Here is a 72,089-nt window from a genome sequence, read left to right on the forward strand (position 1 = left end):
AAAGAAGACAAATTCTACCATATTGAGTTGAAGTATTAACTGTTTCCTCATAAACTTTCTGGGAGTGATTTGTAGAGTACATTAAGTTTGGCCAATATTAAGGTTTAATATTAAGGTTTGGTGATAAACAACTGTAACCTAATGGAAACCCATTCTTCTCTTCTATACAAAATGTTAAATGATTGCCAGATGAGCAAATCAAATTTTCACGATTCTTGGTGTATTGGCCAGCTCTAATAACCACTCCCAAATTCTTGGCAGCAAAGGAGGTTTTATTACTTTGCACCAGTGTGTTCAACTCTGTGCTGCTCTGAATTTCTAAAGAACATTCATGCTTAATGTTTGCTTTTATCCAGATGGATGATTAGAACAGTGCCTGAGTTTTAACAAATAAGATGTATTCCATCATGTGGGAACCACAGCTAGAGATTAGTTTCATGTGTGTGGAGAGGATACCCAACTTATGCAAACCTTAAGTAGATACAAAGAAGAAACATGTATGAGATGTATACCCTATGAGCAGAGAGGATCCCTTAAAGACTCATTCTTAAACACCCAATGTATTTAAACCATCCCAGAAAATCACAAATCTAGCTATAACTGTAGACAACCGATCGAGAAGGTGCCTGTGATAAATAAAATAGGAAGATAGTCATTGATTAAGGACACAACTATCAATATATGGCAAAGGCAATGGTATTTATAAAGCACAGTTTTCACCTAGGTTGACACTAGAACAAAATACATTTATCAAAAGTAGGATCATTAGTTAAATGCCTTTCTGATTTCAGGATGATGAGGCTAGTTTGTTGCTATTATGCCAGTGTTATTTATTAGTGTTACATTTGTACCGGGATGTGTGCAGAGATCAGAGCTAAGAGCTTTTCTGAGACTGCCTGCATCTCGAACGAGAAGTGTTCCACACGCTCTCAATCAGTATGTTGTCAGAAAGTACACCCAGACCACTGGTGAGCGGCCTTGCTGCTTAGGTCATTATGGTACTTAAATATCTGCAGTGGCCTTTATATGTCTTTCACAAGTTGTCTAGAGTGCAGAGTTCAGACTTTAGAAGTCTGTGTGCTATGCAGAATGTAAAACTTTGGCTTCTTCTTCAGAGTCAAGTTCACAGTGAATGATGTATCTATATTACACCTAGTCATTTAGGGGAAATAAAAGATCTGTGGCCTACCATTAAGAATTCCAGAGTATGACAGGAATAGCGTGGGTTTCAATAATACGTTCCAGCTGGCTTGAATTTGTCCATAACAATTTGCCAGGTTGCGCTGTTACCAGCAATACTCAGAATTCTGAACCCTCTGCAGGCTCCTTCTTGTTCAGAGGTTAGACGTTACACTGTTCAGCATCAAGGCATTTTCAGAACCGAAGTGCAAGAGGTGAGCCCTTCACTTTCTGCAAAAATGGAGTAGGTTTGAATTGAGTTTGAGTTTGCTGGTAGATGCATTTCAGTAGTTGTACTAATTCCAGTACTCTTAAATGTTTTTGTGAAGTGGTTCCTAATATATGCAGATTACACCTGACAATACCTGAAGTTGATAGAGGGACTTGTTTGTTTATTATTAAGATAGAGGGATCTGGAATGTGAATCCAAGAGGCTGAGCACATAAACATTATAAAATATGGGATGTGGTGGAATATGTTGTGCCTAAAAATCCAGCAGCTAAAAACCTGTTCATATACTCTGTGAACTCAACACCTCTTCTTGTGTGTGACCTCATTAGATATGTGTCTCCTGTTGTCAGTACAACAAGCTTGCTACTTGGGACTGCATAGCTACAGTGGTCTAACATTTATGGCTCAGATAAATTCAGGGACCATTTGTGCACTACACCATTTATCCAAACTATGAGTGTTTTCTCCTCTTAAAACTTCTACTCAAAATTGCTATGGTGCTCTTGCCCTCTCTAATCCTCAGAATGAGTCCCCTCAAACCAAATGGTCCAATACACAAACAAATTGTAATCTACACCCACAGAGTTATGTCTATGCTTGAGTGTAAATTTACTCCTTTTTGTATGCACGCTTATTCTGAATACTGTGCCTGGAAAGTTGCAACGGGTGTCATGATCCACGCATACTACTGGGAAAGTAAGGTGACTCTTACCAAGAGGTGTATGTCCATTTTGAATAGTCCCATGTAGCGTAGAAACCTTATGCTACAAATGGAAATGGAAGAAATGGAGCTTTTAAATACTTTTGCGAATTAGAATCTCAATCTTCAATGGGATGTTGCATGACGGGCCTGAGTTAGAGTTGATTGGCATTGCAAAACCCTTCATTTTCTGAATGAAGTTCTTGTTCTGATGGACGGAAGGTGGAATTTTCTCTGTCATAGGAAAATTATAATTTAGCACTTTCAGAATCCACAGGATGATGTAAAACAACGTAGTTAGAATTCAGGCTGTAAGTGTCAAGGCAGTCCATCCTTTCTGCCAGTAAGATAGTAGTAACACATACTGTGAGACTCACAGTCATGTCATGTGATGTACGGTGTACTGTAAATTCTTCCTCATTATTCTTACATCCTAAATCACAGTAGGCAAAAACCAACAAGTGGTGTGCGTTGTCCTCTAACATTTCCCTTCACTTCTCTCTTAACACCACATACCCTAATGGAGCAGGGGTGTCATGCATGTGGATTTCACATGATACTTTGATGTACAGCTTGTGTGCTGGCCGTCCGATGTCACTGTGGGCGTGTGCGAGGACGGCCGGGGGCCATCCACCCACTCAATAAAACTCCCGCACAGCACAAAAATTTGCGCAGCGTGGAAAGGATTTTAAAGCAAGGTGCTGCTGGGAGGAGGCACTCCCGCTACTTCAGTCTCTGGATAATTACACCTGCTATCATCCAAGCAGGGAACAGAAGGACTGAACTAAGAGGTCCGCCCTGGATACGGGGAAATGGCAATAGATGCAGATGGTCCTTGGGCTAAGCTAATGATGTGTGTTGTATGCAAATTAGAATGAAAAAATAGATTGACCGTTTAATTGAAAAACAACTAACACTCGAGGTTGAAAGTTGAATTTGAATGTATGCATTGCAATCAGTTTTTCCTCTCACTGTATTTCTTACAGTGCAACCTGTTCGTTCATTGTTTTCATAGGAGATGTCTGCTTTATGGATTGATCTCAGCCAGTTCAGTTATAATGCATTATAAGGAAGTGCAGTTTAGCTGTTAAATGGCTGTGGATGGAGAGATACACAGGTATTGTGTGATAACTGTTGAGTAATGTCCTCAGCGCTTAATCACCAACTGTGGATTTACAGAATTGATGTGGGTGGGAATCATTTTAATATTTTCTGGAATATTATATTCTCTCCATGGATGTCAATTAGTAGCTCTTAGAGCACGAGCCAGTAAATATAGTCTAGAGCACACTAATAAAGATGAGACCTTTCCTCAGAGGTGATAGGGCTCTATAGGTAGCACCTAAAGCCATCTAGCACCAATGTGCTTAGGCCTCAGGCACTACTGAATTCCAATTGGATAGATGACAAATTCTCTCTTAACTGATTGTAGGTCGGCTACTCAGACACAAATAAAAACACTTTTGATTGATTTGTTTCACATGGGGGCATATGTATGAAACTCCTGTTTTGCGAATCTCAAATTGCGAGATTTTGCGATTTGCAGTTTGACATTCGCATATCCGGATGTATTTAAAAAATCGCTAATGCTTAGCGATTACTTAAAATTCGCTAAAAATTCTCAGAAACATGCTTTGCGATTTCTCAAGAAATCGCAAAAGCGGGGATCAGCTATACAGGTGCAGCCTGATGACATCACAACCAGGAAGTGGGAGTGATTTGCTGCACCTGCTTACCTGAGCCACACTCAGAGGCTGTTTGGAGAGTGTGAGGAGTCAGCCCAGGAGAGAACAAACCCCAATGGAGTCCCAGAAGCAACATGAGGGCAAGGAGGGTGAGAAGAGGAAGAGAAAACACAAATTCTCTGACCAGGAGCAGAATGTCCTCATAGAGGAGATGGTTTGCAGCCATGAGCTCCTCTTTGGCAAAAAGGCACTGAGAGTCCCAGAATCAAGAAAAAGAAAGATCTGGCTGGACATACAGGAGAAAGTGAATGCTGTGGGTGTTATTCATCGCACTGTCGAAGAATTGCGCAATCGATGGTACGACATGCGGCAAAGGTCTAAGGAGAGGGTGGCAGCCAGACTCAAGGAGGCAAACAAGACTGGGGGAGGACCATCCACATCAGCAGAGCCAACACCACACGAGGAGCCTGTGGAGTCCACCCTCCTGCCTGAGAGAGTCAGTGGTGTGGCTGACATTGACAGCTCCGACCCTGCATCCAGCAGCCAAGGTAAGATGCATGCAAAATATATCTGCCCGGTCCCCATCCCATGCACACTTCCCCAAATGCGCAAAATATACACAACACATGTCAGTCCAGTCCAATTCTTATAGCACACCCAGCAATGCATCATGGAAGTTGTAGTAAGATGTATGACAGTGTGTCCATGACACATAGGAAATCAAATGCAACATGTGGGTCGGTGATAAGGGAATAACACAGTGTCAGAAGTTAGGCAAGACAAACTGTAGAAACTTTATTGAGTACAAAATACAGACAATGACACAAACTCATGTATTCCCCTTTACATCAACAGCACAATCCAGGGCACTTGATGACAGTCCAGAGGGAGATGACAATGCAAATCCTGAGGACCTGCATGATGATGGGGACTCAAGTGAGGATACAGAGCACACAACAATCATGCGCAGGAAGCGTACACATGTGCCCCCAATGTCTCCATTGGAGATTGACATACAGCCTACAGGGGAGGAGAGTGATCGAAGAGAGGAAAGGCAGGGTGTCATACACATGCGGAGGCAGGAAACACCACGGATGAGCATGCCAGCACTGGAAAGACGCAGGTCAAGGCCCAGGAGCAGCACTGCCACTGATGAGGACCACACAGTATTTGCAGGTCTTGAACACAGCATGCTGCAGGTACAGCGCCTGCTATATAAATCATTGTGCTCCATCAATAGGCAGCTATGCACTCTCAACCAAAATCAGCGCTATATGGGGGAGGGCATCATGGCCATGGCAGGTGCCATACGTGACCTCTGTGACACCCTGAAGCAAAACCAAGATGCCAGTGAGAGGGCTGCCCGACATGCCAACGCACGGCTGCACAACTACACAAAGGCCGTGAACCGCCTCTGCACCACCACCAGCAATCTGACACGTAGCAGCATTACCATGCAGTTGGAAATGTCACACTGCTGTCAGGACATTGCTAGAGGGCTGGAACAGGTCACCAGCGCAGTGGAGCAAATGCAGACGGCCAACTCAGGTGGCACCGCTCTCATGGTCTCTGGGGAGAGTGAGGAGACCTCAAGTAGGAGTAGCATCACACCTACATTGCCGGGATCAAGAAGGCGCAGTGCCAGACAGGGTGCAGTACCTAGGAACCCCACGGAGGGCACTCAGCCTGGATCACACACAGCACCAATCTGTCACCGAAGGAGGTGAACTGTACAGTGACAAATTTGCAGCAATGGGTGATGCAACCCAGCAATGCATATTGAACACTTTCTTGTAAAGTACCTGCACTGTGTGCATAACATGTGCTGGGTACAGCAACAGTGAATGCTTTTGCAGTGTGAATAAACACAGCACACATTACAATCATTTTTTTGTCTCATGTCATCATTACTTACCTAGAAGTAGTTTTGCGTGATCTCAGTCCGTCTCTGACGTCCGGCAGCTGCCCCGACTCCTGATGCTTGTCTACCAGGGGATGCAGGGCAATCATCATCCGATGTGTCTGTATCGGTCACATCAATTGTGGTGCCTTTCCTCATAGCCATGTTATGGAACATTGCACAGCTTGCCACGATTTTACAGCAGGTCTCAGGGCTGTATTGCAGTGCACCTCCACTTTTATGCAGGCACCGGAACCGGCTCTTTAGGATTCCAAACCTACGCTCAATGACGCAGCATGTAGATCTGTGTGCCCTTGTTGTATCTCCTTTCACTTGCATTGGCTGGATCCAGGTACGGGGTCAGGGTGAAGTCCCGCACTGCATAGGCAATGTCACCTGCTGGGATAGACACTATAGGTAAGTCATTCCCCCCCCCCTCAGGAGATGCAGTGGAAGTATGGATGTGTGCCATATATTTACCTAGCAGGTATCCCTTGCCAAACTTTCCAGCACAGACGTCTGTGTATTCCACTATGTCTAAAGATGAAAGAGTCATGGGTACTGCCAGGGTATTTAGGTACAATGTCATTGATGATATACTGAGCATTGCACACAATCTGTATATTCAGGGAATGGTAGCATTTACGGTTTCTGTACACATATTTAGTTGCTGATGGGGGTGTGATGGCCACATGGGTCCCATGGATGTAGCCAATGACCTGGTGGAAACGTGCAATCTGATAGAAGTCAAGTTTTGTTTACTGTAATGCCTGTTGGGTGGTGGGGAAGTATATGTGATGTGATAGCCTCTGTAGCATTGCATCTAGAAAGGCATGGAAAAAGCGCGACAGGGCACTCTGTGACACCCCGCCAACCTCCGCTATGACCCCTTGAAAACTCCCTGAGGCAAGGAGGTGCAGGGAGCACAGGACCTGCACATGTGTGGGAATTGTTTGTGTCCTGCGTGTAGGGTGGACCAAATAAGGTTTCAGCTCCTCAATCAGGTCCAATATGGTCTGTGGGTGCAGCCTGTACTTGTCATGGATGTCCTCTTCAGTCTGCTGGAACAGAGTGATGCGCAGCCTGAAGATACGTTCCTGTCTCAGTCTCCTCTGTGCAAGAGCCCGAATATGCAGCCTCCTGGCTATCACAAAAAGTGCTGCCATTGTGGAAGGATCTGTTGCATTGTGGGGTGGTTTAAGTACCTTGCACCTGGTTACCACCTGCATGCACTTGGTGTTAATTGCGATTTCTTGATTTGCGAATTACACAATCTCACAATTTGCGACTTTTTCATCCATGTACTTGCGATTTCTTAGTTTGCGATATCCTGTTTGCGAATTTCGCAAACTGAGAATATCGCAATTTAGGAATTCGCAAGTATATTCGCAGATTTTTGGTTTCGCAGATTAAGAAATCGCAATTTTTGCGATTTCTTAATTTGCAGTGGGAATGTTTGTCATACATATGAAAAAGCGATTTTTTATTCGCAAACGCTGTGTTTTGCGATTTGCAGCGTTTGCGAATAAAAATGTGTTTCATACATATGCCCCTAAATCACTAATGCTAGTATGTGCATGATAGCCCATAAACCACATATGTTAATCTTGTGCTAGTACTTGTAACTATTATGCCTGTTTCTGCTAGTCCAAGAGGCTTCAATTCACACTAAGGTGCTTTTTTCCTAGTTATGCCGACTTCACTCATACATTTAGACTATTGAAAAGATGTCATGAGAAACACAAGAATATAGTTTGCTTTAAATTATTTTGCACTATGTACCTCTTTTGAAATGCAACTTTTAAACCATGCAGTGGTGGTCCAATATAAATTAATATTTGGTCATATATATGGGCATTGCATATCATGCATATTTTTGTGATTTGCATGCGTAAGTGGCTAAAAGAGTAGAATGATAGCACTTTGTAAATGTGAGACTTAAGAATGTACACAAATTGAATGTGAGCTTTTTCACATATATATGTCCTTGTATAACTTTCCTGAGAAGATGCAAAAAAATAAATGAAACGCCAAAATGTGACAATATTCTTAGGAGTAAATAAATACAAAAAAGAATTGGATACAGTGTTTTTAAAGGAGCGAAAAAATAATTTGAATTTTTTAAAGCAATAGGTCCCTTTGTGTTGCAAAACATATACACTAGATGAGAAAACTATGGTGCTTCAAAATAAGCTCCAGGACTGTCTTAGCTATCTCAATTGCTTCTTAGTAAACAATCATTTTTTAGTAACAAAATGCTGATTTTCAATGCTGCTGTTAAACGTAAAAAATATTACATTGCATTGTTTATATTCTCACACTGAGTAAGCCTCTTGAAATAACATATGAATGTGTTTTACAAACAAAGCGATGAGTAAAATGATTTCAAATAGTATGAGGCTAAGAAAGCCAAGTATTTTGATTCAAGGGTAGGTCTTAATAAATTGATCTATAAACTATACCCATAGAGAATAAACCTACTGTAGTCCTACTGTTTTGTCTCTATTTCTCCTGGGATTATGGGGTGAACTCTACTCTTAGACTCTTTGCAATAAGGCCACTTTTATTCTTAAATGTTTCTTTGAGTCGAACCTCCAATATCTTTCTATCATGAAATTGTGGATTCACCCATTTAACACTACCACCATTGCTGTGCCCACCACTTATTTTTCTTCTTTCTTCCTACCTCAAGGACTCATAGGTCATGGAGGTGGACAGCTAGACCTTTTCATGCCTTTTGGATTCCCACTAGTTTATTTCATTCTCTGCCTGTTTCTCCCGCCTTTGAATTTCACCTTATTAATCCTGTCACTACATCTTATGTGATTGTCGACTAGCACCAAGGCGTTCTCTTTTCTATGATCTTTGTGTTCGCCGTGGCTCTGTATGCCCAAGGAGAGCATCCAGGGAATAGGCCAATTCACCACAAACCTTCAAAATCACATTACATGACACTTTATCGATTCGGACACAAAAAGCTGAATGTGCACATTGCACAAAATACAAAATGTAATACAATAATAGAGACACGTGAAGTAACAGCACAGTAAAAGTGTGCTTGAAAGAGATAGAAAAGGAGGAAATACATTGCTAAATAGTTATAATCCGTATTATTAGAATTTCATAATAAGATTTCTAATGAAATGTTCTATTATTTATGTAAGGTTGAAAACTAATGAATCTAAAGATGAGGTCTTACATTTCTATTGCCTTTCATTGCAAATGTATTGTAATCAGATGATGCAATTATGCGATAAAAATTAACTAGGAAGTTGAAACTTACAGAGGCCATAGTAGACACCTCAATGATTTAAAAAATGTAGATATGATTTTGGTAAAATGTTTTTTAAGAATAATTCACATGTATGAAAGTTTTTGGCAGTAGACTATAGCTAATAGCAATCAATTCCATGTAGTAATACATTCATTAAACATTAATTCTTATTCTTTTATTATGAAATAGCGACTTGATGCATTACATCTTATTCTAATTAAGTTTAATTGATTTAGAGTTGATCTATGCATGTTTAGCTTTAAACGTGTTCTTTCTCGAGCTGCAATATTTCCTTTAGCAAGCATAGTAATTAATTGACATTTTTGCAAATGTTGCTTTATTTGTTCTGTGCATATTCCAGTACAGATGTAAAGGACATTCTTTCGAAGTTCATGGTGGAGTGGCTCGGTGGGAAAATCAACTCCCACCGGATATCATAGTCTTTTACATTGTATATCTTCTACTACTGACTAACGTGTGAGGCCAAGAAACCCAAGTTATTTACATGAAATGCTTGGGAAAGAATGTAGAAGTAAGTAAACTTATGTTGTGACTACATACGTAAAGTAATTATACGATCGACTGACTACAGGAGTGACACCACATCATTAAGGTGTCATAATGACTATAAAAGAAGAAAACCCAAAGGAGGGACAGCGACATTATTTTTCTTTTTCTCTCAATGCAGGACACCCAAGTCGCAAAACCTTTCTTTGAAATGCCACTCATTGCATTTTGCATTTTTATTACAAAGCCTGCTTTTACATATCTGGAATTGCCCTTATGCTAATGCTGCTGGATTTGTGTAGTCGACTTGATATCCATCTTTGCTGAACTAATAGATTTTTGAATTTCTTGCCAATGCTCATAGACTCCCCCTTAGAGGCCTTTGAAATTGATTCTTTTACCCACTTGCAATGAATCTTAGATAGCACTGAACTATTCTTTTGCCTCTAATGGTGGAATAAGACTGAAATCTTGTATCTGATAGTTGCTTAAAATTGTCCTCCTTGGATTTGAAATTCTGACTAAATGTGTGGTCTAATACTACATCTTTTAAAATTTGTGTCTGAGATGCTTAAGAAATTGCTTATTTGTATAAATTTGTGAGTCTATCATTCTGTCCTGATGCTCTTTATTTTTGTCAGGCAACCACACACTCACTTACCTTGTCTTGCGCGTGTGTGGTTGTGGTTTTCGCAGAGACGCAATGAGCCAACTTCCCAAATCCCTATACAATAACCTGTGATGTGAATCACTAGCAAGTTATGTAATAGAATTAGAGGAGGAGGGCCATATACTGGACGCTGATGGCTCTTGCTGTCGACCTGCGAAGCAACAAAGGTAAACCCTTTCTGAATGTATATATGGACATCTATGGAACAGTCTATTACTAATTCTAAAATGTGTCACTTTAATTCCAAAGCCTTCCTGCGAACTGTAGCTGTAGGGCCTAACGTCCCAGTATGTCTTGATAGTGCTTAGTTGGCAGAATAGGAGATGGATGGTGTGTCTGTCCTTGTGTAAGAATATCAACAAGCTAAAAACAGAAACACTAGCATAAATACAACTGGACCGTTGAAAGCCCAAGAGCGACACTCTACTTGGTTGTGGAGAAACTCTAACTTACTTGAATGATGACTTGTTAATCCTTGCGTTCTGTTCCTATTAGTTTTGAAAATATAAAAACATAGCTACATCGAGTTTAACTTCAATATACAATTTTACAAGAGGTTCTGCACACAAAGTGTACTCATAAGCAATTATGTGTAACTCTCAACATAACAGGTAATAGGATTCTACACACTGAACGTAGTTAAAAGCACTACTTGTTCAAATCACAAGTCTCTATGCAAAGTGCAATTCGCTATGTCTAAAAACAAAGGGGCTCATTTATGAGCCCCTGGGTCACTTTTGCGCCGCCGGTGCGTCACTTTTTGTGACGCACCAGTGGCACCATGTTGCACCATATTTACAAAGTGACGCATCTAGGTAGATGCGTCACTTTGTAAACCCCTGCGCCACATTATACCTGTGTCAGGTATAATGTATGCAAGGGGGGCGTTTTGACGCAAAAAAGGGTCGTAGAAGTGACGCAGTGAAATCTACGAGATTTCACTGCGCCACTTCTAGTGTGCAAATGCGTCAATTTCTTGCGCCTGCCTCACAGCAGGCGTAAGACTGACGCAGGCCCTTTCACATGGGGCTTGCCCCATGTGAAAGGACACATTGCTGGAGTTGCGTCACTTTTGTGACACACTCCAGCGATGCGTCACTTTTGCGCCTACAGATACGTCAGAAATACTGACGTATCTGTGACTCCTTGCGACATGATGCGTCATACTGTAAATATGACGCATCACTGGAGTCGCAGGGAGGGCGCAGTGAAAAGTGGCGCATCACTGTTTTCGCGCATGCGTTGTACATTTTGGAAATAAGACGTCTGCCTCCAGGGGTCTCCAAAACTAGCCCTGGGCTAAATTTCCATTGTGCTCGCGGAAATTGCGATAATTTGACATTTTCGCGTTCCGCGGAGAGCGCGAAAATGTCAAAATTCCCGCATTCCGCAGCTTAGCGATAATTTGGTTCTTGCTCGCGCTGTAAAATAATACATTCTCGCGCGCACGCTATCGCCTTACCTGAATCCCCGCGTTCGCCGACAAGTTTTCCCGATCCGGTCGCGTTCTCCACGAGATGTTGGATTGTTGGTAGCCATTTGCGCTGTCTCGCGACAGTTCGCGCCCGCAGTAACGTCATGCGTCGCGCGATCACGTCTTTCTTCTGGCGATCATGCACCGCGAGAAGAGTGAAAACAAGATGGCCGCGCCCGCAAACAAGCGCATGGGTAAGTTGGCGAGCCGCGAACACGCAGAAAATACCGCGAACGGGCAGGAAAAAAACTTCCGCAACTTCGCGATATTTCCGCGTGTTTGCGGAGATTTTAAACATTTTCGCGATAATTTGCGAAAGTCGCTTTCGCAAATTCCGCCCACCCCTATCCAAAACCAGAGTGAGTGGGGGGAAAGAGTCCGGCTCAACTGGGAAAGAGGGGAGGGTGGCGTGTAGTGCGGATTTCATGCGGCTCAGGAGAAATTGCGCCATGAAGTTGCACCCAGTGAACCTGGCATCCTCATCTAATGAAAGAATATGACCCCCAGAGAAGAGATCACCTATTTTTGCAATTTCTAATGCGGACAACGTGTTCTGAACTAGCCTCTCTCCTGTGATTGGGAACCATCGAGCATTGGGCAAAGGTAGGGAGGAGGAGTAAAACTGTGCAGCGCCTGTGTACTGTCTCAATTTGCCCAACGCCCAGGAAGTGGTGGACACTGTTTGTATGTCGCACCTGTCTCTAGAAACCCACTCTGCAGCACCTCGCTTAATTTGTTGGGGAGCACCAGGTCTGACTCCGGCCGCAAAAAAGGGACACGAGCATCAGGATGGAACCAAGTGGACAAATAGTGGCATTGCGCCACTAGATAATATAAGTGAAAGTCTGGTACATTGAACACCCCCCTGTCATACGGCAGTGTCATAACCGATCAGCGAACACGCGGTCTCCTCCCGCCCCATATCAATTGTGGCATAAGTGTCTGTAAGCAGCGAAAAAATCCATTAGTAAGGGGGATCGGGATGTTGTTAAAGAGATATAAGAATTTGGGCAGGACCACCATTTTCAAGATAGCGACCCTACCGGCGAGGGACAGCGGCAGACCTGTTCCTCCAACTTTTGAAAAGTCTGCCCATAATTTAACCGAATAATTTGCGCGGTGTCCAGATGGATGTGTACACCCAAGTATTTAACCGAGTCTTGACACCATTCAAGAGGAAATTCGCATTTCCATTGGGTCGTGCATGCTGTAAGCGGGAATATGATCGACTTATTTCAGTTGATACCCAGCCCCGAAAATCTACCAAAACGAACAATTTCATGAATCAGGGGGGTCAAATTAATGTGGGGCTCCCGGACGTAAAGAATGGTATCATCGGCGTATAGGGAAGCAAGGAGCGGACCAGTGTTAAACTGCAATCCCCTGAGTAGGTGGCGTTCCTGGAAATGCCTCACTAAAGGGTCCATGGCTAGGATGAATAAGAGCGGGGACAGAGGGCAGCCCTGCCTGGTCCCCTGATATAGTTGAAATGCCTTAGACAAGGTGCTATTCAGGTGGAGTCACGCTGCTGGTTTGCTATATAACAGCGAGACCGTGGAAATAAAACCGCCGGGAACCCCATGCGTTGCATCACCTCCACAAGGAAAGGCCACTCCAAGGAGTCAAACGCTTTCTCCGCATCCAACAACACTGCCGCCGCGGGGACATCGGGACTTCTTCTGTGGAGCACGGAAAACAGCATGCGAAGGTTTAGGAAAGTATAACGTCGGGGGACGAAGCCAGATTGCATGGGAGAAATGATAAACTTCATCAGCTGCGATAGCCTATTTGCGAGCGCTTTAGCTAGGATTTTATAATCCAGATTCAGCAAAGACAATGGTCGGTATGCACCGCATTGCCGATGGTCCTTGCCAGGCTTTGGAAGGAGTACGATTACCGCTTCCCGCAGTGTGGGGGGGAACCTGTTTCTCCAATGCCTCCGCATAGACCTCGATCATCTGTGGGTCCAGGGTGTCTTTGAATTCTTTATAAAAAGCCCCCGTCAAGCCGTCAAGCCCCGGGGTGGAGGAACTGCCCAGGGAGTCTATTGCCAGTGTGACATCCGTGACTGATATGGGCACTGCCATGAAGTCCAGCATGTCTTTCTCCAGAAACACCAGTGCAATCTCATCTAGGTAGGAAGTCTGGGCTGAACCATCTGGGTCTGCCCTAGAGGAGTACAGTGTGGAGTAGTAGTCCAGGAATTCATCTCGAATTGCCACTGTGGAGGTCAGCAAGGTGCCGGAAGCTGAGTGCAACTCAGTAATGTACGATTTGCTGTAAGGTGGTCTTAACATCTGTGCAAATACTCTGCCAGGCCGATCGCCCTCTCCGTATCGCCGCGCAGTCTGATATTTCCCCAAATACAGTACCTCCCTATCAGCTGTGTCTCTATACTCAGCCAGGAGGGCGAGTCTCTCTGCCTGAGCCTTAGGATTCGGATCAGACGCGAGTTGGGAGTCAAGCCTGGCCATGTCGCGCTCGATATGGGTTAACGTCCGACGCAAATCCCGGAGGACACCGGATTGTTTGGAAATGCATACCCCCCTTATGACCGCCTTAAACCCCTCCCACAACACTGCCGCTGTGTCCACCGAGCCAACGTTGTTTTCGAAGTAGTCTTCGATAGCCTCTCGAACATCAGCCTTGAACACGTCGTCGAGGAGGGCCCTACCAGGGAACCGCCATTGCTTTTCGTACCCTTCCGGGCGCGGTAGCAGCAGACGTAGGACCACTGGGGAGTGGTCAGTGTACGTGCTAGGGATCGTGGCAAGGGAGTCAAACCAATCCGTCACGATGGGGGAAAGCAGCCAATAATCTAGCCTGGACCAGGTGCCGTGTGGGCCGGAGTAGTGCGTGTAGGCAGTGAGGGTAGGATTGCACTGCCGCCAAATGTCTATCAATGAGTATTGAGCGCATAGATCAGCTAGGGCACGCCTCGCCTGGGGTTTAGCATCAGGTGCATGTGATGTGCTGTCCAGTGGGATGTTTAAGAACAAGTTGAGGTCCCCCCCAAACACCATTGCCTGGGGCTAGTACTTCGCAATCCGAGCATTCAGGTCATGAAAGAACTCCGGGGCATCAACATTGGGAGCATACACATTAATCAGGGCTATTCTGTGGCTGTACAGAGCACCCACCACTATCACGTACCTGCCCAATGGGCCACTGGTTACGCCCGTAAGTGTAAAGGGGACCCTCTTATGAATCAGTATCGCTGTACCCCTGGCGTAGTTGCTATAATTGGCGGAGTACCTATGTGTGCCCCAGCTGGTGCCAAAGCAGGCTGCATCCGTGGAGGGGAGGTGTGTCTCTTGTAAATAAACTATATTAACATTATGTCGAAGCAGATAGTGAATCACCTGGCGCCTCTTACGTGTATTATTAAGGCCATGAACATTCCAGGTCATTAAGGTGAGGGCTGATGGCCCCTGAACATTACCTTACCGCGACATGTACTTTCAAAATATAAATTGTCCTGTCCGGACTGAAGAATGAAGAACTCTTGGCAAGCAATATTGATCACCCAATGCAAACAACAACAATCGCAATGTGTAAGCTTAACCCCAACCCCCCATCCCCCTCCCAGCCGCCTACCGTCCCTTAGGTGGCCAATCCCTAGCAGGTTAACATGCTCGGTAGTCATAGAGAGCACCGAGCAGACAGGTGCTGTCCAAAAAGTGGGCCCCAAGTGGAGATAAACCAACTTAATGGATACACCAGGGGGGGCGGCAATCCAGAATCGGAACCGGCCTTGTGCCGTATCTGTAAAGCAAACTTCAATATTAACAATATAAATTCCAATTTAGCAAACTGAAATTAACTTCACTATGGATCTTTAACATGCATCGTAAATAGTGTTCGATAGTTTGATTGGTGCGCTCCGTTAAACCATCCATTTGTGGGTGATAACTTGATGACAAACGCACTTCTATATTCAATGATTTACTTACATTTTGCCAAACATGTGAAATGAATTGGGGGCCTCTATCTGAAATGACAACAGATGGGATGCCATGTAAACGTATAATATTTTCCATTAATATCTGTGCTAATTCCATAGCGGAGGGAAGTCGCTTTAATGGAATAAAATGCACCATACGAGTGAACTGATCTACTACAGTCAAAATGGTAGTGAAACCCTGCTTGGTCGGTGGAAGTTCTACTAAGAATCAAGAGAGATTGTGTGCCACGGCTGGGGTGGAATAGGCAGGGGTTGTAAAAAACCACTAGGGGCTTGATGTTGCAGTTTATTTTGGATACACACACTACAGGTTTCAACAAAATCTTTGATATCATTGAACATGGAAGGCCACCAAACTTTTCTCTTGATTACTTGCTACGTTTTCATAATGCCAAGGTGAGCGGACAAAAGATTGTCATGATATAATTGCATGATTGATTTTTGAATAACTGTTGATGGTACTACAATTTGATCATTCATAAAAAGAAGATTTTCTTTCCATTGCCAAGATAGATATATTCTTTTCCACTCATCCTTATCTTTTGTCTTGAATTAATTTTGAATGTCTGTTATGACATCATAGGTTGTGAGACTGACTTGAAAACAAGACATGGGTAGAATAGGCTGTACATTATTAGTCTTTTCAAGATCATTTTCTTTCTCACCGATACGTGATAAAGCATTCGCTTTATGATTCTCTTTCCCTGGTCGAAAGGTGATAACAAAATTATAATCATTAAAAAATAATGTGCATCAGAGTTGTCTGGCTGATAGAGCTCTGATTGATGGCAAAGATTGTACATTTCTACGATCGGTGTAAATAGTGATCGGATGAAGTGCACCCAACAAATAATGGCACCATTCTTCAAAAACAGCCGTAATTGCCAATAATTCTTTATCCGCGGTAGCATAATTTTGCTCTGCTGCCGATAATTTTCTTGAGTAAGAGGCATTTGACCTGTGTTTTTGTTTCTCTGTGACAATATTCCTCCCAGAGCGAATTGAGAAGCATCAGTCTCTACTATAAATGGAAGTGAAGGGTCAGGATGACTTAACATTGGCGCCGATGTAAACACACTTTTAAGAGTCAGAAAAGCTTTCTCCGTGGCCTCAGTCCATTCAAATTTTACCCCTTTACAAAGGAGTTTAGTGGTGGGAGTTATAGTGAGAGAAAAGATCTGAATAATACGCCGATAAAAAATGGCAAAGCCTAAAAAACTTTGAACCTGTTTTACAGAAGTGGGACTGGGCCAGGTGTTTGCTGCCTCAATTATCTTTGGATTCACTTCAATTCCGGAAGGGCTAATGAGATATCCTAAAAAATCTACTTTAGAGACATGAAGCATGCTTTTTTCCAATTTAACATATAATGAGTTTTGTAGCAATTTTTGAAGGATGGTGCGTACTTGTTTAACATGTTCAGATTCAGAATTGGAATATATAAGGATGTCATCTATATAGACAACACAACAAACATCAATAAATTCGTGTAAAACCTAATTTATAAAAAATTGGAAAGCAGCAGAAGCATTACAGAGTCCGAAAGGCATTACTTGATATTCAAAAAGGCCGAATTTCGTGCCAAACGCCGTTTTCTATTCATTGCCCTCTTGAACTCTCACAAGAGATATCCTCCGCGCAAGTCCAATTTGGTATAAATGGTTGCTTGTTTAATTCAGTCCAATAACGTAGGAATCAGTGGTAAAGGGTATCGATTTTTTACAGTCATATTATGTAAGGCTCTATAATCGATGCACGTGCAAAGTTCCCCCCCCCCTTTTTTTGGTATAAAAAAAAAAGGGGATGAATCCGGAGACTTCGAGTGCCGGATAAAACCATTTTAAAGATATTCATGCAAATAGGTTCGCAAATATTCATTTTCTTTTTTTGTGAGTGCGTAAATCCAGCTGCAAGGTAAAGTTGCACGAGGGACCAGATCTATTCTGCAATCAGAATCCCTATGTGGAGGCAGGATATTAGCTCTCTTTTTATCAAACACGTCTACTAAATCAGCTTACTCTTTTGGAACACCTTCGAGAAGTAGAATACTCTGTAGTTCTTTAAGAAAATCATAGCGTTGCACAATGTCTTCATCAGTTGGATATTGGAAACACTGAGTGTGACACTGGCATGAATTACATGTTACTGTTTTCTGTACCCAATCAATACTAGGACTATGATACGTTAGCCATGGAATTCCCAAAATGAGTCGAAATTGTGGTGCATCTATTATGTCAAATTTGATATGTTCACTATGAGAGAGGGAACATTGCATTTTCAAAATTTCAGTTTGTTTCTGTATGGGCCCTGAAGTGAGTTCCTTCCCATCCACTGCACGCACTATTTTGGGATGACTCTTGGCCTCAGTGTGTAACCCTAAAGTGCTCACAAATTGAGTATCAATGAAGTTCCCGGTGGCTCCAGAATCAATTAACGCGTCTACCATCCAAGACCGAGCAGGGTTATCAATAGCTGTGAGTTTTATTGGAATACAATGGTGTCAAAAAACTACTGTCTGGACTGTGGAGGCTAAATTAAAATAGGTACTCGACAAACTGACCTAGTCTTTTATCAAGTGTATTAGTTTTCCGATTGGGTTTGTACCATGGCTACTTCAGGTGTTTTTGTTTTATTTTTATTGGGACGTGTCGGGCACTCTTTAACAAAATGCCCTGTCTTGCCACAATAAAGACATTGATTAAGTTTCCGTCTCTTATCTTTTTCTTCCTTTGAAAGCGGTACTCTAATTGTACCAATTTACATGGGTTCTCCTAGATCTGGTTTATTAACCACTTCTTTGTTAATGGAACTTTTATCTTTGAACAATAAAGCTCGTGTTTTTTCACATTCAATCAATCAATCAATCAGTCATTTGTTAAGCGCACTACATACCCGTGAGGGTCTCAAGGTGCTGGGGGGGGAGAGGTGGGGCCGCTACTGATCAAACAGCCAGGTCTTCAGTATCCTCCTGAAGGTCAGCAGGTCTTGGGTCTGACGTAGGCTCAGTGGGAGGTTGTTCCATGTCTTGGCGGCGAGGTGGGAGAAGGATCTCCTGCCGGTGGTTGTTTTTCGGATGCACAGAACGGTGGCGAGTGAGAGGCTGGCGGAGCGTAGCTGGCGGTTGGGGTGTAGAAGGAGAGCTGCCTGTTGAGGTAGGCTGGGTTGGTCTTGTGGAGTGCCTTGTATGCATGGATGAGGAGCTTGAAGGGTAGCCTCTTGTTGACGGGGAGCCAGTGCAGGTTTCTTAGGTGGGGGGTGATGTGGCCGTGTCGTGGTACATCAAGGACTAGCCATGCCGAGGCGTTTTGGATGCGTTGTAGTCGATTGATGAGCTTGGTTGGGGCTCCCGCATAGAGGGTGTTTCCGTAGTCGAGTCTGCTGCTGATGAGGGCCTGCAAGACTGTCTTTCTTGTATCTGTCGGGATCCATCTGTAGATCTTGCGGAGCATGTGGAGGGTGTTGAAGCAGGAGGAGGAGACGGCGTTGACTTGCTTGGTCATTGAGAGCGTTGAGTCGAGGATGATTCCCAGGTTGCGTGCATGGTCGGTGGGGATCGGGGCTGCCCCCAGTGCTGTTGGCCACCAGGAGTTGGGCCAGGCTGACGGGTTGGAGCCGAGAATGAGGACCTTCGTCTTGTCCGAGTTCAGCTCGGAGATGGCCTTCATTCCTTCGTGGAGGTTGGCTTTTGCGGGAATGGGGTCCTTGGTGAGGAAGAGGATCAGTTGAGTGTCGTCGTCATAGGAGATTATGTTGAGGTCGTGCAGTCGGGCGACGTGTGCGAGCGGGGCCATGTAAATGTTGAACAGTGTCGGTCTGAGGCAGGATCCCTGGGGTACGCCGCAGATGATCTCAGAGACTTTGGAACGGAGCGGGGGGAGATGGAAGCTCTGGGTTCTGCCGGAGAGGAAGGAGGTGAAGTATCATAAAAATAAACTAAAGGACTATACCTACCAATAGTCCCAATACCATTACCAAATAATCAATCAGTTGGCAGTGAAGAAGGTTCAATCGTTTATTAAACAAAAATACTCTATAGAGGAGCCTCTCCGAACCTCACCCATCAGGTGCGCCGAGAAGATTGGTGGCTCGTATTCAAACATGAGGTTATATACTTTTTGCTTCATGACATACAATCACTGTACAAGGAAAAACTCCAGTTGGCCCTCGAGCTCCAGGAAAGGACCATATATGGCACACATCAGACCAGTACAAAGGCTTGACTATCTATTACTGATGAGGTCAGGAGGGGTGACTCCCTTTCGTCTTGGTGCCTGGGAGTGTCGACACGGCGCCTCCAGAAATGCGCTTATCGCCCCCAAAGCCAGATGCGACCTTGAGTCTTAGAACAGTCAAGTAAACCGCCTACCTTCAGCTGCTACCAGTAACTCAAATGTTTGGGGCCTGACAACTGCAGGTGATCAACACGTGATCACGGCCCGTGCTCGTGCATATGATCAGAAGATGGCGTCTGTATGGTTCTCGGCCTACTCTTTTAACAATAGATATACTGGGAGGAAATGAAAGAGTTTCCTCTAAGCAAAAGCATATATATATCAAACAGGGAGTGTACGTATAGATGCATCATGCTAACATAATATAGGTCCAATACTCCTTATATACGGGAAATCTACTTTTATTATCCCTCAGAACGACCCTTTTAGCATGATGTAGCTAACTAAAACAGTTCAATCTTCAAATATTCCCTCATCAATCTGCATTAGGTCTTTGAGCTCCTGCTGAACTAGCTGAGCTTTTACCGCTGTTGGGGATGGACCAGACACAGAGGAAGTGAGTTTTGTCTCGCAATAAGAGCAACATGTAGGTCCACATTGTACACAAACACAACACGTGAATATGATACCGGCTAAACGTGCCAGCACCATCAAAAGTTTCCATCCCCAAGTAGACAGCAAACCCCCGAACCAACCAGAGAGAGACCACGTACCAGTTTCTACATGTATCTCGGAAGCTAAACGATGTATCTTCTGTATAGCCAAATGAACGGAGGGTCCGGAGTCAGGAATATAAACACAGCAAGAGCTGCCGATCACACGGCATGCTCCTCCTCGATCTGCCAAGATAACGTCCAAAACCGTACGATTTTGAAGCGAAACAAGTCTGGTCGCCTGTCGCTCTACTGTTATATTGGTCAGTATTCCTGCAGTTGTGTTAATTGCCCCTTCAACTACTCTAGACAAACGTCGTACTTCTTGGCTAGTAATCATAGGCCCCCAAAAGGGTAACACTCCCTTCATAATGTCGGTGAAATACTGCAGTGGAGTATCGGTCTGATATATATCGGTGGTATCTATCACCCTTTTATTTCTCCTAATAAGCACGCTACGTTTCTCTAGTCGGTGATCCTTGTGATAATTAGAAGGGGCAATATAGACTGGCGGGTACAGGAAGGAAAGGTAGCAACGTCCAGTCCAACCTCGTGGAAGCCATGTATTGGCACTTTCTCCACAGACAAAATATACATTAGGAGGGGTTAACAACGGAGGGCTGCTAAAGATACGCAACTGATAAGTGTAATTACATCGGCTTTCTCCTACTGATGTGTACCCTACCCCTTGGACACAAAACGTAGAGGTACTGTTTAATACAGGCACTACAATAGCCCTATCTTCAGTAACATTACGGTCCTGAAAGTGTCGATAATATTGAGTGAAATTGAATTCAGCAAAGTCCAAAATTTCATTTTTCAACCAAGTGGTATTTTCATGCGTTGTATACATATTCATACAGGCATTCGGATATAAGGTTCCCTCTCCATTATACCTATCAGCGTTGAATCCTTAATGAACCTCAATATATGCTAAAATCATTTCATAATCTCTCTATGAAAACCTTCGAGCGTCCACAGTGTAATGCATATACATCATAGAAAGCAATTTGAACCAAGCCTCGCAACTTCCCAGATGAGACAAAGGTAGGGATATAAATAAGTCGTGCTTGTGCATAACAGATGGTAAAAGGCCACAAACCCAACAATTTGTAGTATTGGTGGCACTGTGTGCTTGATGAAGCATTTCAATGAATGCGTTTTTCACATAGGTCTGACGATGCCTTTCCTTATGAGGGGCTAAAATATGAAACCCATGTTCCGGAGGTGGGGTAGTTGTCCCTAAAACAGTATGCATAGGGTAGCGAAATTCTAAATATATGAATACTCCCAGTAATATAATTAGCAATATTGCTATAGTAGCTATAAATGAAATTTTAACACGATTGGTCCAACTAGAAAAAACAGGCATATATGTAGGAAAATAGCGTGGTACAAAAGGATGTTCCTCTTCAGGAACAAAACGAGCAAAGGGATACATGCTAACTAAAAGTCCAACAATGAACTAGGGCAATGCAGTCCAACCTGCCAGTGGGTGCTTCTTTCCTGTGTCCGTTTAGAGCCTCAAAGGCAGGCTCCTATCGTTCATCACAGATAATACCAAAACAAACTTCCTGCGTTGGAGTTATGTTCTCACACAACCCTTGAAGAAAACACAACCTGGGCCCCCTTTGAACATGAAATTCAGTCTTTCTTTCTGAACAGAGCAAACAAATGTTCAAAACTCTCAGCGCGTTCAGTCCAGTGTCTCGCTCAGTACACCAGAAACGTATCTAACAGACATTCATAGCACAGGTCTGTATCATATCACTCAAGTCTCTCCCTATCTCCTACCATGTTCACCTGGTGTACCGTGTTGTTTTCTGGGCCGCAGGAGGTATCGAGTATGGCCAGGCACATCTTGATCAGAGAATATAACAGAAGATGACGAATCCAGTGAAACAGGGGTACTGCGAGCCTCTGGGTTAGCTGTGGGAACAACAGAATCTGGGGCAATCAATTGTACTGATGACAGAGCCCCTTACGAGCCCAGTGCACCTTCTCCTTGCCCTCCTCCAATTACCTGGGTGTCAGAAAAAGGGATGAATCGAGAAACTCGCTCACTTTCCTGAGTCACAACCCCGTCCTGGATTCGCTGATCATATGGAAGCGGGAGGGGTAGTTTTTTCAGATGTGACACATGAATCCAGTGTCGCGTGCCGTTCACTTTTACCGCTATCCGCGTGGCCAACAATACTTGAAACAGATCAGACCAACGAGGATCCAAGCAGGATTTTCGCTGATAGTTACGGACCAGAACCCACTGTCCTGGTTCCAAGCGATGTCCAGGACCCTCCGGCAGGAGCTGCAAAACTGCTGAGACCTGTTGATGACCTCATACGGAGACAAACCAGAACGAGAATGTGGGGTAACTCGTATTGATATTAATGCCAGCGGCAGAGCATCTGGCCACCTCAATCCAGTACTTTCTTGAACTTTAGCCAATTTGAGCTTTAATATCCCATTATACTTCTCGACCAACCCAGTGGACTGGGGGTGTCGAGCCGCATGGAATTTCTGTTTAATCTGTAGTCCATTACACATATGTGTGATGAGTTCTGCATTAAAATGGCTTCCGTTCTCACTCCAGATCACACAGGCAAACCGTAGCGAGGGAAAAACTCCTTTACCAACGCTTTTGCCGTGGCCAAAGCAGTGTTTTCTTTTGTCGGGTAGGCTTCCACCCATTTACTGAAAGCGCATACCACGACCAGGACATACTTCAAATTGTTAACGTGCTCCAGCTGGATATAATCCATTTGAAGCACCTCAAAAGGCAAAGATGGTGTTCCCACTCAGAACAGGCTCCATGCCCCCTGGATTATGTTGTAAGCAAACCATGCAATATTGTACCAAATGAGCAGCGGTCCTAGAAATATTGGGATTGAACCATACAGGATCTAATAATGCACAAATACCTTTCACCCCAATATTAGCTGAACCATGTGCCATTGTCACCACCGCATTCACTAATGCATTAGGCAATAGCCACCGCTGTTTTTCAGTCAGATCAATCCAACAACCATCTTCATATAATCTCCCAATTTGCTCTTTCCAGTGAGCCAGTTCAATAGGGGTAGCTTCTTGCAGTATTTCTCGGACACTCTCCATGGTATTATCAAACATCTCTGTTTCAGCCACCCACCAAGCAGAGCTAGTCACAAACATTGAGGTCAGTTTGGATTTCGCAGTTTCCTTAGCTCCTTGATCAGCAAAGGCATTACCCTCCCCCACTGCATCAACCACTGCCTTGTGTGCACTACATTTGACTACAGCCACTATTTCTGGTAACGTCAATGCTGTCAGTAATCGCAAAATCAAGGGACCATGCTGTATTCGCTGACCATGAGAAGTAAGAAAACCTCTTTCTGCCCAAAGGTGGCCAAAACTATGAGCCATGCCAAAGGCGTACTGGCTGTTGGTGTAAATATTTACTCTTAGTCCTTCACTTAACTCACAGGCCCGAAACAATGCCACTAATTCAGCCGCCTGTGCTGACTGATAGGGTACTCGAGAAGCCTCAACTATAGCGTGAAGAGTAGTTATCTCATATGCAGCAGTTGTCGTGCCTAATGGTAACTTGAAACAAGAGCCATCGACGTACAACTCCCCTTGAGGGTCAGATAGAGGAGTGTCAGTCAGGTCTACTCGTCCCTTCGTTTCTTCCTCAGTCCGAAATATACAATCATGAACATCATTGTTCTTTTCATTCGAAGGGAGGGGTAGTAACGTAGCAGGGTTCAGAGTGGCACATCGTTTAATCGTAATGTGTGGAGCAAACAAAGTCAAATCGTACCCGGAAAGATGCGCACTCGTAAAGTGCTGGGTCTTTGTTTTGTTCAATAATGTATCCACAGCGTGCGGTACCATCACTGTGAGGTCAGTGTTCAGAACGAGCCCTTTCGACTGTCGAATAGCCACCGCAACCACAGCAGTAGTTCTTAAACAGCTAGGGAGTGCTCTGGCGACGTTATCCAACACCGCCGAGAAATAGGCACAAGGTCTCTGCTTACCACCAAATCCTTGTGTTAACACAGAAAGCGAGCAACCGTCCACCTCGTGTACTTAAAGCACAAAAGGTTTTCGGTAGTCAGGAGTACCAAGAACAGGTGCAGAATAAAGCGCAGATTTCAAAGAGTCAAAAGCATCTTGACAAGCATCAGTCCAGGGTAAAGGTTCATGTACATCTTTAGTGGATAAATACGGAAGAGGTTTAGTAAGAAGGGACAAATTAGGGATCCATTGGCGGCAGTAAGAAGTTATGCCGAGAAATGCACGAACATCACGCTGAGTACGAGGTACAGACATATTAAAAATGGTAGTCACACGCTCAGGGGTTAGTCTCCTCCCCTCCTTCGACAGTAGATGACTGAGATAGGTCACCTCCTGTCGAAAATATTGAAATTTATAAAGGGATACTTTATTGCCATTAGCAGCCAAATGAGACAATAATTGTACAGTGGCCTTCTTACAACCTTCCTCGGTATCAGATGCCACCAACAAATCATCTACGTATTGCAAAAGCACATTACCAGGGGGGCAAGACCAAATCATCCAACATTGTTTTCAAAGCTTGACAATAAATACTAGGACTCTCTGTGTACCCCTGGGGAGTGCGACAGAACCGGAAGCTGCGACCAGACAATGAGAAGCCAAAAAAATGGCGGCTATCAGGATCAATTGGAATGCTAAAGCAGTAGGAGGAATCATAGTGAGAATAGTAGTAATGTCGGAAACCACAGGATATTGGGGCACCACTATTTTATCAATTTCACGCAAATCAATCACAAAACGATAGGTATCAGCATAGTCGGGATCGCTTCCAACGGGGGCTCTCTTTAATATAGGCAAAATGGGGCTGTTACACACATTAGCAGCTGTCTCTTCCACCACACCCCTTTTTACCAAATCTTGTATGATGGAGAGCCTTTTGTACTGAGGTATATGAGGAAGCAGAGCATTTTGCTTTAAAGTAATAGAAACGGGCGGAATCTTTAATAATCCTACATCTGTGTCACCGGTGGCCCACAATGTTGCTGGAATAGCAGCAAACTCAGGAGGGAGGGGTTCATTTTTAGTGAAACACTGCAAAGTATGCTTCCCAAGAGAATTAATAGTCAAGTAAACACCATCAGGTGAACAATGAATCTTAGCATGTAATTTCTTCAACAAATCCAAGCCCAACAAATTTTCACCACAATGGGAAGTCAAAAGAAAAGGGGAGTCTATCGTAACAGGGCCAATTGTAACAGGAATAGGTTTGGAGATGGGGCTAACCACCGGAATTCCCGAGAATCCTACCAAAACATTATTGTGCCAGGACAGAGCATCCCCTGGGACCAGGGAACGAGAAATAGAACTATTCATTGCACCCATATCAACTAAAAACTTTTCAGAAGTCCCCATCAAATGCGCCTCTACATAAGGTCCTTGCTGATCAACGGGTACTGATACCTGGCTCTCACTCTGTCCACGGCTATCCTATGTATAAGCATACCCTTCGGTCGCATCCATTGCACACTCCTCATTATAATACTGCCTACCTCTTGGATTATCAAAATAATTATTTTCTTGTCCAACTTGCGCCGCCTCTTCTCGTCGCATATCACCGCAATCCACACTTCCCCGACCTCTTCCTCTACTTCTCATAGCCCGGTTCTGGGCCAGCAACAACGGACACTGAAATCGCCAATGCCCTTCCTCCTTACAATAAGCACCCTGATTTATTCCCAAAACGACAGCTGGCCCTCTGCCTCATCTAGTTCCCGCCCCCCTCGGGACGAACCCTCTACCGCCTCTCTCTCTGCCTCGTCCTTGAACAACTTGTTGCAACAACACCCGTGTTTTAAGATCCTTCGTTCTCTTTTCCGTCTTATCTTTACTCTCATTTTCTCTATTTCGTAATATTGGGCCATACTCAATATTACCGAGGGCGTGGAAGTGGTCCAGGTACTTTCAGCGGCTTGTAGCCGTGCAGAGACTTCTGGTAACAAATTGGTCACAAAACAATTAACAAATAATCGTATACCACCTTCCAACGATAAATCCTGTCCACTAAAATCAATGAATATGCCTTCAAATCTAGTGAAAAAATCAGAAACACTTTCATCTTTCTTCTGTTTACATGCGGTCAATTTGTCCCAATCCACCTTATGAGGCGGAATTAAGGAATGCATGTAAGTGATAATACGGCCAGGTAATGCCAATAATTCAGATTTCGGCTTATTTCCAGGCTTACTATCCTTGTCCCAATCTTTTATCTGCTCCCAGGTTCTGCCTAATTCTTGAGCATGGTCCTGATCATGCACCTGACACCATACGTCAACGGGAACTAACAATGCAAAGAATAGCTCTATGTCAGCTAAGGTCATGACGGCCGAAGAGTCCGCTTCTGTGAGTTCTTTATAATAAGCCGTGGGATTCTTACGGGAGTCAGGTAATTGTGATTTTAGCGAGAGGACTTCACTCCTATTCCAGGGGGTGTAAACCCATTGCTCCTGCACTCGGGCCTCTATACGAGGTCTAGTCACCACGCCCTGGTCATTCTTTAGTTCCGGTATTTAAGGATGAAAGATAGGATGAACTTCTCGCATAGGATGCTGAGTGTCCCATGAGGGACACTTTTAACCCTTGTGTGCCATGCCCTTTCCCCGCCCTGTGCCGGGCGTTGCATTAGCGGGCGGGGTTCATGACGAGCTGGACTCGTCATGGGCACAGCGCAACCGCGGCCCATGACGAGTCCAGCTCGTCATGGGCACAGAAGGGGTTAATGCATTCGTTCTCGATAATTTAGTAAAACCTCCACATTTCTATACACTTCATCTGGGCTAAGTTCAGACTTATGAGCTCTGTCCCGGATGTCATACATCACTTGGGGGGCCATCCCTCCTGGAAAAGACTGTTCTCAGAGAGTAATAATACGTGCAGCCATGTGTTTCAAGGCATGTTGCTTCATAACAGGCTCACAGTCTCGGAGCATGTTCCATATATCAGTTATAGTGTAAATAGGCTGTCGCATCCACTGAGATGACTGATCCTCAATCATCTGTTTCTCATTCTGTCCTACAGCCGAACGAGTAAACAACTTCCGTGCGTCCAAATCCCCCGGAGCACGAAATGGAGTCAAAACAGCTGGAGATGGGGCCGTGCTCACAGAAAGGGAAGCCCACACAGGGGTGGGAGGAGACAAACCAGCTGTGGACATAATGGAAGACGGCAGTGTAACAGGCCATAAAGTAGCCGTCTCAGACACTGAGGGAGACAAAACAGGGGACGTTCCCGGAGAGGCAAGGGAAGAGGAAACAACAGGGGTGGAGGCTGAAGGGGCCTGTACTAGAGTTGGGGGAACAACGGGATATATACGCTGCGGAGCATAAGGTGGAGGTGGACGAGTTTCCAATAAATCCTCTATCTCATCTTCCGCTTCAGTCCTAGTCACATAGGTCTTATCCACTTGCAATCTAAATTGTCTGTCTGCACAATAAATCCCTTGTTCAGTTTTTGCTTTATCATAAGCTATAGCTTTCTGCGTAATCGTCTGATTTCCTTTCATCCTACATACTTTCTCCTCCCGCATACGTCTACGCTTTGCTTCCTTCTGCCACAGGCTTAGTGAGTCAAACATTGACTGTCGACTACGTTTAGAAAATAATCGATCCTGCAGAAAATGTATCTTTTTTTCATCAAAAGACCCGGTTAAGGGCCATTGTAATTCCATATTATCTTTAGTATATTTATGCCATAGTATATTAAACAAGAGAGGTGTAATACCATGCTTTACATACATATCATAATTTGGGCTGCCCTCAGCCGGGGCAGGTTGGCTTTCAGCCAAACGTGTATCATTAGGGCGGCAACAACATCCAAAACAACTCAATTTGCTAAAACATGGCATGGCTATTGTCGTCACGCGTTCCTCATTCGATCATAAGAATAAACTTCCAAACATGGCCATGTTCAAACATTCGCAAAACAGACAACCTCACGCTCATTCAAACATACACAAGACAATAATATATATATACATACAAAGATATTCAAAATGACGTCTTTTCAAACAAAGAACAGAGCCCGTCGACTTCTGTTTGTGGAGAATCAATCAAATTCAGATTCCAAGACCGACAGATACCAAAATCAAGTAGTCCAAAGACTACCAAGAGACCGTCAGACAGGTATAACCACAGACCGACCTACAGACCATCCCGCAGCCTTCCTGGTTCACTCTTGGGACTATTCTGACTAAGCCCACTTCATTAGCATCGCTTCAGATGTGTTCCCAAGGCTACCCAGGTACAGCCACAGGCTTTTCCGAGAGCAGTCCGGCCGGGCGCGCACCACACGTGCCACACCGGGCATCTGATCGGCGTCTCTATTATTCACAAAAGGTTCGTGGAGCATCTATACGTAGAGCCACCACAATTCTGCCCCGTCAGACCCCCAAGATTCTCCGTGGTGCACTGACCCCCACATACTTATACAGTTAACTGCTTCAAAAGCACTGCTCAACAGTGCTTGCCAAAAACATCAAAGCAATTCCACTCACCTGGTGCACACAGGTACAATTGCGTGTTCTCCTCTGCCAACTCCTGAAGACCAACAAGGTCAGCTCCTGGGTTATGCCCGTAGGACTTCGTTGAAGGGTCACTAGCAGCTGGGGATACTCTGATCGTGAGAGCGGAGTAAGTTCATACCAAAGATGGCTAAATTTCAAAGGATCCTTTTCCGTCCACCCGCTCGACCAGAATTACCCCTTGTCCTTACCATCCGTTTACGGGGAGGACGACCCAGTCACGGAGTCCCACCAGAGTCGCCAACTGAAGTACCATAAAAATAAACTAAAGGACTATACCTACCAATAGTCCCAATACCATTACCAAATAATCAATCAGTTGGCAGTGAAGAAGGTTCAATCGTTTATTAAACAAAAATACTCTATAGAGGAGCCTCTCCGAACCTTACCCATCAGGTGCGCCGAGAAGACTGTTGGCTCGTATTCAAACATGAGGTTATATACTTTTTGGCTCATCACATACAATCACTGCAAAAGGAAAAACACCAGTTGGCCCTAGAGCTCCAGGAAAGGACCATATACGGCACACATCAGACCAGTACAAAGGCTTGACTATCTATTACTGATGAGGTCAGGAGGGGTGACTCCCTTTCTTCTTGGTGCCTGGGAATGTAGACACGGCGCCTCCAGGAATGCGCCTATCGCCATCAAAGCCAGATGTGACCTTGAGTCTTAGAACAGTCAAGTAAACAGCCTACCTTCAGCTGCTACCAGTAACTCAAATGTTTGGGGCCTTAAAAACTGCACGTGATCAACACATGATCAAGGGGACGTTGTCGATGGTGTGCAGAGGGTCTGTTGTGTTGCTGTCTGTTGGGGCTGTCTGGGTGTTGAAGCTGTTGTGGATGTCTGCTATCTTGCGGTGGAAGAAGGTGGCGAGGGAGTCCCACAGGTCTTGCGACGGCGGGATGTCGTTGGTGTTGGAGCTGGGGTTAGAGAGTTCCTTCACATTCTCCTTTACGTTCTAACAAACGGTGGTTTAATTTAACACTGCAGTCATCAGGAGGATCTTAAATCTGTGTCACCATATCTTTTAATTTGTCTTTCAATCCTCTATAAAAGAGTGATACTCTTTCTTCTTTAGGCCAATTGGTTTCTAAAACTAGACGATTAAACAGCGAAATATAGTGAAGTAAGTCCGATAAACCTTGTCTTAAATTAAGGAGCTCATTATCCGCAGACTGTACAAAGACGTATTTAGCGTATAATTTTTTCATAGTATGTTTAAACCGCCTGAAATCATACAGTAAGGGATCGTCATGTTCCACTAAAGGAACTGACCAAAGTGCTGCGTCACCTCCTAAATATGATAAGATAAATTGCCGGTTATTATGCCATACGAGTCACGTCTTATTACTGAAGTCAGAAATACGGTGGATTGAAGAAGTACGACTGACAGTTGAGGCTGTCTATCCCATGGATATTACTTGCGCTTTTCTTGGTAAATCTTAACTGAGAGATATTCCTTTACACTAAATAAAAGTGAGTCATCACGGCTATATAAAGCTTTCGATCGAGACTTCTGATTTTAACAGAGCTTAGCATATGCTCTACAGTTTTAAGGTCCATTTGCAATTTACTAAATAGGAGCCCTGACGAAGTTCCCTCTGGCAAAGCATTGGGAACGAAACGTGTTGGCTGTGTGCCAGTTCTGAGTAACTTAGTGAATAAAAGGATTTTTTATGGAATAAATGAATCACGTCGCTTCATTGACTTTGGAACGAGTGCACCTTCCAAATCTTTTGTTTTGGTTTCCATTAAACACCCTTGGACGGCGGGTGTGGGATGAAGTTTGCACCACCATACGAACTGGTAGTATATTTGGACTGGAAGTGCTTGGCCTTGGTCTGCCGTTTGTTCTTTTTCCTTATGATAAGATAAAGGCTACCTTTGATGTATCATCAGGGAATGCTGTGGGTTTTTTTTTTTTTGGGAATGCTGTGGGTTTCGCAATGATATGAAGGTGACATTGGTTCATAAAAATGGTAAATGTATTACAATTACCATAAAACCAATCTGGTTGTGCTAATGGCATGGATACGGGAGTGACAACAAGAATTTGAGTTGTATCACCGGAAGTAGAAGGTGACGATGTAGTATGGAAACTAGAAGGCTTAAGAATAGGCTTTTGTACTGCTCTTTGTAGAGTTAACAAGTCTCTACGTAACGCCGCATTTTCAGCTTGTATATCTGATAAGATGGCAGCTATATCCTGTAGAGAAATTTGTGATCGCATCCATTGCGTATGGGCAAAACAGTAACCGTGGGCTTAGCCTTCTGTCAGGCTACCACACACTCTATTACCTTGTTTTGCACGTGCATGGTTGTGGTTTCGCAGAGACGCAATAGGTCAACTTCCCAAATCCCTATACAATAACCTGTGATATTAATCACTAGCAAGTTATATCATAGAATTGGGGGGGGGTGCCGGATACTGGACGCTGATGGCTCTTGCTGTCAATCTGCGAAGCAACAAGGGAAGGAATCTCAGTAAACCCTTTCTAAATGTATATATGGACATCTATGGAACAGTCTACTACTAATTCTAAAATGTGTCACTTTAATTCCAAAGCCTACCTGCAAACTGTAGCTGTAGGGCCTAACGTCCCAGTATGTCTTGATAGTGCTTAGTTGGCAGAACAGGAGATGGATGGTGTGTCTGTCCATCTGTGAGAATATCAGCAAGCTGAAAAAAGAAACACTAGCATAAATACAACTGGGCCGTTGAAAACCTAAGAGCAACACTCTACTTGGTTGTGGAGAAACTCTAACTTACTTGGATGATGACTTGTTAATCCTTGCGTTCTGTTCCTATTAGTTTTGAAAATATAAAAACATAGCTACATCAAGTTTAACTTCAATATACAATTTAACAAGAGGTTCTGCAAACAAAGTTCACTCAAAATCAATCCTGTGCAATTCTCAATATAACAGGTAACAGGATTCTATACACTGAACATAGTTAAAAGCACTACTTGTTCAAATCACAAGTCTCTATGCAAAGCGCAATTCGCTATTACCAAAAACAAAGTGTTCAAAGTTCAACAATATTTCTTTATATTGTCGGAAGTCCAAAAATTAGTCAATTGCCAAAATCCGCCACGCTGCAATCAGGTAAGTGGAGATGTTCCAGAAACAGAACCTTTCTCTGAAACGAACGGAAGGCTAAGCGCCTTCTAGAAGAAGGGTGTAGCCTTTTATAGTCAGGCCACACACGAACTGTCTGCCACGCTTGTTCACGTCGTTCACGTCCTATCGTGATGATGCAAGCGGTCAAAATTACTCCGAAGCCGGCACGAACAGCTGTTTAGTGGAGCCCGGGGCCGTGAATGTTGCAATACTTGTTTACGCTATTCCTTTGAAGCACTTGATAACTACAACCATTCTAACAATGTAGCAAGAGTGTATTTAATGGATCACAAAGGCATTATCATAAATATCAGATACGTAAAGCATTATGTTATTCTCAATAAAGCTCAACACACAGTCTAAGGAGTGCTGGTGCACGGGACAGAGGTGGGTTTTAAATTAAAACAATGTCCACGGTGCCCCAAGTGCGTCGTTGTGCACGCATGTGTTTTCATGTGAAACACTTGCTACATTCATGACAATTTGAACAGTATTAAACTACTTTATTAATCTAAATGCATTGTAGGGAGAATCAGTATATCTTTTTATAATATCAATTTCTGGTTCCTATATTTGGTAGCAGAACTTCTAGATTGTATCATACTGGTTAGACCTATTTGTTTATTTATTTATTTATTTTATTTAAAAGCTTCTATATAGCGTGAACTAGACCCTGGAAGTGTATCAGAGCGCTTTACAAAAGTTACATCACATAGATAGCTTGATACACTAAGTACAAAAATGAGAGTAGATAGTAGGGCGAGCATACTTGATGTCAAATATTAGTAGTGGGTCCCGGGGTACTCAAGAGTGTGTTAGCCATTGGTCTTTAAAGTCCTGTGTAAGTTCTGTTTGGAGAGCTAAGTCAAGTGTTAGGGTCGGGTAGGAATGTGTTCATTAAAACCAGTTTGACTTCATTTTTGAATGAAGTGTTAGAAGGGTTCATTCTGATTTCTGGAGGCAGCGCATTCCAGAGAAAGTACGGTTGTACATTTTCTTTTTCTGAAAGTTTTGTGGTTTCAATAGCCAGGTGCTGGTGCTTCTCAACTTCTGCCACCGCCTGATAGTCCCAGTTTATCGGCTAGATACCTTGGTGTGTTGAAGTGCAAGGTTTTGTCTGTCATACAGGCAATTTGCAGCTGTGATCTTGCCTCCAAAGGGAGCCAGTTCAGTGTCTTTAGATAAGGAGTGATGTGGTTGTTCTTTTTGGAGCCGGTGACAAGTCTAGCAGCCACGTTGGAAGAGACTTTCAGTGGAATCCTTCTGAATCTCGGCAGACCACATATGGTGGTATTCCCATAGTCTATTCTGGGTATGACTAGAGCTTGAACTGCTGATTTGAGGTCGTCGGCGGGAAATAAGGGTCTTAGTTTTCTAAAAATGTTCAAATTAAAGTTTGCTGGTGGCTATACAGATCTGTTCCTGCATGTTGAGAATTCTGTCGATTGTTATTCCTAGAGATCTTGCAGAATCTATGATGTGTGGTTTGCAGTTGAACGCTGTTAAGTATTTCATCCAGTCTTCAATGTTGACGTGTCTTTGCAGAGGAGTAATCAGGAGGAATTCAATTTTGAGCGCATTGAGTTTGAGGTGGTTTTTGGTCAACCAGATGTAGGTTAACGGATATCCTCTGGTGATGATATTTTTAGGTATAGTTGAGTATCATCCGCATATATGTGGTAGTGAACATTAGATAGTTTCAGAATTTTGGTGAATGGCTCTAATAATAGATTGAAGAGGGACTCCTAGGGTGACCACTGTGGTGCTGGTCAGCGATTGGTTGAGCTTGATTCTTTGCGTGCAGCTGTCTAAGAAAGAGGCGAACCATTTTAGGACATTCCCAGATAACCCCATTCTGTGTTCAAGTAAGTGCAGGAAACTGTCATGTTTGACCGTATAAAAGGCTGAGGATAGGTCTAGGAGGATTAGGAGTCAGGATTCCCTTTGGTCTAGTATTCTGAGCGAGTCGTCCACAATGTGTGTCATGGCTGTTTCAGTGCTATGGTCCTGACGGAAGCCTGATTGGAACTGGTCAATAAGGTGGAATTGGACTATGTGGCTGCGTAGTTAGGAATGGACGCATTTCTCCAGAAGTTTTGCTAGGGTAGGAATAGTGGATATGGGACGGTAGTTATCTGGGATTGTGTAGTCAGCTGTGTTTTTTTTTAGAATGGGGGTTACGTGACCTCTTTTTGAGTAGCTCAGTGGTGTTCCTTGCAGTAGGGAGACATTCACTATCTTTGTCCTGAGGGGTATTAGAGAAGTTTTGATCTCACTGAAGATGTTGGCTGGTAGAGGTTCGCATAAGATGGTTTAAGTGATGTTAAGATCTAGGGAATGTCATTTTCATCGAGAGTTTTGAAAGTGTTCCAAGACGCTTTGTTTTTTAGGGTAAGTTTGAGTTGGTTAGGGGTTTGTACAGATGGGGTGAGTGGGGGTGGAGGTATTTTTTATGGTGTTCATTTGCTGTTTGAATTTCATTTTCCATCTTTTTAGATTTTTTGAGGAAGTGGGAGGCAAATTTGTTGCATTGTTGGTTGTAAGTTAGGACGTAATGTGGAGGCGTTGGCTTGTTGAACGGATTGTTGCATGATAATCTCGAAAAGTTTCCTTGGACGATTTCTAGCCTTGTTTAGTTGAACTTTGAAGAAATTTGCGTTTGAGGATCTGATGTGTTTATTGTGGGTGCTTGTCTGTGATCTCAGTTGCTTAAGGTGCTCTAGCGATGGTGAGGATCTCCCTGCTAGTCAGGGAGTCTCAGGGTGCGTCTTTGGATATTTAGGTGAAGAACCAGAACCTTTTGGACCTGGCGGCGCAGGGTACGCCTTAATCTCCTGGGTTCTCCTGCTTAGCTACACAGAGACACGGGGACACTCTGTCGGCGTAAAAGATCAGATTTTATTAGCTGCAGCTAGTACAGTTGTCCCAGAAGTACACGAGGTAGGTTCTCAGGAGACTGCCACTTCACTCCGTGGCGCACAATCTTATATACCTTATATGTAAAATATACATTAACTAAATAAACACCCAGAACATATAGAAAAGAGCTAATAAGAAAAGTTGGAAAACAGGACAGCACCAATAGGAAAAGTTTGAAAACAAAGTATCAGATGACTCGAAGAAGCCTTTCCTCCAACTGCGTTTGTCGACCTTCCCACGAGCTAATTCATTAACTGATATGCAACTAACTTGCAGGTGGCGAGATACGTTTGTGTGTGTTGGAGGACAGTTGTGAAACAAGAGAATACTAGCAGAGGACAGCGAAGGCCAGACGATAAGATAAAGTCAGAGGAGAATAGTGTGAATCAACAGATAGTTGAGACGGGGATTAGAAAAACCAGACAGGGATTAGTGTACTCGGCCAATCCTAACACCAGCTTTGCAAATAGAGGCAGAAGGCTTATTTTGACACGAAGCTGCAGAAAAAGCAGAAAAAGACTTCGATCGTCGTGCTGCCTGAGTGAGGGCAACACAAAATGGCGGCGGAGCACAAAATGGCGGGTCGATATGATCACGATCGAAAATCGAAGTTTCTCAGACCCTCCTTTTGCCAGAACTCAGGCAAGATACTCAGACTCACATTAATCTGAGTCAATGTCGATGGCCATAAGGTCATCGAGCTGTTACTGTAGCATCATTCTGATATTCTCTGTTCTTTGTGACTTGGGTTTAGGGATGCACATAGTAGCACAAAGGTCGCAGATGGCGGGGCCACAGTGCATACAAAGGCACCAAGAGAATACGATGGCTAAAACTACTCCACGGAATGTCAATACCTTCCAACCCCATTTGGACAGTAGTCCCCAAAACCACTCCAATAATGATCAATCTCCTTCGTCTTGATGAATCGACTCAGAGATTATGTGTAACTTAGAGATAGCTTGGTATACTGTTGGAGCGTCATTAGGTATGAAAATACAGCAACTTGACCCGATCAATTTGCATACTCCACCACGGTCTGCAAGAACAAAGTCTAAGGCAACTCGGTTTTGTAAAGGCATAAGACGATCGGCCTGTAGTTCTGCCGTGATATTACTTAAGGCTCCTACAGTGATGTCTATGGTGGTTTCTACGACACAAACCAATTGCCTTATATTTCTGCTGTTGGCCATTGGACCCCAAAAAGGAATAAATCCTTTGAGGAAATCTCCTCCCTCTTGTCCTGCTGTGTCCTTGGAATAATCCCTCTGCCATATCGGTTTCGATGATGACTTGCAGAAGCGGTGTATGTAGGGGGAAGGAGGAAAGCTATATAGCAAGTACCGGAAAAACCAGTTGGCAACCATGTGTAAGCCCTATTATAACAAATGAAATACGTGCCTTGAGACGGCACTAGAGGAGGCGAGTTTTGAGAGTAGTAAACGTATGTGTGGGAACAGCTATTTCTTTGTACAGTGTCAGCAGACTGACCATTTATCTGTAAACAGAAATTACCCTGATGTGGTATAGTCCAAATCGGTGAAGATTTTCCTTTTTTAACTTTATCACTAAGGCTAGTGACGTAATGGGTGACGTTCCAGTTAGTGTACACTTTTCTTTCGTCAACGGAGATTTTACTATTTTCCATGATTTTAGCCATAGCTACCATTCCCTTTATCAATGAACTATGACTAAAATCCGGACCACTAATACGTGAACTAACGGATCGTCTGAATTTGCTTTGATAGGCATTGGAGAAGATAACAAAATAAGCCCAAGCAGAACCTTCATAGGAGAACGGAAGGACTAAATACGGCATTCCTTTTTCTACGGTATGTGGCATGAGTCCACACACCGAACAGTCAGTTGTATTGATCACTAATTGATGTTGATGTAACAACTGGACAAATGAATTATTATAATATTCAGTTCTTCTAGTGAGTTCATGTTGAGGAAGTGTATGAAACAGATGTGGAGAGACAGTAGAAGAAGACAAAGAGGTAGAAGGAGAGACAACTTTTTGCTGCAGAGCAATAACAATCCAATTTATACACGCCAAAAGAATACACAATAATATAATAATACATAAAGCAATACTACGACTATACATTTCTTTACAATGATTCTTTTTATCTTTACTTTCTCTTTTGCCTCATGTAGTCTCCATCTTTCTAAGTGGATGCTCACGGCAATCTTCCTCAATCACTTAATCACGATTGTCTGCCGTCCTATGACACTGAAAGTCCTGCAGGCCTATTGCCACTACTCAGGTCGCAAGTAAGACTCCTTCCGTGACCTTGCAACCGGGACAGAATACTACATAGGAGAGAGAAATCTTAAGAGTTCTTTGATCTAGGTCTCAAATTATAATGTTCTTTATCAGATATCGTTTGGTCTCGGAACAATGTTCGTGGATTTGTCGTATCCAAGCGATGATGTGGTGTTATCGCTTCCTGCAGAATGTCGTCCTCCTCTTTCTCAGACAATGTTCCATTCAGGTGTGCATCACTAAAAGGTACGAATCGTGGAACCTTTTCACTTTCAGAGTCACCAACACCCCTACGAACCCACTGATCGAAGGGTAAAGGCAAAGGCACTTTCTTGCAATGCACACCGTGAATCCAATTTTTCTTTCCTTCGACTTTGACTGCTGATCTCGTTGTTAAGAGTACTAATCGAGGCTCCTTCCACCAGGGCTCCAAATTTTTCGTCCTTTGGAAATTCTTTGTACAGACCCAGTCACCTGGTTGGATGGAATGACCTGGGTCTGTGGAAACCTCCGGTAAAGCACTCTGAACCTGTTGATGGAGAACACGCAATTTAGTCGTAAGGTCATGCAAATAGTCAATCAACATTGGATATGGTAGGTCTGAGTATTTCTTAGGGCGAGGGACTCCCCATACATTAGCTGGGCGTCCAAAAACCACTTCGTAAGGGCTAAGTCCCAAACGAGAGTGTACTGCAGTTCTGGTGGAAAGAAGAGCCAATGGTAAAGCATCGGGCCAATTGAGTCCTGTACTAGCCTGAACTTTCGCTAGTTTTAACTTTAGTGTACCGTTGTAGCATTCTACTAAACCCGCTGACTGTGGATGATTTGCCGCATGGAACTTTTGCTTGATACCAAGACCGCACAAACTTTTTGCATGACTTGGCCCACAAATTCGCTCCCATTGTCACTCCAGACAACGCGCGGCAAACCAAACCTGGGGAAAAATTCTTTTAGTAGAACTTTAGCTGTGGATACGGCTGTGTTGTCTTTTAGAGGGTATGGTTCTATCCATCCTGAAAAGGCGCATACTACCACCAGAACATATTTGAGGTTGTTGCATCACTCCATATGAATATAATCGATCTGCAACACCTCAAATGAATATGTCGGAGGAGCAAAGTGACCTGCTGGAGTTGGGGTTCCCTTTCCCGGATTGTACATCAAACAAACAATACAATGTTTCACTACATTGTCTGCACACTTTGGGATTCCTTCATTTTGCCACACTGGAGCCAGAAGCTTGCATATACCTTTTGCACTTAGGTGGGCTGGACCATGTGCCATAGTGACTACTGGCAGCACATAGGCGTCTGGTAACAGCCAACGTTGGTGCTCAGACAATTCCGCCCAACATCTCATCTCATCCAACATTCCTGTACTTTCTTTCCACTTGCTCAATTCTTTCTCTGTAGCCTCTTTCTGAATCGCTCTTATACTTTCCACTGTATCCTCATACATTCCTCTCTCTCTAACCCAATTCGCGGGACCCGCCACATACATTCGACTTGTAGCATCTCTCGCTGTCTTTTTCGCTACTCCATCCGCAAATGTATTTCCTCGGCCAGCATCATCTGTAATCTTTTTGTGTGCACTACACTTCACAATTGCTATTTGGGCAGGCAAAGAGAGTGACTCAAGAAGATCAGTCACTAATTGACCGTGTTGTATTTTAGTACCATGAGAAGTAAAGAAACCCCTCTCGTTCCAAAGACGTCCAAAATTAAACGCTACACCAAAGGCGGATTGACTGTCGGTGTACACGTTCACTCTTTTTCATTTTGACAACACACATGCTCTCGTTAAAGCTATCAATTCTGCTGCTTGAGCTGAATTGTGTCTGATACGTGCGGTTTCCACAACTGTATGTAAAGTAGTAACAGCATAGGCTGAAACTGTATCTCCATTAGGAAGCTTAAAACAAGAACCATCCACCAATAGAATTCCATCCGGATTTTCTAGCGGCGTATCTTTCAGATCAATTCTTCCTTTCGTCTCTTCCTCGGTATGGAGGAAACAATCATGTTGTTCTTGGTCATCTTTGTCTACTGGAAGAGGCAACAAAGTAGCTGGATTTATAGTATTACATCGTTTGATGTGCATGTGACTAGCCAAAAGCGTCAACTCATATCCAGACAAATGAGCACTCGTAAGATGCTGCGTTTTTGTTCGGTTTAGTAAGGTATCCACTGCATGCGGCACCATAACAATAAGTGTGTTATCTAACACTATTCCAGCAGACTGTCGAATAGAAATTGCTGCTGCTGCTGTTGCTTTGAGACAACTAGGCAATGCTTTAGCTACTGGGTCTAAAGTAGCCGAAAAATATGCACATGGCCGCTGTTTGTCTATAAATGGCTGCGTTAAAACTTACAACGCACACCCTTCTCTTTCATAAACGTAGAGCGTGAAGGGTTTACTGTAATCGGGAGTACCCAATACAGGAGCAGAACACAGCGCAGTACGCAAATCAGTGAAACTCCTCTGACATTCGTCAGTCCATGGAAGGGGCTGTGGTGTATCTTTCAAAGTGAGTGCCAATAAAGGCTTGGCCAACAAAGAGAAGTTAGGGATCCACTGCCTACAATAAGAAGTAATACCCAGAAAGGCACGTACCGCCCTTTGTGTGGATGGCACAGACATTTACGCAATCGCCTGAATTCGTTCCGGGGTTAATCGTCGTCCCTCCTTTGATAGGAGATGACCCAAATAGGTAACCTCTCGACGAACATATTGTAGTTTTGAAGGTGAAACCTTATGATTCAGATCAAACAGATGGCGTAACAATGCAAATTTCACATCTTTGCAAATATCTTCTGAATTAGCAGCAATCAATAAGTCATCCATGTATTGGATAAGAGCAGCACCTGACGGCAAATGAAAAGCATCAAGATTACATTTTAAAGCTTGACTGTAAATAGAGGGACTTTCACAATAGCCCTGAGGTGCGCGCTTAAACCGGAAGCTTCGGCCTCCAAGAGAGAAGCCAAAAATATCCCTACTCTCTTCAGCAATGGGAATACTAAAGAAGGCATTCTTTAGATCGATAACAGAAAACCAAGTCGCTGTGGAAGGTATCATCGTCAACAAAGCAGTGTTATCTGGGACTACGGGAAATTGTGGTACAACAATGTTGTTTACCTCCCGAAGATCAATTACGAAACGATATACAGGAGGCTGAGAAGGATCAGTGCATTTAAGAACAGGAAGAACAGGACTGTTGCTTATATTACCTCTCGTTTCCTCAACCACACCCTTCTGAATCAAATCATGAATGATTTCCAAAAGCGCTTTTTCACCTTCAGTGGAAATTCTATACTGCGGAATACGTGGCAATTCAACATTAGGCTTAAGAGTGACAACATAGGGTGGAATCTCAAGACAACCCACGTCGTTCAGACCCGTGGCCCAAAGCGTTGCCGGAAGAGAAAGCAATTCAGGTGGAAACTGATCTTTGGACAAATACATTGGAGAGATCAGTTTTTGTCCTGAAGTAAGATGTACACCAGAAGGAGAACAATATATCGTAGCATGCATCCTTTTCAATAAGTCCAAACCCAACAGATTCTCACCACAACCATTCGTCAAAAGGAGTACAGCTTCCAAATCATAAGGGCCAATTGAAATAGGCAAAGGGCAGGAAACCGGATTACGAACAGGGGCGCCAGAAAACCCTACAGATACATTCGTTAAGCCAGACAAAGGTGCCCCAGGGAGTTTGGAATAAATTATAGAACTTCTCATCGCCCCAGTATCTAGGAGAAATGGCTCTGAAACACCCATTGTAGTGACATTAACATAGGGTCCATTCTGATCTACTGGAATCGACGCAACTCCCTTACTTTGTCCATGGCTGTCCTAGTTAGTATGAAGACTTTCATTCTCGCCTCCAACATAACAATCCTCATTGTAATACTGTGTAGTCCTAACATTTTGCTGATCAAAATAATTCACAGAATTGGGAAGAGGAAGGGAACGTTGTTCTTGAGTTGACATACCTTGACCTCTACCACTGTTTGCGGACTGGAGGCCAGCACGACCTCATGGAGCAGATAATGCTCCATTGCACTGCAATAAAACCGGACAACTACTTTTAAAATGACCTTCTTCTCTACAATAGGCACATTGATTGGGTCCTAACAAAGGTCGCGGAATATATGGCTCAGGTTTTTGATACAACCTCTGAAACTGCGGAGGCTGTTGAAACTGAGGCTGAACATAGCGAGGAGGATAAGCTTGTTGCAAGAGAACCTTTGTTTTTAATTGTTTAGTCTTTTTCTCTTGCTTTTCTCTTTCTTCTTTATCTCTATCTTCATAATATTGTGCAGTAGCCAATATCTGGGCAGAGGAAGAAACAGCCCATGAACTTTCAGAATCTTTCAATTTGTGTGACAGCTCGGTAAGCAAATTAAATACAAATTTGTCCACAAATAATCGCTGACCACCCTCTGTAGCCATATCTTGTCCACTGTGGTCAATGAATGTCTCCTCGAAACGAGTGAAGAAATCAGAGACACTCTCATCTTTCTTTTGTTTGCATGCTGCTAATTTATCCCAATTAACTCTCAATGCAGGCATCATCGTTTTCATTAATGTAATAATCCTACCAGGGAGTTCCGAAATCAAAGCGTCAGGCTTCGCACCACCCACTTGGTCTCTATCTGTGGCAGTTATAACATCCCAATTAGCACCTAATTCCTGTGCGTGATTCTATTTACGATTCCTAGCCCATATTGTCTGTGGGACTACATTTCCCATCAACATATCGATACCAGCTAGGTTCATGATGCAAGCGTCAACTGTCTGTGATAATTCTTTATAATAACCTGCAGGGTTTTTACGAGGATCCGGTAGAGTCTGCTTAAGAGCCAAAACTTCAGATCGTTTCCATGGAATATGTACCCATATACGTTGAAAATGAGCAGGAATAGCTGGATTAGCACCTATTGCTGCGACCTCTTCCTTCCATACTGGAGGAACCTCTCTCATGGGGTAATTTTCCAGTGTCCGTCTAACCGACGGATCGGAATCAAGGAAAGTCTGAGAGGATAATACATTTCTAAAGGAAATAAGTATCCTTACAGCGTTTTCAACTTGGGAGCCCACAATAAGCCCTTTATCAAAGTCAGCCTGAACATCTAACAAACCCTGGGGAATCGAATTCAAATTCATATCCTCCCATTCTTTAATGAGAGTATCACACATTACATTAAAAACATATCTTTGCGTAGGCGCATTCCATTGTGAGAAAGTAGACATAATATCAGGGACACTATACTGAGGACCCTTCTTGATCCATTTACGTGCGAGAGAGTCCAACCTTTCTCGTTCTTCAGAATCTGGGAACTGACTACGAGATTGTCTTCGAGCAAAAGCCGGAGACACATTTAAAGCTTCAAAGAAAGGAGATAGAATACCAGTGACGGTGTCCGTGAGACGCTTACGCACAGACGGAGAATTGGACATAGGAATAGGGGACAAGGTATAAGGCGAACTAGTGGAAGGAGAACCGGTAATTGCAGGAGAAGCAGAAGGCAAAGGAGATCGAAGATCAGGAGATGAGGGCAAAGAAGTTGAAGTTAAAGGCAAAACTGGTAGAGGCGGAGATACTAAAAGGGGCAAAGGCGGAAGAGCCGGAACAGGCGGAGGTACTGCTGGCAGCTGAACAGGCTGTAACAACTGGGGTGCATTAGTACCTTGTGCATAGGGCAGAGGCAACCTCAATAAATTGGACGTTAGGGGATCTTCTTCTAAATCTTTCTTGTTATCGGAAGGGGAAACAGGCAATACCGGATAACATTTATCTATCGCCATACGATGCTGTCTTTCTGAAATTTCCATCGCATTATTAATTTCATCATCTTTGAATTGTTGGGCAGCCTGTATAATTGTCATACCCTGTGTTTTCCTATCTCGTTTTGCTTGCTTAATTTCTCTCTGTTTGGCTTCCTTACGCCAAAGGCGGAAAGAGTCAAACATTGCCGGAAGGGCTTTTCTTTTGAATAAAACTGCTTCCAAATTATCTAGCACATCACAATCAAAACTAACATTTTCTGGCCATTTTAAAACACCATCTTTCTTCGTGTATCGGGTCCATGCCTCGTTAAAGGCAATGGGGCCAACACCATGTTTTGAATAGAGCTCATATGTGGGAGTTCCAAACGAAGTAATCGGACAAGAGTCCTCAAGCCGGGAATCCCTATTACAACCAAAGCAACAAAGTTTTCCAAACTTAGTCAGACCAGGCATCTCGTGATTTCACCTGACTGTTCAGAAACTTCAAGGGGGTAAAACTCAGTTTACGCAGCACAAATGCACTTGCCCTCAGCTTCGGCTATTGCAATAGTCGAATCTAAGAACCAGAGGTACTAAGGACAAAAATTGTGGGCGCGACCCACGAAATACTTAACTAAGGACGTCTTCTTACACCAACAGAGGCCCGTCTATCGTCTCGCCTTACCATACATCACCAAAGGAAGGGCCAAGGCAGGGCGGCAGTCAGGGCAGCAGTCGTCAGTAGCCGTCAGGAAGGAGTAACCACTCTGCAAATGACCTTCGGACCACTTTCGACATACAGGGGTCGCTTGACGTGGCTCGCGATTCCTCCAGAATTTTCTTGCGGGGTTCCTCACGACCTTCGGGCAGAACCGGTACCACTGAAGCCGCCCCACGTTGGGCACCAGTTGAAGAACCAGAACCTTTTGGACCTGGCAGCGCAGGGTACGCCTTAATCTCCTGGGTTCTCCTGCTTAGCTACACAGAGACACGGGGACACTCTGTCGGCTTAAAAGATCAGATTTTATTAGCTGCAGCTAGTACAGTTGTCCCAGAAGTACACGAGGTAGGTTCTCAGGAGACTGCCACTTCACTCCGTGGCGCACAATCTTATATACCACATATGTAAAATATACATTAACTAAATACACACCCAGAACATATAGAAAAGAGCCAATAAGAAAAGTTGGAAAACAGGACAGCACCGATAGGAAAGGTTTGAAAACAAAGTATCAGATGACTCGAAGAAGCCTTTCCTCCAACTGTGTTTGTCGACCTTCCCACGAGCTAATTCATTAACTGATCTGCAACTAACTTGCAGGTGGCGAGATACGTTTGTGTGTGTTGGAGGACAGTTGTGAAACAAGAGAATACTAGCAGAGGGCAGCGAAGGCCAGACGATAAGATAAAGTCAGAGGAGAATAATGTGAATCAACAGATAGCTGAGACGGGGATTAGAAAAATCAGACAGGGATTAGTGTACTCGGCCAATCCTAACACCAGCTTTGCAAATAGAGGCAGAAGGCTTATTTTGACACGAAGCTGCAGAAAAAGCAGAAAAAGACTTTGATCGTTGTGCTGCCTGAGTGAGGGCAACACAAAATGGCGCCGGAGCACAAAATGGCGGGTCGATACGATCGAAAATCGAAGATCCTCATAGGCTCCTGTTGAACCATGGTTTGGAGTCTTTAGAGGACAGTTTTTTTAGCTGGAAGGGTGCAACAGCGTCAAGAATGCTAGCCATTGAGTTGTAGTGGTTTGTGAGGTCATGGAACTCTGTCATGTCCACAGGTGGCAATAGTACGTTGTTACTGAGGCATGTTAGATCATTGAGGTTAATGTCACGGGTGTTCCTTTTACATTGTTTGGGTTTTTAAAGTTGTGGTTTATGTGTCTTAGTTGGTTCGGTTATAAGGAAGGTGATGTAGTGGTGAACTGTCCAATCAGAGGGGGATGATCGATTCAAGTTTGATGGAATTTGGCCTAGCCATGATGAGATCCAGTGTAGCACCAATGTTGTGCATCGGGCTGTCACAGATTTAACCAGGTTGAGGTCAGTAAGGAATGTTTTTAGGCTATTGACTGTGGGGTCATTGTGGTCGTTCCAGTGAAGGTTGAAGTCTCCGAGGAAGATGTGGGAGCAGTGTTGTCCAGCGTTGGAGGAGATGATTTCCATGATCTGTTCAAGGAATGTGTAGTTGTTGCCTGGAGGGTGGTAAATCAGGTATGATTTACATAGGGGACTGTTTTTGCTCACAGTGTTTATGCATAGGTATTCACAGGTGGGGGGACCATGGTTTGTGACTGGTTTACCTTAAGGTAAGTGCGATGTATACAGACTATGCCACCCCCAGATCTTTTTGGTCTGTCCGCTCTTATGATGCCATTGCCTGGAGGGATAAGAATGTCAAGGATAGGTGCAGAGTCGATCTTTAGCCATGTTTCGGAGGATTAGCTCAAGAACATTCATAAGAATGTCTCCTGAATGTTTTACAGCCGATCTGCAATTTAGGAGCATGCACTTGAGATGCGGTTTGGTGTTTGTTGAGGTTTTCTCTGTGATAGGTACTATTTCGAGGTTGGTGTTATTTACCTCTCTATAGTTTGGTCTCTGTGTGGGTTAGTTTCAATTGTTAAGATGGGGTTCAGCATATGTGGGTAGTCATGATGTTTGTCTTGTATGTGAGGAGTAGGGCTTTGATGTCCTTTTCTGAGAGCGGGACTTTCATCCTGGCTGGTCTTGAGGAGGAGTTGTGGCAGGGTGTGGATCGTAGTTTTGTGACCAGGGGTGGGTGAAAAGAGATGGACCCGTTGAGAGTGTTTCTTGGGAGGTGAAAGTGGTGAGTGTTATTGTTAGGGTGTTGCGGTCTATTGTTCTCATATATCTTTGAGGGTCCTCTGTTGTTGCATGTGATCTCGGATGTGATGTGATATATATAGACACACACACACACACACACACACCTACATTCTGTCTGTCTCATCGCTCACACCTCAACTTGACACCTGATTCAACAATGACTTAAAAATTATTTACAGCCTTTCTCTTTTGCTATTCTTCTTTTCATGAATGTATCTGAAGTCTTCAGCCTTTATGCAACAGAAAAAGGTCCAAAACCTTTACTTGTTTCTACTTTCTACTGGAGCACCACAGGTAGGGCAGAATGGAGATGGCAAAAACTCTTGCATTTTTTTAGTAGGCGTGTGTCACCATGACTGTACCTCTGCTTTTCTTTCTGCTAAAGACTTATACTATGAAGCCTGATCTAGAGTTTGGTGGCTGGACTACTCCATCACAAACACAACGGATATCCCATCCACCATATTACAAGTGCATTATATCATATGGCTTGTCTTTCCTGTTTTCAATTTCTATTTGTGGTCAATTCTGGTGGTTTTTTTCCCAGTGATTTCCATTGATTTAAATACCTTAAAAACAGTGGTTATCAGTGGTTACACATTTTCACACCATTAAAAACAACAGAAACAGTGTTTTTCTGGTGTTTATGGAACATTTTGCTTTTATTATTGCTTGCTTTCTGCTCAGATAGTGCATAGTATATAGACAGTTTACGTGCAGTGTATATGAGGTCCAAATACTTTTTTACAAATCAAACTTATGTAGAACAATATAAAATACTTCTTCAGTGAGTCTATGGTCAAGCGCGCTCGCTCCTTCTGTCCCATGTAAACATTATCTGGGAAAAGACCCACTCAACATTAGCACTTGACACAGGCAACACCAAAACAGCCTGTACACAATTTGCTAACCTTGCTCACTGACATAGCTTTCCATGCCAAAACTGGTGCGCCTGAAGATTGCAATTCTCTGGGACAGGTTCTGCAACATATGAGACTCCTGAGGCGGAAGCCGGGAGCCAACATTTCGTGTATTTAGCACATTTTGCACTTATTGCACTCATGGTTTTAAAATTGTTTAAAGTGTTGAAAATTGATTTGACCCTTACTAGCATTTGAGTTTAAACTTCTACTCACCGCAGCTTGGCCATAGATAGTCGCGGGGAGGGGAGGTGACACCGAGATTGCCAGTGGAACTAGCCGCCATCTTGGGGGAAATTGAAGGGCAGCAGGCTAGTCTTTACCCTTGACGCCATAAAAGCATGCGCTAACGCGACCGCGCAGCATTAGAGACTCCTGAGGCGGAAGGCGGGAGCCAACCTTTCGCGTATTTTGCACATTTTGCACTTATTGCACTCGTGGTTTTAAAATTGTTTAAAGTGTTGAAAATTGATTTTACCCTTACTAGCATTTGATTTTAAACTTGTACTCACCGCTGCTTGGCCATAGATAGTCGCGAGGGGGGGGTGACACCGAGATTGCCAGCGGAACTAGCCGCCATCTTGGGGGAAATTGAAGGGCAGCAGGCTAGTCTTTACCCTTGATGCCATAAAAGCATGCGCTAACGCGACCGCGCAGCATTAGAGACTCCTTTTGCACATTTTGCACTTATTGCACTCGTGGTTTTAAATTGTTTAAAGTGTTGAAAATTGATTTTACCCTTACTAGCATTTGATTTTAAACTTGTACTCACCGCACCTCGACCATAGATAGTCGCTGGGAGGGGAGGTGACACCGAGATTGCCAGCGGAACTAGCCGCCATCTTGGGGGAAATTGAAGGGCAGCAGGCTAGTCTTTACCCTTGACGCCATAAAAGCATGCGCTAACGCGACCGCGCAGCATTAGAGACTCCTGAGGCGGAAGGCGGGAGCCAACCTTTCGCGTATTTTGCACATTTTGCACTTATTGCACTCGTGGTTTTAAAATTGTTTAAAGTGTTGAAAATTGATTTTACCCTTACTAGCATTTGATTTTAAACTTGTACTCACCGCTGCTTGGCCATAGATAGTCGCGAGGGGGGGGTGACACCGAGATTGCCAGCGGAACTAGCCGCCATCTTGGGGGAAATTGAAGGGCAGCAGGCTAGTCTTTACCCTTGATGCCATAAAAGCATGCGCTAACGCGACCGCGCAGCATTAGAGACTCCTTTTGCACATTTTGCACTTATTGCACTCGTGGTTTTAAATTGTTTAAAGTGTTGAAAATTGATTTTACCCTTACTAGCATTTGATTTTAAACTTGTACTCACCGCACCTCGACCATAGATAGTCGCTGGGAGGGGAGGTGACACCGAGATTGCCAGCGGAACTAGCCGCCATCTTGGGGGAAATGGAAGGGCAGCAGGCTAGTCTTTACCCTTCACGCCATAAACACGCGCTGACGCGACAGCGCAGCGGGCGCGTCGCTGGCAAGCCAAAGGCGCTCTTAAGGCAAGCCCGTATGCGCCCGGAATGCTGCCCAAAATGAGGTAAATAGCCCAAACACCACTCGTCTAGCATATTCTGCTATATCCCTGAACTTGATTAGAACTCACGAACATGCCACGCGCTCAGTTCACATGAGTTGTCCGGGGAAGTTCCCAAATTGGTTGGAGGGCCCAGTAGCCTGTAGGCACTGTCACTTTCAAAGAGACTTGACAATGGTCAGCCAATCGACTACAATGAAGAGCACGGATCGAGACATAGGTGGCTTAAATAGTATACTATGTAATGTTCAATGTTTAGCAAAGCACCCCACTGAAATATGGGATTTGATTACTTCACATTCCCCTGACATCTGTTTCCTCACAGAAACTTGGTTAAACCCTACAAATTATCCTTTGATAAATGTAGCCATTCCAGATAGCTATACATTTATACACCTGGACAGGGAGGGAAAAACGGGCAGTGTCATTGCCATTGCCTTTAAAAATCACCTCAGTGTGACTTGGATTTCCACCCTAAGGAATAGTAGCATGGAATTGGGGATCTTTAAGATTAAGATATCACCAACAGACGGCTGGAATGGAGCACTGATCTATCATCCCCCAGGATCAAGGGCCAATTTTACTGATCAATTGGTAGATCAAATAGCCATGCATGTGCTTGCATCTAATACATTTCTTTTATTGGGTGATTTTAATTTTCACGGGGAAGGCTCCACTAATCCTGAAGTTAATAAACTTCTTTTAAATTTAGAACTAAAAGGACTTACTCAAAGAGTTAAAGGTCCAACACATCTGGCTGGTCATTCGTTAGATCTAATCTTTTCCAATATAGACTACTTGATCTGCGAACCCCCGGACCCTCTTACTTGGACAGACCATTCTATGATCATGTTTTCTGTTCAATCGCCGTGCCCGCAGGCCCTAGCAGTGAATACTGAATGGGGAAAAAAGGTGGGTAGACCATGGCACTACCTTACTCTGGAAGCTTTCAGCGAAGCATTCATTCCTAAATTATCAGACAACAACTTGAAAGTATCCAAATTGTTGGAAGATTTTAATTCCGCCTTTGGGACTGCATTGGACACAGTAATTCCTCCCCAAAATTATGGCCCCTTGCAGCGGCATCCATCAGCCCCTTGGTATACGTCTGATTTAAAAAACGAAAAATCTAAATGTAAAACCTTGGAGAGACTCTGGCGGCATAGTAAAGACCCCCAAGATAGACATCTGTACAAACAGTCTTTGTCCAGCTATCATCAGAACATAAAAACAGCTAGGCGAACGTTTATAATGCATCAAATAGAAAACGCTACTAATTCCTCAAAAGTTCTTTTAAATATAGTAAGGGATTTTGTGTCCCCACAAGTCTGTAGACAATCCCCAGAGGAATCTCAAGAGCTCTGTAATTCATTAGCAACTTATTTTCAAGAAAAGATCTCCAAAATCTATGCCAATTTTCCATCTACTGCCTTACAGAACCCAGAATTCACTATTAGACAAAGGGAATTAGGAAAGACGACATCTAGTACTTTGGACTGTTTTGAAACAGTTTCGTCAGAGGAGATCTTTAACTCTCTGTCTACAGCAAAATCCGGTTTGCCTTCAGATCTTTGTCCTCCGAAGATGATGGCTCTCCTAGCCATCAGCTGCGCCTCAGAAATTCGAAATATTTTTAATCGTTCCATTCAAACGGGTATCATCCCCACGACATGGAAGGAAGCTTATGTGTGGCCAATACTAAAAAAAAACATGGCTGACCCTCAAGTACTTGGCAATTACCGTCCTAACTCCCTGCTACCCTTATTGGGTAAGCAATTGGAAAATATAATAAATAGGCAGCTGAGTGCATATCTTGAATGCAATAAAATTCTGGACCCCTCACAATCAGGTTTTCGTCCGGGTGTCAGTACTGAGACTGCTGTTTTGGCTGTGACTGACTCCCTTAGGCAGGTAATGGACGCAGGAGAATCAGTAGTACTGATCATGTTAGATCTCTCCGCGGCGTTTGATACCATCTCGCACTCAAAGCTCATGGAGAGATTATACGCCTTTGGTATGCAAGGTACTGCCTTGAAATGGCTACAGCACTTCATGTCAAACAGACAACAAACTATTATGTTGGGGCCCTATCGGCCAGAAAAGATGTGCCTTGATAAGGGCGTCCCTCAGGGGTCCTGTTTAAGTCCGACCTTATTTAATATATCTATGGCCCCTCTGGCAAAAATTGTACAGCAGCTCGGCTTTGAGATAATTCATATGCTAACGATACTCAGCTTATGTTCACTGTCGGTCCCAATTTAGAATGAGAGAAAAGCCGTTTCATTGCCAGAATGCTTGCAATTTCTAGCTGGATGACGGTGAACTGCCTTCAATTGAACCCTGAAAAAACTGAGGTCATGTTAATGAGGAAAGCCTCAACCATATGGTCGGACGAATGGTGGCCCCAACAGTTGGATACAGCACCTGTGCCCAAACAATGTGTACGGAACTTAGGGCTAAAACTCGATTGGACATTAACAATGAAAGATCACATTGCTGCCATGACCAGTTCTTGCTATTATAGTCTGCGTCTTCTGCGCAAGATCCTTCCCTACTTGCCTATTAACTGTTGTAGAACTCTGGTTCAGGCCATGGTGATCAGCAGGTTGGATTACGGGAATGCTCTGCTGGCCGAAGTAGGAGAGACCCTGCTTGCTAAACTTCAGGTGATTCAGAACACTGCGGCAAGAATGATTCTGAACCACCCGGCAGGCTCTACCTCGGGCCCTCTATTGAAAGAGCTGCACTGGCTACCAATGAGGAAGCGATCATATTTAAAAATTTGCTGTCTTACCTACAACGCCTTGAAAGGCAAAGGTCCATGCTATTTGCAAAAGAAACTCATAAAACATGTACCTTGTCGAAATCTTAGATCCAGTACACTAGCTCTTCTACAGTTGCCCCGAATAAGCCTCAGTTGTACTGGGGGTAAAGCTTTTTCATACCTTGCTCTAAGATACTGGAATAAATTACCTACTGCTCTGCGTGAAATCCCCACCTACAGCAAATTTAGGAAACAACTAAAAGCCTACTTGTTCTAATCTTATTTGATCTGATCTTCCAGTCTCAGGTTTGGTTTCTAAACAGTGCCGAGATGCCCCCGGGTGAGTCGTGCGCTATAAAAGTAGTACTAACATAACATACCATATGTGCTGAACTGGGTGCATATGCCTTCAGAGTTATTGAAGTGATCAAAAATAACGTAGTACTTTTCGAAGTCCGGAGAAAATTCCCCATTATGGAAGGGATCTAAAACTCGTGCAGAGTACCGCAGTGAGGCTTCAGTGACTTCAAATGCCATGGTTGGTGGAGGGACATTTCTATGCCTCATTGCAAGCCATTTCTCATGCATTGTAAAAAAAAAATTCTCAATAGCTCCTCAACATTTCTTTGCTTACAGAGTTGCAAGCATTCTAACATGGAACATGTTACAGTGCCAAAGTCATTAAAAGTGTGGCCCAGCCTACACTCACGAAGATGTTTCACATCTACACCAGTTACGCTGAACACTTCGTAGACAAGGCTATTTTTTTAGACTCTAGTTTTTTTATTATGTCCAGTACAGCAGTCATACTTTCCTTTGAAAATCTAAGAATGCAGTAGAGTGTACTTTTCTCACATCACTATCAGTAAGCAATGGTAGATCCTCACATTTCTTGTCTTTGGCAACATCCCTAAGCAAAAATTCTGTAACCGGTTGCCACATGGATAATATAGCATACACAGCCTCTAGGACTGAGAACCACTGGCTAAATGACACAGTTGGGATGACTCTTTCTTTTATGCCACACAAAGTTTAAAATGAAGAATCTTTGCGTTTTAGATCAAACACGTAACAAAACAGTGCACCAGAATGGGTTACAAAGTCAATAGCATTCTTCATTAACTCTGAAAATTGTAACGATGCTTTCAGCATACCATTTAGCAAGTGTCAAGGATCTCTTATAAGGAAGCACTTCAACTGAGGTATCTATTTTGACAGGTCATCACACAACTTTTTCATATATGTAGCTGAATCAATGCAAATACAAACAATATTGCTTCAATCTTTGTTGAACTTGGTAAGAACTTTTTGCAGCAGCATTCCCAGTGACACTGCGTTCCATAATTTCACCACTATCCCAGATGCTTGGTGAAAGCACTTTTTTCACATATACTTTGCTTTGAATGTTTAAAGCCTGGGGTGTTTGGCAATTCACCTACTATCAATACTGACTCACTGTGTGTAAATGTGATGGTACATATTGAGAGAGATTCTTATGAAACCAGCCATTTTACCTATCAGTGAAATAATCAAACATATCCAAAATATCAAATATGATTTTGATATTTCCAGATTCTCTACTGTTTATAAAATAAATAAATAAGACCTAAAACATGTATCTAAACCCTGCAGCTTTAGACCAAATACCCCAAAACGGAAAAAGCAAAAGGAAGAAGATACAGTATTTTGGTGACATCCATAATTAACAAAACTCAAGCAGACTAATGTTAGCCCAAATGGAAATGGCGAATGGCCTCCCCAAAAATGGCGTGCCGTTCCACCTAACATGCTGTCGCGCCCTGCTGTAATTGCCCAGACCGTTATATCCCCACACCCCTGCACCACAAGTCGCCAGAGAGACAGATTTACTCTGGTAGATTACGATAATTTCTCAGATCGGCTCATGATCCAACATTCTAATAAAAGAAAATACCGACTCCACAGCTCTTTGACTATGGACGACCCTAAGGGGGTGCATATTTTGCCAAGATAAAATGAAGTCCCAGGAACATAAATGACTTCAGTTTTAGAATTTTCATCCCCACTAAAAATATGGCCGGATCTTTACATTTCTTGGGCCGATGCTCACTGTAAATGATTTCTGCAAATTTGTTTTAAGATCCAGATCTCCAATAAAGCTATGAAATTATTCTAAAAGAAGCTGAAAGCCTGTAATGGTTCTTGCTATTAAAATTGCAACATCTACATACAGTAAAACTGGAAGAGCTCTGTATTTATTTTTGGGCACATCTTTTCAAACTTAGGTCAGGTACGATTCAAAATCATTCATATAGATGAGAAACAAAAGCGGGGCTATGACACACCCTTTTTTAACTTCTAGGTGTGCCGGATATTCTGAGAAAGTTCCCCATCTTTGCCATGTTTCAATCAATCAAACAATCAATCAATCAGTATTTGTAGTGTGAGCTTCTCACCCTGGGGGTATCCAGGTGATGCGTGGGGCTATTCGAATATCCAGGTCTTGAGGCCGCTCTTGAACTCAGCGAGGGATGTAGAGGTTGGAAGGTGGATGGGGGGGTTGTTCCAGTCCTTGGCATTGAGGTGCGAGAAGGGCATCTTCCGGCTCGAGCACGATGGATACGGGTGATGGTGGCTGGGGCCGGGAAGTCGGCAGGTGTCTGGTAGGCTGGTGGAAGGTCAGGCGATTGTCCAGGTATTCTGGTCTCGTGTTGTGGAGGGCTTTGTAGGCGTGCATGAGCAGCTTAAAGTGGCATCTCTTTCTAATGGGGAGCCAGTGCAGGCTACAGAGGTGAGGGGTTGATGTGGGATCATCTGGGCAGTTCCAGGGTGATTCTTGCTGCTGTGTTGTAGATTTTTTGGAGGTGCTTGAGGAAGAGAGTGGTGGTTCCTGCATAGAGGGCGTTCCTGTAGTCAAGTAGACTGATTTGAGAGCTTGTGTGACTGTTCTTCTGGTGTTTGTTGGGATCCATGTGACGACTTTGAGGAGCATTTTGAGCATGTTGAAGCATGTAGAGGCAACCGAGTTGACCTGTTGTCTGATGGAGAGGTCACTGTTGAGGATGAAACCAAGGTTGCAGGCGTCAGTGATGGGGTTGGGTGCTGGTCAAAGGGCAGAGGGCCACTAGGAGTCATCCCACATTGAGGTGGGTTCTGACCTGACACCTGGCCCTTATGACAGTGTCCCAATGCACTCTTTGTAGAAACCCCTTATGATAATGTTACTAAAATATACAACACATGTTCCCTCTGGGATAACTAAATTTAATGTCGGTTTATCATATCCGGTAAAGAAAAGGCTGGTTAACCATCTTCCAGAAAGTGGCACTGTTCCACAATCTGGCTGCCATACCCAAATCTTCCTATGCAGCCCTCCTTAACTCAATCTCCGGGCCTACAAAGTAGCTTTGTAAGACCACCTAACAACCAAAATTTCTTATCTGAGGCGAGGAGTTTCAGATGGGGCTAATTTCAAATACTTGTTGGCCCTAGGACATGCATGATTAAACCAGCTAAGAGGAGGCATGGTCTGTCTGTTCTAATACATCTCAAACCTTTATCAACCACCCAACAAAGGGAGCTAAATTAGTCTATAATATACTTAGGAGATTCCTCCACTGAGGTCAGTATTAAACAGGTATTCAAGTTTCCATTGACTAAGGAAGGGCCTCTTATTTAATGTCTCACACTTGATTCTTAGACCTTTGCTGCGTACATTGGATAGAGGTAAGGTCTTCTGTCTCCCTTCATTACAGATTGAGAACCAATATCAAAGACTTGTGGTCACTGATATAGGAAGCCTTAGACATGCATTTATGTGCTTTTCTTATATTCAAACAATATTCTAATTGTCAGTATTTATGATATCAGGGGCAATCTTTTTCAGATTTTGGCGCAGGGTTGTTCAGTAAGTCACCTTGCTTTGCTGCCCTGCTTCAAAGTGAAAGGACAGGAATGTGCTGTATCTTTGGCAGGCAGGGGTCACACGGCGAGCCCAATTTGGAAGCCTTAATCAATTTGATATACTCAGCTGTGGATGGTGAAATAAAATGATGAAGCAATGTATCCATACCTGAAAGTTTGGAAAATTGCAAGACTGGAGAAGATACCGATTTCAGAGAAGAAACGTTTTAGTCTTCCACTCTGACATATACCTAAGGACATAATTTTAATACACGAAGCTCTTGAACTTTTCAGAACTGTTGTTTAAATGCGTTCTATTTGCTAAGGAAGCATGGTAATAAGGCTTTTTCAGTAGTGTCTCAAATGTATTTTTCTGTTTTATATACTTCTAAATAAAGATGATCCTATAGTTGGAAAATTCTTCTTCAGTGTCTGGTTTAGTGTGATAAAAACATTATGTCAACACTGTGCAAAAGAAAACTTTTTCGATTGCTCAAGGTGATGTCAGCTACTCTTGGACATTTGTGACAAGCAAATTTGCATGGCAAGAAAAGGAAGCTTAATTATTGATTTTTCGAACTCAATTACCTCTTTTCAAATGATTTACTTTAAATATTGATCGGTAATTGTGTTCAGGTGGTTTTAAACAGAAAAAAGACTTGGTACCTGCGTGACGCAACTTAAAAATTAGATTTATGAAGCCATGCAAAGTCACTTTGCGTGTTGCTGAGTGGCTTCATACATCTCAATTAAAGCAAGGCTGTGCAAATCGCTGCTTTGCCTTTCTATTTACTAAGGATTCATTCCATGGGCAATGTGTGGGTGTTCCCACGCAACCCCCATAGTTTTTTATGCATTCCTAGATTTACCAAAACTGGCAAACCTGGGAATGCGCCAAAAAGATAAACCTTGCCAGGAGAGGTGTAGCGAAGAGAAATATCCTAATTTCTCCTCGTTTCTTCCTCTTTCTATGTATGCTGCATTCATCTGTACACATAGATAGAGGAATGCGCCTCACAGGATTGTTTATCTGCAACAAGGTGCACCTTTCTGCACAAAAATAATCCTGTATGCAACACAGGCAGCAGAGGCAAAGGCAAGGTGACTTGCAACGCTGCGCTACGTGACAAGCCATAAATAGGCCGCTAAGTGCTCAAAGACACAAATTCTTTCTTAGAGTATCTTTTTGAGGCCTTTCTGTTGGTCTTTATTCTAGGTACTCAATTCTCATACTAATTAATACTCCTCATTAGTTAGTGAAAGGAGATGCATTGCTGCCTGCAATTCCAGTCTTATATTAGTCAGACCATCTGTTGACCACTTGGACAGGGGGTGATGCAGTATTTTATCCTCCCATACTGACACAATCTCCTGTGCCCACTTACTCTATATTGAATGCAAACATTCTTACCTGATTGTGGTCAGCAAGGTGCAGGTACAGATAATGCAGACAGGAATGTGCAGAAAACCCTTAGTTTTTTAATGTATGTGAACCCATTTTCATTTGTCTCTGCCGAAGTCAGAACCTGCAACTACCAAGGTCCCCTTCCATCCTGAGGCAAAACTATTTTCTTCCAGATACTTGACTGGTAATCACAATATTACAACAACTAGCACTGCAACCTTCTGGGTATGTTGAGGCTTCTCCAAAAAGCTCTCCAACTCATTGGGGGATATTCTCAAGAACGTGTGATAACTACCGCAAAATCAGCTTAATGCAACTCTTCATATCGCAGTCTATCGCGAGAAAATAACTCCGTGTTAACGTGGTTTTCTCAAGCAGGCGGCACCATGCGATAGTCCCATGATAACGCGTCAAATGACCGCGTCAAAAGTAACGCAACGCCGCAAAAACGCGAAACACGTACGTGAAAATAGTAGCGATGAGGCCAATCGCGATACATAAATCAGCGATAACCAGCGATAGGCCTGTAATTCCAACGCGTCATGCGGGAAAATTCAGCATAAAAGCAGAGTACAAAAACGGTGAGATGAAAATGTACGATCACAACCCCACATCCGTGACGTAAAACAAATGACCATTGTCCTGCATCACATAGGCATTTCCTCACAGTCACAACATACATTGACATGCAGTTTGCATGTAAACTGCGCCAATGCAGACACATGCATTGAACACACTGTGAAACTGTATCTCCCCTTCACTTTGCAGAGGGACAAGCAACCCCTCCTGCACACAGATGTGTCATGCCCATGATCAATCAATTATGACAGCGTGGACGAATGTAGGAGCAGTTACTCCCGCTTACGTCCATGTTGCCCATGTTGTGGGACATGAGTCACAGGGGGCATCTCTGCATCATGGGGGTACACAACTGACCCCAAAAGGAGCCCTGGTGTCACCTGTAGGTCACAAATGGCATCCAAAATGGAATTATCTTGGACACATGTGAAACGCCGAAGAGTGGGATACCCTATTTATTTTATTTTATTTATTTATTTATTTATTTATCTATTTATTTATTTACTTGAGTTTTATATAGCGCTGGCTAGACCCAGAGGGCTTTACATGAGGAGGGTTGCATAGGTTACACGTTACACATTGTTACAGAAGGTACATCAATAACAAGTTACATCCGAAGGTACATCAATTACAAGTTACATCTGTTGATTCATGGCGTGTAGAAGGGTAAGGGGGTAATGTAAAAGGGCAATGGGGGAGATTAAGCGGATAATAGGTGCAAGGAAAAACAAAACAGGCAGGGGGAGAGAAATTCAGGGGACAGAGGAAAGGAAAAGGGGAGGCAAGCCAAGAATGAAAGGAGGGAAGAGGAGGGGGAAGGGGTAGGAGACACAGTGAGGAGACGAGGAAGTAACTGTATCCGAGATCCGGCTGGGTGGGAGACGGCTCCCTGCGGTAAAGTCTTCCATTTTGTGTGATTCCCTTGTCGCAGTGGACTCTCTCAGCGGAGTTGCTGAGACTCCAGGGCATATATGCTGGATCCCTCCCTAACAAGGGGAGAGGAGTGCTTTGGTCACGGGCACACTTAGAAGAATGAAGGAGGGAAGAGGAGGGGGAGGGGGTAGAAAACCCAGCATGAACACAGTGTCCGACTTCCTGCGGGTAGGAGACAGTTCCCAGAGGTAAGGGCAACAATCCCAGTCCTCTAACATGTGAGACTCCCTTGTCACTGTGGAATCTCTCATGAGGGTCTCTGAGACTCCTGGGCAAAAATGCTGGATCCATCCCCAACAAGGGGAGTAGGGCTGCTTTGGACAAGGGCATACTCAAAGGGGCCATTTTAGGGAGTCAGGCTGGTAGGGTTACATAGGTTACAAGTTACCCATTGTTACACTAACTGTGACACACAGAAGTGTTAGTTCGAATATGTGACACCCCAAACAGCCTCTCTGTACATAGGTGACACACCCACCATCCATGAATAAATCATAAAATTGTTAGCAATACATGTCGCACTCACACTTGTCTGAGTGATGTGCCTGTACAGATGAGTGACATGCACTTAGAGAACGTCTTTTTGGAATGCATTTATTTGTACATGCTGTGCCTGTGGTTATTTTGTACTGTCCCATGATTGCCAAGGATTGTGACAATGTGACGTGCTCATCTGAAGAAATTTGCAATGATGGTGTCCCTGCGGGCTATTGTTGCAGCGGCTACAGTGGGGTGTGGTCCACCTGCCTCATCTTCATCATCATGGTCCGGTGCTTCTGGAACTGGTATCCATGGTGCCTTGCTGCGTACACATATGTTGTGCAACACACAACATACAACGATCATCTTGCACACAATGTCTGGGCTGTACAGGAGCCTTCCACCTGTGACGTCCAGGCACCTGAAGCGTGACTTCAACACGCCAAATGTGCGTTCCTCAACACCCCTGGTGCGTTTGTGGGCCGCATTGTACTGCCTCTGTGCCTGTGTGTTTGGGGCTCGGAGGGGGTCATCATCCAAGCGCAGAGTGAATATCCTTGGACGCCTGTTACAGTGCAGACAGACATGAGTCAATAGTTGGTTCTGCATGATGTGTTAGAGGGCTCACTGGTTCATTGGTGTGTGATGGATCACTGACATAATATCGACTACAAAAATATAGACTTACAAAAATATCGATGCCAAAATATAGAATACCAAAATATCGAATCCCTATCTCCAAACAGGAAAGTACAAAAATATAGAATCCAAAATATCGTTGTAAAAAATATAGTTAGTCAAAATATCGAATTTTTTAAATGTTTTAAAAGTAATTTAAAATTAATGAAATAATACATATAATTAACTGACACATACTTAAAAATACTTAAATAACATTAAAATTAATAAATAATTAATGTAAGTAAAAAAAATAATTAATACATATATATTAACGTAATATTTATTAAAAATATTCAATATTCCCACTCCAGTGAGTGCAACAGTAGGGAAAGCGTTGGATAGCGTAGGGGTAAAAATTACTATTTCCACTCCACTGAGTGAAACAGTAGGGAAAGCATTGGATAGCGTAGGGGTAAAAATTACTATTCCCACTCCAGAAAGTGCAACAGTAGGCAAAGCGTTGGATAGCGGAAGGGTAAAAATTACTATTCCCACTCCAAAGAGTGCAACAGTAGGGAAAACATTGGATAGAGTAGGGATAAAAATTACTAATCCCACTCCAGAGAGTGCAACAGTAGGGAAAGCGTTGGATAGCGTAGGGATAAAAATTACTATTCCCACTCCAGAGAGTGCAACAGTAGGGAAAGCGTTGGATAGCGGTAGTTCAAAATTTACTATTCCCACTCCAGTGATTACAACAGTAGAGAAAACGTCAAATGGCGTAGGGGTAAAAATTACTATTCCCACTCCAAAGAGTGCAACAGTAGGGAAAGTGTTGGATAGCGTAGGGATAAAAATTACTATTCCCACTCCAGAGAGTACAACAGTAGGGAAAGCGTTGGATAGCGGGAGGGTAAAATTTACTATTCCCACTCCAGTGAGTGCAATAGTGGGGAAAGCGTTGGATAGCGTAGGGGTAAAAATTACTATTCCCACTCCAGAGAGTGCAACAGTAGGGAAAGCATTGGATAGCGTAGGGATAACAATTACTATTCCCACTCCAGAGAGTGCAACAGTAGGGAAAGCGTTGGATAGCGGTAGGGTAAAAATTACTATTCCCACTCCAGAGAGTGCAATAATAGGGAAAGCATTGGCTAGCGTAGGGGTAAAAATTACTATTCCCACTCAAGTATGTGCAAACGTAGGGAAAATAATAAATTAATATTTTTTTACCAATTAATTAATTATTATTACCAAAACAAGTATTACAATTAATTACCAATCACACAAGATTTAATAATTGATTATTTATAAATACCAATACATTTTTGTTTAATTAATTACGTATTAAGAATTAATTAACAACCAATTGTTTTTCAATAACAAACATTAATAAATGCTAATAATACCAATTAATAATTAATTAATAATATATTGATTAACGATATGCACAAATTATTTAAATAATTAATTTTTTACAATTATATTACTTCCCACCATATTCCCCTATAAACACACTACCCGCTACAAATATTAAATGAATACAATTAACATAATTATCAATTAAACAATTAATACAAATTAATTACCAATTAATACAAATTATTTACCAATTAATAATTAATCAACAACCAATTAATTTTCAATACCAATTAATAATTAACTAATAACAATTAAATTACTTCCCACCCTATTCCCCTATAAACCCACAACCCGCTACAGAAGTAAAACGCAAAATTAAATTAAAAATAATTAATAATTCCTATAAATTATTATTTAATGTACTATAATTAAATTACTTCCCACCCTACTCCCCTATAAACCCACAACCCGCTACGGAATTAAATTACACAAAAATAAAATAACATAAAATTCATTACTTTAAAAATATTCTAACATACATTACAATATTAATACATACTTTTAACACGTATACTAACACTTAAAACACTATCAAAAATTCGATATTTTTAACTATATTATGACTGTCGATATTACTTACTTCTATATTATTGTAATCGATATTTCTTACCTGATTTTCGGTATTCTTCACCACTATATTTTGGCAATTCGATATTCTGTCCATTCTATATTAAAAACTCGATATTTTGTCCACTCGATATTTTTTTTTCGATATTCCGTGTGGGATATGTGTGACTTTGTGATTCCTGTATGACATGTACTGCTTGTTGCAAATGAGCGGCATCAATGTGTATTACGTAGCCTCATTGCTGCTCCTACCTCCCCCGAGCCTATTCACTAGTGTGCAGAGCGCGGTTGCATCACATGCACCCCTATGGCACACCAATGTCATGCCCGTCTGCGCATGTCCTGACAATGACACAGTGATGTTTTGCGCTGAAGGTGTGTGGCCATGTGTGTGTAGGCCCATGGTAAGAACAGGGAGGACACAGATGTAGAATTCATGCCTGGCTGAACTCCCCTGCGGTTGAGGGTAGACCTTTGGCTTATGCTGCGGAAATAGATACACACACAACAGTTGGCATGTATCATCCCGGACCCCTCGGCCGAGGTCACACTCCGTGGGCATGCTACATCGCAACATTGCACATTGCATGACAGGTGGCACAGACACTACACCAGAGACTCACGCATCAGTATACCTCTTTGTCAAGGCCTAAACTCAACTACGCCCAGAGCCACATGTCGAATGACCACATCTCTACACCGTACTGCCGTACGCTGGTCCACTCACTTATGCTCACGGGGGGGTCCGACACAGACGCATGTCCCAGGTCAACCCACTGCCTGAGGTGACAAGGTTGCGCATGCTGTACACAGCACAATGTAATGTGGCATGGCCCGGAGCCCTCATGCATACTTAATGACCACACAGACACACTGAGATCATTTGTAGAACTGGCAACGGGCATGTGCGCCCGGCACCTTTTTTTGTCAGGGTCACATGTCCAGTGACGCCTGTGGTGGATGGGGGTTGGGTAGTGTAAGCCACCCCTCAGGGGTTGGTTGGTTCTGGCAACAACTACAACAGTGATCAGACAATCAGAAGTTCAAAGTACACACAGCAAGGGTCCATGACTTGCACTTCAAAGAGTTAGGGCCACGGATGCACTGCGGCTGGCACGGGCACACTGCCATGGCACGGTGACTTGCGGTGCACTGAGATAGGGCCACAAGAGCTGAGCGGGTCCTCGTTGATGTCCAAGGAGAATGTCGCGGAGTGTTACGGGGGACAGTGGAAGGTGTCCATCCAGGGCATGATGCAGAGGGCAGAAGCAAGCAGAAACAGGCATTATGGAGGAGTAGAATGCTACAGTCTCCTTTTTCTCCCCATGTCAGTATCAGCTACATGATGAAGACAACCCCCAGGCCATAGACTCAGATGCCAACGAAGTTCAACAGGAGAGTGTCCATGACTCCCGTGGCACAGGGTCAGTGGCATCAGAGCTGGAAGGGGATGCAGTCTGCGATGAGGCCTGTACAATTATATGAACTCTGCAATGAACAAATCAAGACTCAGTTCCAATTGTGTGTCCTACCCAACCGCAGTGTGTGTCAGAGGAAGTGGACAGCATGGAACAACCACTGTGCAGCCAGCTCCTCCTGGATCTCTAACACACGGCGTTGAAATAGCATGTGGAGAAGATTCTTGGTTGACGGAGGTGGAGGCACCAGAGCTGAGCGAGTGTGCACCCTGCGATGATACCGTGTCCTGCCTGGGACGGACTGGATTGGATTTGTCTGAGGCCTGCTGGACTGGTGTGTAGGCCTAAGGCAGAAGTCCGCAAGGGCCCACAGACACATGTGGTCGGAATGCTATGCACAGAGTTGGTGGCTCCACATTGAAAGGAGTATGGGGATTTAAACAATGTCATAAATATGTACTCTCGTGTATTCACGACTCAGTTCCAAATGTGTAACCTACTTGTCTGCTGTGTCTGCCGGTGGAGTGCGTCAACAAGAAAGTAGTACTGCAGGCCTTGCTCGCGGAGACTGCGATGGTCTGAGAAGGCTGCCAAGATCGCGGGCTTCTGGCTTGGAGCTAGCACAGGCACGTGGTGGGCACTCTTGAAGACACGCCGGCGTCAGCAGGTGAGCAGTGAGGGCTGGATGCGCAGGGGTGGACGAGACTGGTTTGGGGACCAGCGGCCCTGGCTGCGGCAGGCGCACAGGAGCGCTGGCACCGCCGCACACGACATCGGCCTCGTGGCGGGGTGAGAGGTGCCGCCCTGGCAGACACGTTGGGCCTTCCGGAAGAGAACCACGCCCAGGGCTACGTGCTTTTCTTTCACACCCCTACGCTAGCCTGTCATACTCTGGGCAAGCCCAATCCACACACGCTTACAGGGGGATGTAACAAGCTACATTTCCGTGATCTTCCCCACTGGCTGGGGTGACATGGTTGCGTCCACTGTCCGCAACACTACCAACACCAGTATTATATGTCGACATGGATTTGTCTGTGGTCTGCATACTGCAGTCTGTCCAGCACATCCACGCCAAGCTTGGCAATGTGTGTATTCTCATTCATGGGTCACTTGCCTCATTCGCTCATGCTTGGTTGCCACCTACCTCCACATTTCGCTGGTATGTGGCTGATGTGCCATGACATTGTTGGCTCATGTACATGGCTAGCCCAGGTTGCCACAGTAAGTTGTGCTGTCTGGTGGGTGGGCATGTTGTTTGACATGTTGTATGTGGGTTTGTAACGTGTGCATTGCCAGTGTTGTGAGTTGCATGATTGTGGATTGGAGGTGTGTGGTGTGTTCATTTGGTACTTACCAACGAGCACTGCTTTTCCTGTAGGTGCAATCCTGGAAGCGCCGGTTGATGATGGACTGTCAGAAGATGTATGAATCATGCACACTGCCTGGGTAGTTGGCGACGACATTGATGAAGAGTCCCCGGTGGTCCACTATTGCCTGCACATTGATGGAATACGTGTGCTTTCTGTTGCAGTAAGTGTGTGCAGTGTCGGCAGGGGGCACAAGTAGGACATGTGTACAGTCAATTGTCCACAACACGTGCGGGAATCAAGCTATTGCGTAGAATCCTTGCTTGGTCTCCAGCTGTTCTTGCGCAGTGTGGGGGAAGTATAGGTACTGAGGTACCAAGCTGATGATGGCATCCAAGACAGGTTTGAGGAACTGGGATAGGGCTGGCTGTGAGACTCCTCTGACTCTGGCGGTTGTTGGTTGGAATGTCCCAGAGGCCAACAGGTGCAGGACAGCCAGCAGCTTTGTCTGCAGAGGAATGTCGGTTGTCTGCTGTGTTGGTACCATCAGCCTGTGGGCAATGATGTTCAGGATGCGGAGGATGGTTGCCCTTTTGAGCCTGTAGTGGGCAATGACATACTCTGGAGTTAAGTCTGTTAGGCTGGTACGTTTCCTGAAGGTCTGTTGTCTTTGTCTGCGCTGCCTCTGTGGTTGTCCGGGTGAGGGGGCGGTCCTGGGGGTGGTGGTGGTGGGTGTTGTGGCCATGTTGGGGCTCCGAGCTGCATGATGAGTAGCTCCATGGCATCTGTTGTTCTTCAGGTGTGGCTCTGGGCTGGGCTCCCTTTCTGCTGCAGGTTGTCTTCTTGCTTAGCACCAGGTCAGAGCAGGTGTTAATTTCCTGTTGCTAATGCGCCTTATCGCCTGTTTTGGGATCTTATCGCGGATGTGGCTGATCGTTGAGAATGTTGAGGTGTGGTGTTGTTGCGGCTTTTTGCTCGGGATCTCATTAGCGATAGTTGCCGGGGTCATCTGTGGCGATGTATTTTGTGGCTGCTATCGCAGGTAAACTGGTGTTATCTGCTGTTTCCACCAGCTTGTGAATGGGCCGATTAATTTATCGCGACTTTGGCTGAAATAAAGTGCTGATAACTTGGCGATAGATCCTTGAGAATATGCCCCATAGTTTTATTTATGAATTTTCATGTGTTCATAGTATTTTAGATTGTTTTTCATAAACCTAACTATGTTGCCTTGCTACCACTTTAGAGTGTTCTCAGAACTGCTGCAACGTGCCTCTCCTGTCCTTAGAAACCTCAAAATCACAATTTCTACCTTGGGACAAGCCACTTTGATAATCAATCCTAATGTGGATAATCAATGTATGCACATCACAGGTGGTGGAATTTCCATCACCAAATGTGGGCACTGGGAATGGTCACCCAAAGAGGTGATACATTTTCAGTGCCCAATATCCAGTCCATTTAACAAGTATGTAGATTGTTTTCAAGTATGTGTAGAACTTTCAAGCCACCTTCTGCTATAAACAGTAACGAATTCTGACATTTAATTTCTGCTGGAGGAAAATAAGTATACCCCATTACAAGTTTTGAGTAACTTCTGATTCAGAGAGTAATAGGAGTTACCAGCCATATTGGGATTTCATCTTTTTAGGGAACACCTCACTTTCAAATCCCTGCCCACATTTCATTAGGAATAACCTGGGGAAATATCTGAGGACAAAAGTGCCCAGAATGAGGCAAACACATTGATTCTCATGGCTATTCTCCTTTCCTCTGAGAAAACCTGAAGTGATATTTCCCCCCCCCCCCAAATTACTTTTTCCTATGGTATTTGTAATTTCTTGGATGATATTAACAATGTGGCCATAGTAGAAATAGGCGTGTTACGTACTTACATGTTAGGGTGGTGATGGATTGCTTAGTTCGCTGTAGGCGGTATGCAGGTTGAATCTGCTGAAGTAAGTGGTAAACATTTACTTTATACCTGCACACCTAGTATGGACAAAAGCCTATTTGAAGAGTTTGTTTTTCTTGTCCTCTATAACTGAACAGAAAGGATCCCAGCTCCTATGAATAGCCAGACCATGCTGCAGAACCTAGATCACCTCATTGAAATGGACTGACCCGGTAGTTAACTTGTGGTGGACAGTACATTTCGATAATTGCCAGTGAGAAGGGATCCATTCACATTTATAATCCATGGCTATGAAAGATCACTAAAGGCATAAAAGTTTTAACTAGGTTCATTGTGTACTTAAATGTATTTATGTAGTATGTTTTTGTTTTGTTAAGCATTAGCTTATGACCAATAGCTGCTTTGTAGTCCTGATTAGAGTGGCACAACTTCAAGTATGGCACCCAGACCCATTCCAGGTGGATTAGGGAATCTCATGAAGTGTACTCAGCACCCAACATCGAAGTGGACTGTACTTATTGGGGCACTGTCAGTTTCCGATGCATGGGGTGATTTACCTGTAGATTTGAGGTGGAATAAAAAAGTCTGTCTTAATTAATTTTTTTCAAAACTGACACATTTGAGGCAATTCATAGATGGGGACGAAAGAGTTCTAGGGTTCAGCTCACAAGACTTGGTAAGATCTGTTCTATAAGATTGCTAATTCTGATCTCTGCAATCAGATGAGCCATGCTTGATTGCATAGCTGGTTTGTTGATTTAGTTTGGTTAGCACCCTTTGTTTACAAGTTGGACTGCCCTATGATATCTTTCCCAATATTAGATGTCCACTTTCCAAACTGGGACACCTTCCTGCACAAAAACAATCAAGGCCATTTTCTCCTTCTATGTGTGCTGAATGCAGCACACATAGACAGAGGATAAAACAAGGATAAATAAATGTATTTCTCCTCTGTGCACCTCCCCTTTGCCTCCCCTGGGAGGCCATAGGCTTTGACGCATTCCCAGATTTACAGAATGTTCCAAATCTTGGAATGTGTCAAATGCCATGGTTGTTACATGGGAACACATGCCGTAACATCCATGGCACACCTCCCTATCACATTATGAGGCAACACAGCGACTTGTGCTGGGTTGCCCCAACCATAAGGCCATGAAAAGCTATGCAGGGGCTTGCAAATAAGCCTCTCCGTTTCAGTGGAAATTATTTTTGCGCAGGAGAAGTTGTAAACTTTAAAAGCTCTGCACTTTGTTCAGTGCTGCCAGAATAAATAAATCCCTTGCTCTCAAGTTTGGAGGGAAATAATGATGTCAATGACTTCAAAATATTAAGATGCAATCATTAAGCAGCCAACTGCGCAATATGTACGATTTTTTTCATCAAAAAGTGCAGCTGTTGTTTAAGTCCCTTTTAATAAATCTTAATTAACCTGGCTTAGCAGTTTTAGGCAAGATTGAGACTATTCAATTCAATTCAAAAGCATTTCTCAAGCGCATGGCTACCTGATGGGCTTCCTAGCACTGAAAGGTCAGCCAGACTCCTAGGGATTCAAGAGTACACAAACAAGTATGTTTTAAGCTGTTTCATGAAACTGAGTAAATTGTCATTCAGCCAATTCCGTAATTCGAGAACTGAGGGGCATATTTTTGTAATAGTGGTGCAGCGCAGCAAGCTACCTTGCTGTGCTGCACTGCATTACTAGGAAATGGCAGTAATGTACCATATTTAAGGCTTATGTCAGATTCCTTACTTTCCCCCTGTGTTGGCGCACAATGGGTAGCCTAGCACCAAGGCAGGCAATCTTGCACCAAGGTGCAAGGGTGCCTGCGTTGCCTGCGGGATTGTTTTTGTGCAGGAAGGTGTCCTTTCCTGCACAAATACAATCCCGAAAGGCATATTTCTCTTTCTGTTTGTGCTGCAGAATGCAGCACAATAAGAAAGAGGCAGTAACATGGAGAAATCAATATATTTCTCATAACTACGCCTCTCCTGGAGAGGCGTATCTGTTTGGAGCAGCATGTTTTACGAGGTCTTGTAAATATGGGAACGCCAATATTTACAAGACTGATGCAGCGCAGCGATTTGTGCTACGTTACGTTGCCCCAGATTTTTGGAGCCAATCAGAGCCACGCAAAGTGGCTTTGCGTGGCTTCAAAATCTGACATAAAGCTTGCATCGCTCTTGCACCATGCTGCATGGTGCATGAGTGATGCAAACCCTGTCATAAATTTGGCCCCATGTGTGAAAATGAGTTTCCCCCCCACACTCCTGGCTCTCTTTGCCCTTTGGGACAAATTTAGGTTCCTTAAATCTTTTGTGGGACAGTAGGAGTGAATCAAATGATGTAGAATTTGCGGCGCCTTCCTAAACAGAAAATGGTGAGCTAGGCATAATCCTTTTTTGTATAAGCAGCCAATGTGGTGAGAATAATGCAGGTGAAGCTGTCTGATGCTTTGGGATTCTTAAGAGATTCTGGGCAGCAGCTTATAGTAAGATGACGCATAGGTTTTAAGATGAGTTTATTATAAGTAAATTCCCAGCACGACCAGCAGCTGCCCACGCAGGGAAGCAACTGACAGGTCTAACGAAAACAACTCTCAGAATGGAATGTTTGGTATGGGGTGAGGGGGACACCAATAGGAAAAGGTAGTAACAGTGACATCACAATGATCCTAGAGTACGACCATACTACGTCATTACAACACATCTTCCCTTAATACAATATACAGAGTGAACGAAAGGTCTTCAGGGAGACTTTGAGGCATATTCACAAGGAGCTATCACCGAATTAACGGCACTTTATCGCAGCCAAAGTTTTGATAAATTTACCTCCCCATTCACAAGCTGGTGCTAACAGCCCACACCACCAGTAAATCCGCGAAAGCAGCCGCAAAAAACATCGCCACAGATGACCCGCGCAGCTATGGCTAATGAGATGCAGAGTGGTCTTTCCTGTGCCAAAAGCCCCGACAACACTACACCTCAACATTCTCAACGACCAGCCAGATCTGCGATAAAAACACAAAACAGGCGATAAGCCGCATTAGCACCAGGAAATCTACACCTGCTCTGACCTGGTGTAAAGTCGGACGGCAGCCGGCACCACAAAAGGGAGCACAGCCCAGGGCCACATTGGAAGGTCAACAGATGCCATGGAGCCACCCATCATGCGGCCCAGACACCCACCAACAGCACCCAAGGACCACAACCCACACCCGGAACACACCTCCCGGACCAGCACAGACGCAGCGCAGACAAAGATAGCAGACCCCCAGGAAGCATACCAGCCGCACAGACCCAAGCTCTGACAATGTCACCGTCTACCACAGACTGAAAGGGACAACCATCCCATGCATCCCGACCATTATCGCCTAACAGGCCTATGGCACCAACACAGCGGACAACCAACATCCCACCCCACACCAAGCTACTGGCTTGGCTGCACCTGTTGGCCCCGGGCACCCCCCAACCAACAAACCCTAGAGTCAGAGGAGTCCCACAGCCAGCCACATCCAAGTTCCTCACACCTGTCCTGGATATCACCATCACCCTGGTACCCCAGTCCCCATACATCCAACACAATGAGCAGGTGATGCTGGAGACCAAGAAAGGACCATACGCCATAGCATGATGCACGCACATGTTGGGGGCAACCCACAGCACACATGTCCTACCTGTGCCCCCTGGTGACACAGCACACAATCACCGCAACAGAAAGCCACGTCCCACCCCAATGTGCTGGCAACAACAGAACACCGTTGAACCTCCGACAATGTCTCCTTCAAATACACAGCCAGTGTGCATGATTCCTTCATCCTCCGACCGTCCATCACCAACCAGCATACCCAGGATGGCAACAAGGGAAATGTACAGTCCCTTGGCAAGTTCCAAATGAACACCCCACTCACCTCAACTCCACAACCATGCAAATCACAACCCTGGCAATGCACACGTCGCAAAATCACAACCAACATGCACAACAACATGTCCACCCACCAGACACGACAGAACAACTCACAATGGTTACCTGGCCAAGCCGTGAACATGAGCCATCAACGGCATGGCACCTTAGCCACACAACAGCCGAATGTGGGGAGAGGTGGCAAACAGGCAAGTGTGAAGGATGCAGTAGTACCATGATTGGGAAAGTACACAATGCCAAGCGTAGTGGAGATGTGCTGGACAGACCACAGTATGCAGCACACAGCCATATCCATGGCGACATACACCTCTGGTGTATGGAGTGTAGTGGACAGTGGACGCAACCATGTCACTACAACCAGTGGGGGACCGCACAGAAATCTTTCCTGTTACACCCCCCCTAAGCGTGACCGGAGTGGGATGGCCCAGCGTACGCCACACCAGCATAGGGTTGTGAATAAGAAGCACGTAGCCCTGGGCATGGTCCTCTTCCAGAAAGCCCAACGTCTCTGCCAGGGTGGTGCCTCTCACCCCACCATGAGCCCAACACCGTCCTCTTGAGTGGAGTTGCCTGCGACGTGGTTCGCCTGCCGGACCCTGGCACGCTGAACCACGAACCCGTCAGGCCCAACCCTGCGTAGCCAGGCCTCACTGATCACCTGCCGACACCGGCGTGTGTCAAGGAGGGCCCACCACGTACCGGCACCAGCTCCAGGCCCGAGTCCTGCGACCTTGGCAGCCTCCTCAGACCATCATGGCCTCCATCACACAGGCTTGCTTTAGTCCTTTTTTGTTGACGTACTCTGCTGCCCAGTAGGTCCTATATGTGAAACTGTGTCCTGAGTTATGAATGGCAGTGACCCCAAATCCGGCAACAGCAACAAGCCCCACCCGATCAGTGAGGCATAGTTCCATATGGGCTTCTTGCCACACGTGGTGCCACTGACCCTGTTCAACGCCAGCTGGCGACACATGGTGCCACTGACCCTGTTTAACGACAGCCGGCGACAGGGGGTGCAACTAGCCCCGTTCAACGCCAACCGGTAACACGTGGTGCCACTAACCCTGTTCAACGCCAGCCGGCGATATGTGGATGAAGGACCAGGACTACCCTGCAGACCAGTAGGTCCCACATCCAGCACCTGGGCGCAAATCACGAATGGCCACACCAGTGGTTGCATGGAGAGGAGTAAGAGGAAGATGCGGCTCAGTCCGGACAAAACCCGGGTCACATACACGGAGGTGTCCAAACACGTGGTGCCACTAAACCTGAACTACGCAGGCCGGCGGGGCCATCCTACCTATGCCGGCAACACTCGGTGAATGGGCCGTGCTGACCGCTGCCTCAGGCCTACACCAGGGTCAGGTAGGTCACACATTTGGAACTGAGTCTTGATTACACCATGGCAGTGAACACCATTTAAGGAATAGGACAAGTCACTATTCCCCCTTCGATGTGGTGCCAACAAGTCTGTGCATGGCATCACAACCACTCGTGTCTGTGGGCCTATGTGGACTACTGCCCTCGGCATACGCAGCACATGAGTGGGTCACAGATTTGGAACTGAACATCGGTTATTTAAAAGCTATAATACATAGCAACGCACACATGGAGAGGCGTAGGAGGATGACGTCTTGCAGTCCGGAGGGAACAGGATAATCGTTAAAGGTGATCGAACACTACCGACAACTGCCCTGGTGCCACTAACTCTGTGCCTCTCCAGCCAACGACACGTGGCTGTGGGCCACTGCTGACCGCTGCCTCGGGCCTACACTGCGGTCCAGTAGGTCACAGTCTTGATTTGGCAAGGGTGGAGTTCATGTCAGTGTACCGGCATCATCACAAACTGCATCCCCACTCAGCACCTGTGCCACTAAGTCTGTTACCCGACATTCATGGACACTCTCTGGTCGTACATTGGTGGTGTTTGAGTCTATGGACGAGGGGCTGTTTTCATCCTCATGTAGCTGATACCGAAGTGGTGGTGAAAGCGAGGCTGGTGCTTTCCACTTCTCCATTTGCTCCTGCCTGATGACATCAGACCTTCCGCATCCTGCCCTGGAGGACGCTTTCCTCTGCCCCCCGCAAGCCTACGGAACATTCACCTTGGACATCGAAGAGGACCCACCCACTGCGCGTGGACCTACCTCAGTGCACTGCAAATCACTGTCCGGTGGCAGGGTGCCTGTGCCAGCCGCAGTGCATCCGGGCCCACTAACTCTGTGCTGCTCAGGTCTGGGACCCCTTCTTCTGATATATTGGATGGCCTCTGTGACGGTGGTCTTGGGGTCATCAACGCCATGTGTCTGTGGCCCTGCGCTGTCCGCAGCCTCTGGCCTCAACTGCGGGCCACCAGGGCCCACACATATATTCGGGTCCTGACCGGCCCGGACATCATATCACCGCACGAGGCACACGCT

The sequence above is a fragment of the Triturus cristatus genome, chromosome 3_1 (assembly GCF_964204655.1).
Source record: "Triturus cristatus chromosome 3_1, aTriCri1.1, whole genome shotgun sequence".
Lineage (NCBI taxonomy): Eukaryota > Metazoa > Chordata > Amphibia > Caudata > Salamandridae > Triturus > Triturus cristatus.